Raw genomic sequence first — 72089 nt, 5'->3', positions numbered from 1 at the left:
GGAAATGGTGGCCATCTTGGAAAATGGCAACCATTTTGAAAATTCACCAAGTGGCTAACAGAATTTTTCAAGTGACCCAAGAGGGATAAATGTACCAATTTATGTGCTTGCATCCACATTTTAAAGATTATTATAGTTATCTGCTGCACCAATCTGCCTGGTATTTTTTCACTCAATTTACAAACAATTATATGGTTCTATGTATCCTGCCTTCCACCCGATGACCGCTGGGATAGGCTCCAGCAGCCCCCCACCGCGATCCTGACCCCTGACCTGATCCTGAGAAGTGGCTTGGAAAATGGATGGATGGATATATGGTTCTACAGCACATGGTAATAATCGCGATGAGCAATAGAATAACTGTGAGGTTGCATTTGATTTTGGCACATGGATCAACAAGCATAAGCTGTCTGGTTTAATTCCAATGGGTAATCATAAAGAAGCAGAAATCAAGTTAGGTTTATTATAACTTTGGCTATGATATACATAGACTTCAAGCATTTGTCTTTTGTGTTTCAGTAACATGTTTGTGCCATTCTACTTGCCAAAAGTGTATGTTCATTGTGTTGGGAATCAAAATGTTAAAGCAAGTTACATTTATTTTAAACAGATCATTCCAACACTGTAATTTTCGTTTTGGCAAAGTATTCCTTCAAAAGGTAAATGTCATGTTTCAGATTGTTATCGTTGAGCAGTTTCTCAGCAGATTTCTGTCGGTTTGCAGTCAAAAATGCCTTTGCACAATACTGAGTTTCCTGTAAGAAAAACAGATCCAGACTTTTATGTTTCCACCTCTGTGCTTTACAGAATCGTTAGTGCAGTCTACCCTTAGTTTGATGTTGTGCTAAGTGTGTTTTCATTAAAACAAATGCCATTCTGTTAAACATTTCTTGAAAGAACCTAGAGCTCACAAATACCCTTTTGACTGAATGGGCACAAATTCACAGACAAAAAAAGTTCCCAGAATAGTGGAGGCTGGTATTGTGGGGGTGGGGGTCAACTCCATATTAATGCCTGTAGTTTTAGAAAGGGTTTCAATTTTAAATGCACAGTGTGTTACATCTCAGATCTTTTGCAAGATTCACACATTGTACTTCTGTTCACAGTTCAATGTGGATGAAGTAACAGAGTGGAACTAACCCTTCATTGAGTGATCTAGAGCAGATTGATAATTTAGTCTTACTGGACTTGCATTAGCGCTGCTTCTTCTGAGAACAGATTGACATCTCCCCTGCAACTCAAAGACAAGAGAGATGTGACTGATGCTGAAGTGATTAACCACTCCTACTTCCATTCTCTCTCTCTCTCTCTCTCTCTCTCTCTCTCTCTCTCTCTCTCAGAGCCTCTCACTCCTTCTCCTCTCCTCTACTGAGCCTCTATTTCTCTCTCTCCTCTCCTCCATCCCCCTCCCCTTCTTTCTCCATCAACCTTTTCCTGTCCCCACTCTTCATTCTCTTTCTCTTGCCCTCCCCCTCTTCTTATTCTTGGCCATATTTTCACTCATCTCTCTGACCGGGTGTATTGAAGTAATGGATTTTTTATGGGGCAGGGTCGCATATCCTCTGAACCACAATACGTTTGGCTAAGTGCTAAGCAAGTCAACCCCTTTATCTTTCTATTGTTTCTATCTTCCTTTCTATTGTTCTCTTGTACAGAGAGATACAAAATTAAAAAAGGAACTGCTTACTAATTAAAACAGATGTTTTCATACACACAAATACATCCCTACACACAAAAAAAAAACATTTGTTGTTTTCAGTTATGTCTGTATGACTGTAGCTAAATGCTGCTGTGTTTGTATGTCCACTGCATTCTACATTATTGTAGCTAGGTGCTGCCGTCTCTAAACAAAACCTTTAAAGGGAAATTGCACAGATTTTTCAGGATTTCTGCATTAATCAATAATTGAGATGTAAACAAAGTCATTTAGAATAGGTTGATGGGAACTGATTAACTGTAGAGAAACATACAGACTCAGAATTTCTTTACTGTACAGTCGGTTGCACCACCTCACAGCTCACAGCAAGAAAGGCCTGGGTTTGGTTCCCCAGCCAGACCAAGGCTCTTTCTGTATGGAATTTGCATGGTGTCTGTGTGGCTTTTCTCCCACAGTGTAAACACATGCGGTCAGGCTAAATGTACGTGCTGAATTGCCCCTAGGTCTGAATGTATATGTCTGTGTGTCTGCCCTGCGACCCATCCAGGGTGTTTCCTGCCTTCCACCCTATGACCACTGAGATATGCTCCAGCATGACGCCCTCCCCCACCCGGGACCCAGAAGGATAAGCGGTTTAGAAAACGTGTGTGCGTGTGGTGACAGGAACCAAGGCTTATAATGCCTACAACAGGAATACAGCCATTTAATTTTCCAAAACACCAGTGAACCTACTTGTGTTTTCCTGAGTGGGATATGTAATATTGATAATGGTAAATAATAAAGAAAAGAATATTTGACAAAAACCTTATCAATGACTGTAATAGCTTTCAGTTTGGTATCTTAAAGATGCATTAAATGCGTCAGAATTTTGGGTTCTCTCAACTGCTGCGCACCATTGCGACTAAGTTTCTCTATAACGGAGTACTGCTTATCAAACCACTCTAAAACACATTCTATCAACTTATTTATGCACATTTTGAAAAATGCAATGAAATAGCTTCTTTTAAACTCAGTAACCAAATGGAAATATATAAGCTGCTTAGCTTGTTTTACAGTAAAAGCTGCAAATTACTTCATAGTGATCAATCAGGTGTCCTTTCATCTCGTCCCCACAAACATCTACACACAAGGCCACGCACAAACACATGGCCGCATCGCACAGCCCTTCTGTATCACATGTACACAAACAGTGGGCTCTTGCTAATAAGAGAAAAAAGTACAGTACGGTACGGTGCGTTGCAGTAAGGTACATTCTAGTTATGTAGGTACGCGCACACTCACTCCCGCGTGTACACGCATACACTCAAATGATCATCTAATTGCTGTGAAGCAATTAAGCGCGAGCACTGCTGTCAGCATTGATTAGATTCTGTTGCAGCCCGCGCGTCCCGTACCCAATATGTGAGGCGTTAGCGTGTTAGCCCATTAGCAGGGCGTCAAAAACGAGGGGCCCATCAGCTTGTTAATGAGCGGGAACACTAATCATGTTTCACACCGAGACAAACACAATTAAAACATCTGCATCGCCGCGACCCGCTCTCCTGCGTCTTTTACTCCACCGTCTAGTCACTAATGTTTTCGTTTTTCCAACACACTTGTCCCGGCTTACTGACCCCCTCCTCCAACCGAACCTGATTCCTTTCCTCATTCGCACGAAGCTGTGAAGAGGTCTCGCCACACGTTACCGTAGACAAGACTGACACAAATTACACACGACGCTGAGATTTCGTTAGCTGTATTTACATTTAAGAAGTCTAATTGTGTTGCGGCGAATACCCTTCGGCCCGCAGAAAACACAGATTCAGTGGGTTCCGCCTGGGAGGAGACGGTTCTAATTGAAAGTCGCAAATTAAAATCCACATTAATATTGGAATATTGTACTAGCTTAGTGGCCTGGTACTCCCAGCTGGCAAGAAATCCCACCCACATGTGCAGTCTCTCTCTCTCTCTCTCTCTCTCTCTCTCTCTCTCTCTCTCAATGTACTGAGATGATGCATAGCAGCTGGGACTCTCTGCTGTCCCCGTGATGGATTGGAGCACTTTGGGGAAAATTGCAGTTCACGGCCACTCTCAAGCCCACGCTTAAATAAAACTCACTTCAGTATTGAAATGGAAAGAGGGTGAGAGAGAGAGAGAGAGAGAGAGAGAGAGAGAGAGAGAGAGAGAGAGAGAGAGAGAGAGAGAGAGAGAGAGAGAGAGAGAGAGAGAGAGAGAGAGAGAGAGAGAGAGAGGTGGAATAGCTGCAGCCTGCTACTGATATCCTCTTTTAAAGGCTTCTTAAAGGGGTTTGAGAATCAGGCTGGATCCATTTGAACAGGGAGAAATCTTCTTGCCAACATAAAAGTGATACACAATAATATTTAAAGACTTGTAGAATAGTAAGAGCTGTAGCAACAGTGAGGTGAAGTACCCCGAGCCTATAACCAGCTCACACCCTTCCATTCCTTCATGGCCTCTGCTCTGTGTTCAATTCACTTTTATTGTTTATTTACTTTTAAATACAAGACATTGTCTCAAAGCCACTTTACAGAGATCTATGTTCAGATCCCAAAAGAGCAGTGACAGGAAAACTACTGTAAAAGGAAGAAACATTGAGAGAAAACAGCACTCTAAGGGGGATCCCGTCCTCCTTTGGGCTGCACCCTCCTGTGTGGTATTGTACTGAATAAGGCTTATTTTTCAAAATCTTCTAAAAATTCAACATAATTAAACGGCAAAGATTCATTCTGAGTGGTTTGATGTAAAATGCTACAAACTGGAGAAACATACAAAAGTCAGAAGTTTTCACAGTTGTATTGTTAGGAGCCAGATGTCCAAAGGGCTTAATGCCTCTGAAAGCTACCTCACACAAATCGATTACATGACTTAATTTAAAAAAATGCTTCCAAGTGATTGAAACACTGTTTTACAATAGGTTTGTGTGTTTTTGGTGTGAAACATGTTTTTTTTTTTTTTTCAAATCCATTGTAAGACTTTTTTCAGATTTACCGCTTTTAACATTACATGAAGGTTTACTGATAATTGTATAATGAATAAACTGGTTATGTTTGCACTGTGACTTCTGGCTCCTGTAAAGAAATCTGAGTTGGAAGTTTGGAAATGTGAGTGTTTATATCTCAACGATTTAGTTATGCAGAATAGTTTATTTGACATTAGGATATTCACCTGAGTCTGCATGTCTCTATATACTGGAAATTGACAGTAAATTTAACGACGATAACGATCATGATCGTGCTGAATTGTGCAGACCCTGTGCAATTCATTAATTATATTTAGAAACATGCATACACAACGATTTGATGACCTGCATAAACAAGAGGGAGTGGGAGAAAAAAAAGAAGAATTAAAGCAAGACTTCATTCGATACTGAATCAATAGGTATCATCACCATCCACGATATGCTAATGAGATGGTAATGATACGGTAATCACATGGAAATCTGAGCGAGTTATTCGAGACCACAGAGCAATGGGGGGCGGGGTGAAGGTGCGGGTGGGGGTTAGGTATCCGGCAGAGGAACTGTCAAAGTGGCACACGCTCTAAACTAAAAGGCGCACACGTAAACAAGCAAACAGATAAAAAGAAAACACAATAACGCAAGCGTATGTAAAATAAAACAGGACAGTCTCATCCTATCACTGCTGATGTTGAGGATCTGTTCCTTGCCAATAAAATTCCACAGAGATTAATTGGTTGAAGGGTGATATTTTGACATTCAGAAGCTGATCTGTTAGCTTTCATTCATAACAGACACGGTATATGGAACATATTATATAAATATTCATGGTATTTCTGCTTTTTTTCTGCCTTTCTTCTACTCTTAAAGAATTGAACTGTGAAGGAGGGCAGCTAGTGTCCGAGAGCTGTTCAGACGAATGTCCGTCATATTTTCCAAGCAAAATAAAGGGCCAGCGCACAAATAAAATGGCCAGTTTAATAGAACACTTCGAAGGCAGTGATGACAAACAACCCTCTCACAGCTGCACATCCCTCTACAGGAGCTGTTGTTGTCATCGCCCAGTATAATACTGCCCTCTACTGTTAACTGTGCCTAATAGCGTCCACAAACATCAACAAGAAAATCATAGCACGGATTAAGATTAAAGAGGAATTCCAGTGATTTTTCATCATTTCTGCATTATGCACTTGTTGAAATGTAAACAAAGTCATTAAAACTGCTTTGTTTCAATGAGGAGGAACTTACCAACTTGAGTTTACAACGCAAATATAGCCATTTTATTTATTATTCAAAGCAATCGATGAACCTACATATATATGTCTGCTGGAGTTATATAAGTAGAGTTAATGGTTAAATAGTGATAAATCAGAATGGTCTGTCTTACAGTGCCAATCATTTGTATTACCCCAGAGCCATCACACAACATAATCTCAGGCGCCAGGTAATGTATCAGGTAATATATAATACTATCATTTAGTATAATAGCTTTTTGTAGTGTAGCTTTTAGAGATGTTTAACTTAACTATCAACAACACTGTGAACAATGCCAACTTGGTATGTTTATCTAGCATGGCACATTTCACATAAAGCCACTTTGAATAAATTTATTTATTCTGTCTTACTGGTTTAAAACTACATATTTAATTACTGTACTAACACATACATATTTTATTTTAATTTTATTATTTTATAATTCTTAAAAAAATCTTTAGCATCAGGTAAAATTATTATAATTTGACATTTTAAAGTTCTTGGCTAGATTCATTGTTGTGTGTTTGACAATGCTTTTTGACTGTTGTCATAGAAGTTTGTTAAGTTTTGTCTCCAAAGTTTAGCCTTTATTTCATTTTACAGGGGAATTAATTTTTTTTTTCAATTTTAATTAAATTTAATTCAGTGCCTATGATGTAAACAAAGTCAATAAGAGTGATTTGATGTGTAATGGTTCATTGTAGAACTGTTTTTTAAATTTTTTATTACAGCAGTGGTGATAGGAAAAAGTGGGCATGATGTCAGCTGCAGAAATATAGCTGTTTTTATACTATTCACAACAATCAGAGAAAGTACACATGTCTTTATATTTTTTATATGTAATGTTAATAATGGTAAAACGATGTTTAATCTAAAGAAAAAAAGTTTTCTTTGGGGACTATTTCGTCTTACAACACCATGCATGTACCTCTCTACATTGAATGGATTATAAAATATACATTTTAGGCCAAAACCTTCGTAAAGCTTTTCTCAAAACCATTTTGTGAAATAACTTTCTGTGAAGGAGATTTTAAATGCATTACAGGCTTCAGACATCTGGTTCCTATCACTGCCACTGTGAATGATTATGTGTTGGTTTCTCTATAATGGAACATTTCCCACTGCACCACTCTGAATGACTTTGTTAACCATTTAACTATTCCCTTTTTTTTAATTCCTGTAAATGGTCCAGCCACAACAAGTCCTATTTGCAGTAGTAGAGAAGGAGGAAATAATGAATTTAGCAGGTCTCATGCTTCTTCTTCCTGAAATTATTGACCATGGTAATTGATCTTATGCTGCAAATGCGGCAGATGGAGTTTAGGCTGAAAAAAGGTGTGAGTATTCTTTTACTCAATGTCTTTAATTTAGAATAATATTCACAGCAGTTAAACCTTTCGTGTTCTTACTATTGCTTGGATCCCATGATATACCCTCCTATCTGAGTCTAAGTGCTGAGTTTGAGTTGAAAAGGAGTGATTCGGCACAGTCATGGTCAGCTGATTTGATTTTAAACGCTCACGGCCTGGTGTAGAATCCTGAACAAGTTTTCTATAGGTGCCCTGCGAAAAGGTCAGCAAGCTCCTCTTCTGTGTCATCTCACTGTGCGTGTGTGTTAGTGTGTGTGTGTTTGGTGTGTGGATGTTGAGGTGGAACTAATGTAATTATCTCACCAAATGTAATGCTGAATCAAGGACAGCTTCAGGTATGCGAGGGACTGTGAAGGAACCCCTACAATGGGACTATCTTTCTCACGAGATGTTCAGGATAGCATCAAAATTCTCAACAAAACACCTTACTGCAATGCTAAAACCATCCACATCTCACAATTCTATATTGCTGGCTTAAAGTGGAATTGTGCCTTTTTTTCTTTAAATTTTGCATAATTAAAATGTCAAGATATAAACAGTCATTTAGAACTGTTCACAGTGGTGGTGATAGGAACCAGATATCCAAACTCTTTAAGGTTTCTGAAAAATTCATACTTACATAAATTGACTGGCATTGTGTTAAAATTTGATAGGTTTTCAGCCTAAAACATATTTTTTCAAATCCATTTATGACAGAGAGAAATAACCAGGGCATTCTGAGGCAAAATAGTCCCCAGAGCAGATTTATCTGTTTCACCATCATCTTTACATATAATAAAGATAAGTCTAGATTCACTAGTCATTTTGGATAGCAAATAAAATGGCTATATTTGTGTTGTAGACATTTCAGAGAAATCAATGGAGTCCCTTTTATCAGAGCATCTGAAGGTCAACAGAATCATCTCCAGTATAAACCCACACATTATTTGACAAGTTCAAGTTCAATCTATGCTATAGCTCTGGATTGTCGCCCAAACATTTTTGACTGATTCTTTGGCTCAGCATATGCAGTATAGCCTAGGCCTAAACAAATCAAGACCATAGTTTTTCATTTAACTCGCTGGTTTACATGGCACTTACATGACCATTGTAGTCCATATTTCTCAGAAACGCATCCGTTTCAAGGCTTCCTAACCCCAGTGTACTTTTACTCTTACCACAGAGGAACTGCAATTAAACTTCGCCTCCTTGGTGTTAATTGTATGCCACTTCTCACTTAACAGTAGCGGATTAAAAAGCCCGTCCAGTTTAATTGGAATTGAAATGTAATCACAGGCAGCTAAACCTTCCAGTAGATGCCTTTGGAATCTAAAGGGTCCCAGCACGACATGCCCATAATCGGGTATTGCAAGGCCCTTTCCACTTCAGAATCGAGCTGGCTATGGACTCCACGCATTAGATGCATGTATACACAGCCACACTAAGGGAGCCTATCCTAACAGTCATCAGGCAGAAGGTAGGATACACCCTAGACAGGTCGCCAGTCCATTGCAGGGCAGGGATGGGACACACTCACACCTAGAGGCAATGTAGCATATCCAATTGGCCTAACTGCATGTCTTTGGACTGTGGGAGGAAACCGGAGAACCCGGAGGAAACCCACGCAGACAGAACATGCAAACTCCACACAGAGAGGACCCCGGTCACCCGGCCAGGGAATCGAACCCTGGCCCTCCTCCCTGGGCCTACACCTTTACATTTCAGAAGATTCCTATGAACATGCAGAAATAAATGCAGGAATTATTCAGTAACTTACATTTTCTGTTTGTGGCTTTGAGAAAGTGAAATATAATCAGAGGAAATTAAGGATGAGCAAAACGATGAGCAGTTGAAAAGATTTTTTACAGTTTATTTTGCTCATCTTTACCATGTTTGCCAATATTTGTGGAGCGCACTGTATATCACAAATTTAAGCAGTGGTCAGTTGGTTTAGATAATTATACACGCAACATTTTTTAACCAAAATTGTTATGTTTTTTGGAAATAGCTTTCAGATTAAAGGAGAACATGGTTTTGGCCTTTTGCATGTTGAGATTATCTATGAATTTTGACAGGAAATAAGTAGTTTTTTTGAAGAATGTTTTTTCATATCATGAAAGAAGCTTTTTTTTCCATCATTCTGAGTTCTATATAACCTACAGTGAAGTGAAACAAGTTTACAAACACATTTGTTTTAGTCTTCCATACGCACTTCCAGTGCGTATATCCACTTCTGTTACATGCATAATGTCTTGACTTTGTATTTTTTTACTTTGTACTAATAATGTTGTCTCTAAGAATTTTCGGAAGCCTTTTCACCTTCACCAGGATTGCTACTTGTTGTATCAAATTTTCCCAACCAATGGCAACACATTAAATGTACCCTTTATTAAATTTAACCTTTACATTTTTAATATAGTATTTGAATACTCTCTTGATTTCTGTAAATATATCTTTTTTAATTGAATATAGTTTTTTTGTTCATATTTATAGGGGCTAAGTCAAATGATGATTTGAAGTGGATATGCACTGGAAGTATATCAAACAAAAGTGTCAAAATACTTCACTCACTACTACCTCTCACTGTTCCATAGCCCCTGATGGAAGCATACGGTCCCAGCCAATGTACAGTTCACAACTTTATCCCATAGATGTTAATACAGCATGACCTTTTTGAGTTGTTTTGGATTATCTAGATGGTGAAATCAGTTATAACAGGGTAAATGAATTTTTCTTGCTCTTCATGCCACTTATTCATTGCTTGGTGGGACAGTAGGTCCTGTGAAGAATAATGAAATGTAATCTGAATGGGCTTGTTCACAGAAACTGTGCTGCAAGCATTTGTAATGAAGAGCCACCATTTGCACAAATGAGTATAGGCTTCAAAAGGTACTGTATTGAAAAGAATGAAAATAAATACTGCCAAAGCCATGTCTTTGTGGAGGCCCATAAGTATCTGGATTCAGAGTATGTGTGTGTGTGTATGTTTGTGTTCTTGTGCATATTGAGACTGTTCATTTGCCACTCATGGCGGCTTCATGACTGTGTTGATTAGAAGTGCACTATGCTAGTATTCCTTGGCTGTCACTTGAGCCATCGCGTGATTGGAGGGGGAAAAAAAGGAAAAGAAAAGAAAAAAAAAACAATGCAGAGCTGTGAAAGCTCAATCACCAGCAGCACCCTGTGCCTGAGCATCTCCCAGAGCGTCGCCGCGGTAATGAGGTGCTGATTAGCCAACTCGGGGCCTTTCTCCAGCCTGCTGCCGGGGTTAATTTGTTCCTCAGACAGTGTCGCACAAGGCTACCCAAAGACGAATGAGAACGTGCGTAGGATGATATTGCACAGATAAAGCCAACCTGCCAATCAGTCAAGATTCATTGTAGAGAGGCATAGGTCTCTCTCTCTCGCTCTCTCTCTCACCAGCTCTCTCTTCTCTCTTCTGTAGCAACTGGTTTTCAGAAAAAGACACCATATCACATTCAAACAAACTTAACCCCTCATGTCTGCACGTGCAAATGGCACAATAAGAACTTTTGTTTAAATGTTAAAAGCACCTCACCAATTGCGTTTCAGGTCTGAATTCAGAACTTTTATCTATGGCAAGGCAACTACCCTTTCACATTTACTTTCTATATAAAAAGAAATAGTAAAGGGCTCACATATTGAACAAAATTTTATTAGAATAATTCAAGGAAAAAATCTAGCTCAGTCAATTAGGTTGTTTTTGAAGTCCAGCCACCAAAGTATGTGAGTATTTAAATGTTCTATGCAAAACAGTATGTGCAAATGACAATGTTCCATTATATAGTGTATTCATATGCACTATATAACCAAAAGTATGTGGACACCTGACCATGTGAGCTTGTTGAACATCCCATTCCAAAATCACGGGTATTAATCCGGAGTTACCCCTCCTTTGCATCTATAACAGCCTCCAGTCTTCTGGGAAGACTTTTCACACAATTTTGGAGTGTGTCTGTGGGTAGTCGTACCCATTCAGTCAAAGAAGCTTTTGTGAGGTGAGGCACTGATGTTGGACAAAAGGTCAAAATTGTTGTTCCAGTGCATCCCAAAGGTGTTTAATGGGGTTGGGGTCAGGGCTTTGTGCAGCCCACTGGAGTTGCTCCACACCAAACTCATCTTTACATATCTTTAAGGACCTCACTTTGTGCACAGGGGTGGGTACAGTCATAGTGGAACAGGAAAGGGCCTTACTGTTGCCAAAAAGTTGGAAGCATAAAATGATCTAAGATGCCTTTGTAAGCAGTAGCATTAACATTACTCTTCACTGGAATTATAAGGCTGAGCCCAAACTCTGAAAAACAGCTAGAGACTATGATCACTCCTCCACCAAACTTTACTGTTGGCACTATGCACTGCGGGAGGTAGCGTTCTCCTGGCTTCCACCAAACCCATGTTTATCCATTAGACTGCCAGATAGTGAATCTTCATACTGAACACTGGTCCACTCCTCCAAAGTCCAGTGCTGTGCTCTATACAACTCAAGCTGATGCTCAGCATAGTAATCTTGGACTTGCATGCTGCTATTCAGGCATCCCAATGCAAAGTTCTTGTGCTGACATTTCAGAGGCAGTTTGGAACTCTGTAGTGAGTGATGCAACAGAAGATATATGATTTTGCTTGTGCTACATGCTTAATATTCCTTTCATGAGCTTTGTGCTGCTGTATGTTCCCTCTTGTTGCATTATGTGCAGGTCCATGATTGGCCACATGGGGGCACTTTCCCATATAAAAGAGAACACCAAGCCACCACCTGGAAGACGTTCAGGACTCTCTCCCCTCTGACGTGACCTGAGAGAACACATGCCCAGACTAGCCTTTTCATTCTACTCTTTGCTTTTTTTGTATATTTCATGAAAACGTTTTAGGATTCTATGAAACTGTGTGCACTTGAGCTTTTCTACTGTTTTAATTCAGTGAGTTAGGGTAGCTTTTTGTATTTTTGTTTCCATTACTTGGCGAATGCTCATCCTTGAAGCGACCATCCCTTGCTAACTGACCATTTGAAGACAATAAGCCTGAGCAGTTTCATGTTTAAATGGTGTCTGGTCTGGCAAGTCTAGGAAGAGAGCCCATTCTCATTTTTTGTTATGGCTTGACCCAAGATCGGGTCATAATCTGAACTAGGAGGATACTTTTGGTCATGTCCATTTATTACAATTCAGTATCTCAAACCTTACAGCTTATGGATAGATGACTTGCTCTTTTTGCTATTGTCTAATAAAATTAAACTATGTACAATTTGGAGACCTCTCTGGTGCAAATGTGTAATTGCACACATGTGGAAAAACCTTGGTACATCAGTTGTGCTTGGGAACCTCTTGCCTGAGTGGATAAATATGTTTACAAACATGTTGAAAGTGTATTCAAAGAGCACTCCGTCAAAACTTGGTGAACAATGTATCTACCGAGCATAAATTAATGATATGACAGCAGTAGATATTTTCATCAGTAATGTTGAGCTTGCATTTGAGACCTAAAGTCAAGCTGGACCTTCTGTTTGACTCTTACAAAAGGGTGACTCACAGCAGTGCTTGCACACCATATTTTAGCATGTTTTTTTCTAACTCAGTAACACTGCTTCTTTCAAATTCAGCTTTAAGACAGCTAACATGTGGAAATTATATACACTGCTCAAAAAATAAAGGGAACACTCGAATAACATCCTAGATCTGAATGAAATATTCTCATTGATTGATATTCTCAAGTTGAATGTGCTCACAACAAAATCACAAAAATCAATGGAAATCAAATTTATTAACCAATGGAGGCCTGGATTTGGAGTCACACACAAAATTAAAGTGCAAAAACACACTACAGGCTGATCCAACGTTGATGTAATAAAACAAGTCCAAATGAGGCTCAGTGTTGTGACCTCCACGTGCCTTTATGACCTCCCTACAATGCCTGGGCATGCCCCTGATGAGGTGGCGGATGGTCTCCTCAGGGATCTCCTCCCAGACCTGGACTAAAGAATCCACCACCTCCTGGACAGTCTGTGGTGCAACATGGTGTTGGTGGATGGAGCGAGACATGATGTCCCAGATGTGCTCAATAGGATTCAGGTCTGGGGAACGGGCACGCCAGTCCATAGAGCTTCAATGCCTTCATCTTGCAAGAACAGCTGACACACTCCAGCCACATGAGGTCTAGCATTGTCCTGCATTATGAGGAACCCAGGGCCAACTGCACCAGCATATGGTCTCACAAGGGGTCTGAGGATCTCATCTCAGTACCTAATGGCAGTCAGGCTATCTCTGGCGAGCACATGGAGGGCTGTGCAGCCCTCCAAAGAAATGCCACCCCACACCATTACTGACCCACTGCCAAACCGGTCATGCTGAAGGATGTTGCAGGCAGCAGATCACTCTCCGTGGCGTCTCCAGACTCTGTCATGTCTGTCACACGTGCTCAGTGTGAACCTGCTTTCATCTGTGAAGAGCACAGGGCGCCAGTGGCAAATTTGCCAATCCTGGTGTTCTCTGGCAAATGCCAAGCGTCCTGCATGGTGTTGGGCTGTGAGAACAACCCCCATCTGTGGACGTCGGGCCCTCATACCATCCTCATGGAGTCGGTTTCTAACCGTTTGTGCAGACACATGCACATTTGTAGCCTGCTGGAGGTGATTTTGCAAGAGTCTGGCAGAGCTCCTCCTGTTCCTCCTTGCACAAAGGTGGAGGTATCAGTCCTGCTGCTGGGTTGTTGCCCTCCTACGGCCTCCTCCAAGTCTCCTGATGTACTAACTTGTCTCCTGGTAGCGCCTCCAGCCTCTGGACACTACGCTGACAGACACAGCAAACCTTCTTGCCACAACTCACATTGATCTGCCATCCTGGATGAGCTGCACTACCTGAGCCACTTGTGTGGGTTGTAGAGTCCGTCTCATGCTACCACGAGTGTGAAAGCACCACCACCATTCAAAAGTGACCAAAACATCAGCCAGAAAGCAGAAAGGTACTGAGAAGTAGTCTGTGGTCCCACCTGCAGAACCACTCCTTTATTGAGTGTGTCTTGCTAATTGCCAATAATTTCCACCTGTTGTCTGTTCCATTTGCACAACAGCTGTGAAATTGATTGTCAATCAGTGTTGCTTCCTAAGTGGACAGTTTGATTTCACAGAAGTTTGATTTACTTGGAGTTATATTGTGTTGTTTAAGTGTTCCCTTTATTTTTTTGAGCAGTGTATATAAGATCTTGATTTATAGTGGTTTGAGTATCAAAGCAACATCTAACAATGAGAATTCAGGATTCTGAAAATAGGAATGCAGAAATACAGAAAAAAATTATTGGAGCATTGTGTTTTTCTTCACTCTGTATTCAGCAAAATTGAATTCTCAGAATTGGGATTAGAAACCTCTGGCCTACAGTATCACTTTAGAAGCAAGAGAACCACGAAAATGCCTTTCAAATTCTATGTCAAAGTGAAAAGTCAAAAGTTTATTTATGTAGTGCTTTTTACAACAGGCGTTACACTGTGAAGTCAATGAAAACGTATTTGTTTACATGTTGTTCACAGAAAATGAGCCTAGGCCACGACGTGTGAGGTTGAAATGATAATGAATCGCATTATTTTTCTCTTGGTGAACATTGAAAACGGGTCCCACAGACCCGAACTCCACACAAGGATGAACGCATTTGAAACATTTTAAACTAGCTCGTGTGCTGCGCCCACAGGTTCATCTGTAAAACAGTCAGTAACTGAACTTTGGTGGTCGTTAGGAAAACTGTGAAACAGCGGCTCCGTGTGGAACAGCGCTGGTGACGTCAGCACGAAGCACGTTTCAGCACGTGAGCGGAGATTAGCGTCTCTCCGCACGGACGCGGATGTGCGGCTTTACTGTCAGGTTGAAGTCACAGCAAAGAAAACGGCTCTTTGCGTCTCAGGAGCGACTTCAGGAGTTCAGACTCGCAGCGAGCTGAGGTAGCTAATGTTTTCGTTTTGTGACTACGTTTCCAGGCTGGGCGCAACACGTCAGGACGTTTACATTCATGTTTACTTGTTTCTTTCACACCGTAGCTGCTAAAATCAGCTCGTCAGCTGGAGACTTTTAAGGTTTTACAGCTCGACACACGGCACTGACCGTTGGTCGGTTTTGTGGTTCGCTGATTTCAGGGCTTGTTTTAAGTGTTGAGCGCTCTTTGTGCACCAACGGTTATCTTCTTTTTCCGCTTCTAGCTGCACCAGCTGTTAGTCAAGTTTCCCCGCAGCTCGTAGTTGCATTTTGTGCTATGAAGGGCTGATTGCTTAAACAGTGTGTAGCAACACCGCGTTACAGCAGTATCAGTACTTCATTCCTCTGATGTTGAGAGTGAGCGGTTGTGAAGTGGACATGAAGAAAGGGGGGAAGCATTTTGTTTATGTGGTGATTTGTTGGTGTGTCATATGGAAAAATGCTGGTTTTATGTTGAACTGTGCAGGTTAAACTGAAGATGAGGCTCAGAGCTTACTAAATTGTGATGAGGCACGCTCAGAATCATGTTTGATTCGGGAAACAGCTTCGCTGAAGAAAGAAGAACCGCAGAGCTGTTTCTGTTTCTGCTTCAGGCTAGTTAGGATATGAGCTGTTACACTGTCTAGCCATTTTTTTTTTTATCAAGATAGAAATGTAAATTCACTTCTGTGTGGTTATGGATTTGCGCTAGACACGCCCTGGAGGTTTGTTTTTACGACAAAAGTTTAGGTCCGTCTCACTACTGCAGTTCTTTTGTCTGCAATAATATGACAGGAAAAAGCTACATAAACAACGGTAGGTGTTGACCGTGCGTAGTCATTTTTGTTATTACTGCATTTGGTCCCAGTGTCTGATCAGACATCGGTCTGTAGGACTATAAGTTTCAGTTAAAAGAAAATAAAACCCTTCCTCTGCCATCCCTTTGCCTCCCAAGTTCGTATACTGGCATGCTTGAGCAGCATAAACCAACCTCAAGTAAAAGTGTGGTCTTTTCAATGAAACCGTGACCCCAGTAGATAAGAAGCCTATCGAAAGAAGTCTAGTAAAAGAAAGTAAAACAAACAGACATAAAAAAAACTTAAGGAGGAGTATCAAAACCAAAAGTCCTCAAATATCTTCTAGAACTGAGGAGAACATCTTAGTCTGTAGTGTAATAACTTTAGTTTGCTAACCTCTGTTCTTCTCTGTAATGATATTTTGTTCTAAATTGAAACTCTAAAGCTTCAAAGTGAGATGTGTGAGCAACATTAAAGCTGTCCAGAATGGAACGGAATGGAAAAAAGAGGCTATAAATATGTGCTGCGGCCTTTGCAAGTGAAACCGCACCAATCACACTTTTGGCACCATGTTTGAATTTCACTAAATCCTTTTTGGCTCTACAAGAAATATGAATTCCACTTTCTAAAATGGTGTTCTTGCAGTTCCAGACTTTGAAATGAACAAAATGTCATTGTGAGTACTGCTCAAAAGTCTGTGTGTATATATGATTCTCAGCCCTTGTCCTGGGGGAGCAATTTTGTGCTTTTGTTGTTCAAGTACAGTTGCTTAGACTTATGAAGGGTGGTGGGGTGAGTTTGTGGATTTAGCTTTGCTTATGAGCACATTGTTCAAAGGGAAAAGGATTTAACATGTATTAGAATCTAGGTTGTATTGTCAGAAACTATGGTGAGTTAAGGCAAATTTGTCATTTAGAGCCTTTGTTTATGATATTCGGAAAACTGTAATTTATTTTTTAATCACATTGTTATTGGTGCCAAGATTGAATTCTTTTACATAAGAAGTATTGTTTAAAGGTCTTCTCTTGTACCACAAGATTCTAACATACTCTGAATAATGCAGTATAATGCAGATCATTAACAGCATCAGTACCAAGACATTAAAACATATCCTGTATAATTAATTGTATTAAAAAAACCTTTCTATATGCTTTCTATATTTTCACTTTTAAACAAATATGTATTTACTTTTGGTGTATTGTTCATTATTTTATTACTTCTAATTTTTAGTACCCAGTAATACCTTGATACTTGACAAGAGTTTTGGAGCAGGTTTTTTGTAGAAAGTTCTTTTGTGGGATTATTAAAATGGTTTTAGAACATAGCCTGGTGTGTTCTCTTACCTGTGTCCCATGACCGATAACTTATCATAAGAATGTTCACGGACTACGGACCAAGAACAGAGAGTTTCATGTGGTGTTTTTGAGTTACCCCTGTAGTTTAAATGAATCCCTCCTTTAATGATGAGATTAAGTGATGTACCTTTAGTGTGTTGCCTAAGATCCACTGTTGTCTCATTAAATACAATTCATTTTGACCCTTTTTTTCTCTTTTCAGAAGTACAGATGGCCTCAGATTTGTGGGGACGCTTCCCTCTGCTGGGGGATAACAATACTGTGCAAGCAGGCAACAGCTGCTTCAGTGCCACCCAGAGCACTGTGCTGAAGGGAGTAAGATTTGGAGGAGTGCCTATAGTTCTGTTGCTCAACTTTGTTGTCTTCCTAGTGAGTGTTGTGTCTGTTTTAAAGAGAGAAAAAGCCAAAAAAAAAATAGTAGGCCTTTGCTAGAAGATTTAACCAGTTTTCCTGTTTTTACATTCCTGAGTTTTCTGACTGACTGCACTCAGCCAGTGCACCACAGCACAGTAGATACATTATCTTTCGGACTACTAAAAAGGATCAATACATTTAATATAAATGATTTGTTTACAAAAATGCTATGGGACAATACAAAATTCGCTTAAACTGTGACTTAAAACTTAAATATAACATAGTCCATCCTCATAGAGAATCAAAAACTATTATATTAGTTAAAGATTTACAAGTTGTACAGTTTATATTTTAGGTTTTATTTTTCCCCTCAAAATGTTAAATTCAACAAATGAATAGATGTTGAGCCATGCATTTAAGTTTGTTCTCTGTAGAAGGTGTGTTTACTCATTTCGCTTAGAAAATCAGCAAAACATCTAATTTGACAAGTGGTGTTCAGGCTTTTGCATAGTTTAAAGTGCATTTTCTTTTCGAACAACTGTACCTGCATAATAGGAAATAGCCAACCCACACTAAAAGCAAACATAGTATGTGTGCTGGTAGTGGAAAACAAACAAACAAAAACCCTAAATCACCCAGAAGTTGTATTTAGCCATTTTGCTGTGTCAGCAGATTGTGTGGAAGATTGTGCAGCAGCCCTATTACTTTTTACAGCGCTGAGAAAGGTTGTGGTTAGAATTTACTTTATATTTACATTGATAACTTATATAATGACACAAATTTGTCTTTCACTTTACTGCCAATTGGCAGTAATTGTGTTTATAACATTTAATTAATGTGGAAATTTTTTACACATTTGAATAAGTAAACTTGATGCATTTCTTTTTCAGAAAGGTTAAAAGGCCTGTTAGCTAAAACAGTTGACAGCTAGATATGTTTTATTTTATATTCATCAGAACTAACAAGGTTTAACAAGCATTTTGGGTGAAGTCTTGTCTGCCAGGCAGTTGGCTAACGACTCACTCTGGACCACATTTACAGCATCCACTGAAGGAGTGAGTCATCTTGAGGCCAGATTTGAATAGTTAATGGAACATTTACAGTAAATATACATTTCCATTTGGCAAAATATTGTATGTCACGTACTGTGTGTTATATATAGTGTGGACACATTTTTCATTTCCATTTCCCTTTGTGTAGGTTTTTAGGACCGTCAGTCTAGGCTGGGCTTCCCAAACGTATCTTAGTACAAAATTGGTTCTGAAATGGTGGCGCGTCATCACACTTAACACCCTCTTTACCTTGTTCAGTGAAATTTACTAACACAGTATAATCAGTCTCTGTGCAGCTCAGGGGCATTCCACTCAGGGTTTGGTCAGGATCTCAGTTTAGAAACTATTGGAACACTGTCAGTTTTAAACCAGGAGTTTGGTAGGTGGAGACAAGTTTGTCTCTTTAAAGGTCATTTTCCCAGACCCACATTAATCCTAAGCGTGAACTAAAAAGAGTTTGTGGTAGTGATTCATTATTGGCATTTCCATTTAGTTTAAGACATTATCCATGAAAAGGGCCTTAAGAGTCATTTTGGAAGTATTACAACTTTCTCAGTGAGTATTTGCAGAGCACATTTGATATAATTACTGTCTTTACCCATTCACAGGTGTTGCTGCTAGTCTTCACTTGCATCAGAAAGAAGTTATGGGATTACGGAAGACTGGCATTAGTCGCAGAGACTGAAGGGTGTGTAAGAACATTTCAATAAGCCTATAATTATCATGGATTTATGGAGTGTAACACAATCAGTATGTTGTTTCTTTTAGAAAAGATAGCTACTCATAAATGCAATATGTCCTAGGAGATTAAATTTAATAAAGTTAACTAAGGGTCTTGGGGATCGCTGAAGGCTTAAAAATGTAACTGTAAATGTAAATGTAACTAATATATATATATATATATATATATATATATATATATATATAGACAGTACAATGAAAACAAAAAGGTTTATATCTAAAAAATTTACTGTATAGTTCAGAAACAAAATGTGCTGCTGCAATTGTAGCCTAAGGATCAGGGTTTTAATGCAGTATTGAAAAATCAGAGAAAAAAAATTTAATTTAAATGAAAAATGAAATTTAAATTTAACTCAGTGTTGGGTGGAGGGGTTATGCTACATGCTCACCTGTCCTACAATTGTTGGGCTTTTTCTCTGAACCCACTTATATGTTTATGATTTTTGTGGTTGTTAGAAGGCTGATGTGGGGAGTCTATATAAACAGTAGAGATGTATTAAGAATACTAAAATGACAATAGTAATCATAGGTCTGAAGAATCAATACATTATTAACACATAAAAGTTTAGAAATCTAATCTAAAATTATATTAAACCTGAAATTACAGTTGTATGCCATGTGTTTGAATTATGTTGATTTATTAAGTGAAAATAAGTGCACATTTTATACAGAGAAAATACTTTTTGATTATTATTACTTAGAAAATCAACAAAGCATGTCGTTTGACCAATGTTCAAACTTATTCATACAAATGTACATAGACATTCTTCCTTGACCTTATAGACTTATATCTCCTTGTATCTACACTCATTGTCCATTTTATCAGCTCCATTTAACATACAGGTACATGTAGTAGTTCTCCAATTACAGGCTGTAGTCCATCTGTTTCCCTGCATAGGTTTTTAGCCCCCTTTCTCCCTGTTCTTCAATGATCAGGACCCCCATAGGACCACCACAAGAGCAGGTATTATTTGTGTTGAACCAGCAACCTTCTGATCACAGGGCCCTAACCTCCAGCCCACGACTGCCCTCGGTTTTGTGTTGTTTTTTGTTTTTTTTTCTTGTAAGACAAATTAGTTTGTATACTGTCAAGCAGCAGTGCTGATATTTGTAAACCAAAATCAGATAAACCTAAAATTAGGAAGTTTATAAGGTATCAATTTAAAAGTTGAATAAAAAAGAAAATAAGAATAAACAAATAAAGATGTAAATCTATTGTAAAAACTGTGACTATGCCAGTTTTTGGAAGAATGTTGGAGTAGTTTTGATTGTGTGTATAATAAGGTTTAAATATTAAAATAATTATGTTTTGGTAACTGCAGGTTTAATGAAATTTCTAGACGTCGCTATGGTAGAATGACATCCTTTATGTCAATTGAAGAGCCTGAATATGAAAGGGTGAGTTTGAGGGTCTTCATATTTATCATCATCATCTTCATCGTCATCACTGTCATCAGATTGTGAGTGATGTCCTATTTCTTTTGCTTAGGGATTCTGTTCTTGGCTCACCTTTATCATCAGAATGGAGTGAGTTTTTTCACATAGTACTTTTTGTTGGTGTCATCAACAAAACATGTTTGCATCATTAGTGAGTTCATGCTGATCATTTTCATTTGCCATAATTATTACCAGGTCAGGGACACAAATTCATCTTTGTGTGTGTGTGTGTGTGTGTGTGTGTGTGTGTGTGTGTGTGTGTGTGTATTTTCAGTGAGACAATAGTGAGAGAGAGGTGTGGAATGGATGCTGTGTACTATCTGTCCTTTCAGCGTCACCTTATCATTTTGCTGCTCATCGTCTGTGTACTGTCTGTCTCTGTCATCCTTCCGGTCAATCTCTCTGGAGACCTGCTAGGTGTGTAACACTCTCCTTTTTCACACACACATTTGTTTTGAAATAATGTTATAATGTTTAAGCCATATATGGTGTTTATGCAAAAGTTTTGGCACCCTGGTCAGATGACAGTTTGTTTATGATTTTGTTTTGTTTTTTTAATAGAGTTTCAATTGATTCATTAACAGGCTATTAGCGGTGCTCTGTAGACAAACCTAACAGTAAAACTGCTGCACTAAAAGATTAAATAGATAATAGATAAAATAGTAATGGATTAAAAAGTACATTAAGATAACACAATTGTTATTATAGTTCTTTTTTTTTACCAGAGAAAATACTTACATTTGTGGATTTCTTTGGTCACTTGTGCGGACATCTTGCTGTTTTTTCTCTTTTTTTTTCTGTGCCCCTGAAAAACCTCCATTTGGAGGGCCATGTAGCCCTAACACATCACCCTACCAGCCTATCTCAACAAAAATCTGGACACCCTACCCTAGTTGGTAGGGGCAAGGGGTGAAATGTGATTGGGCCCAAGTGCTGATGGCATTTTACCACTAAGCTTTGGTTTGGATAGATTTGGCTACTAAGTGAGGAGAGAAAGGGTGAATTGTCTTACAGCATGGAGTCTGTCTATTTAATGGAGAGGCATTTCTATATTAGTATTATCAAATAAATGTCCAGGAGCTGCAAGGTGAATATAAAATGCTTGGTAGATCTCTCTCTGATCTGTATTCTGTTTATCATTCATTTCTGTATGGGTTGGAATAGGAATTTGTTTTGTTTTTGAGCAACTTGACCGTCTTTCAGAATTTGAAGGAGCTTGAAGCTGAATTTGTAAATATCTAAAGGTTAAATTCTTCTTTAGCTTTTCTGATGTTGGATGTACATTTATTCCTTAGCTGCCCAAAGGTAAACCATTGATTTCCTTTACCATTTCTGCTTGCGAGGGCCCATGCTTTATTACTTTATTTAGCAAGGATGATATTTCAGACTTGAACCAGGGATTTGATCTATCTTGGATTCTAATGTTTTTATGCTTGTTTGCCACCAACAGGGAAGTTTTGCTTAAATTGTCTAACGCTAAATCAATATCTGAGATTTCAGAAGTGTAATGGATGTCACGGAGTGCCAGGTCATTTAAGAAGTCTTGGTCACTAAAATTTCTTTCTGCGATCCAAGAACCTGACTTTATTGTGCTTTACGTTCTAAAAGATTTGATATGGCAGTGGTCACTAAAACTAGGGTCAAATACAGCTGTAGAGGTAATTTTGTCAGATCTGTTGGATAAAATTAAATCTATGTTGACTTGGTGGGGTCATGCAAGTTTGGTCTTGTTGGTTCTGTAATTAGTTGTGTTAGAGAGAGATTTCCACACTTTTCCTTCAAGTGCTTTAGTTAATCAGATGCATTAGTTAATTCATATTAAACCACCTAGGATCAGCATTTCTGAGTTGAGAAAAGAGAAATTTTCTCTGAATAATAAATTAAGAGTTTTTACTTGAATAATATATTTAATATACATAACCTTTCCACCATCCCTTGCTATCCTTGTGTACAGAGTGGGCCATTTATATGGATACACCCAAATAAAATGGGAATGGTTGGTGATATTAACTTCCTGTTTGTGGCACATTAGTATATGGGATGGGGAAAACTTTTCAAGATGGGTGGTGACCATGGTGGCCATTTTGAAGTCAGCCATTTTGGATCCAACTGGGAAGAGGGTCATGTGACACATCAAACTTATTGAGAATGTCACAAGAAAAACAATGGTGTGCTTGTTTTTAATGTAACTTTATTCTTTCATGAGTTATTTACAAGTTTCTGACAACTTATAAAATGTGTTCAAAGAGCTGCCCATTGTGTTGCATTGTCAATGCAACCCTCCAAGCACACCATTGTTTTTCTTGTGAAATTTAGATGTAGAAATGTAGATTAAAACCAGGTAGGGTTAGACACAGATTTTTTAACTAGATTTCAGGCAGAACTATAATCTGGATTGGCTTGTGATATCAACATGTTCAAATTGTCATGCTGAAGAAGGTTGCTGCTGAAGAATTGTCAATATGAAGAAGCTAGTGGCTACAGGGATAGATAAGTACTCATTTGTTGTTTCAGGTAGTCATTTCAGGTTAAGAACAGAGCATATATGGATTTAAGAAGTGAAATTACGTTCCTCCAGGAACATCATGGTGCAACAAGGAACAAAAAGTACAAAGTGCGAATGTGCAGACATTGTGTGCAAACAAAAAATTAAACTAGAAACAATAAATACGATAAACAGACATTAGAACAGTGCAGCACTGACACAGCACTCAATCTGGACATGAGCTCGTGGAATAAGGTGCAGAGATATTTAACATGCTGTGATCTGTGAGTCACGCAGTCAGATGACATACATAAACATAGCAGTTACAAGTAGAAAAAAACCTGAGTAAAACAGTGAAAACACGGTGTAGTTGCAATCTTCAAGATGGTGCAAGTAGAGCATCAAAAGAGTTGTGTGTGTGGAGTATATGTGTGAGAGGGGGGGTGGGGTTTAGCTCAGTCCTTGTTGGTTTAAGAACCTGATTGCTTGAGGAATAAAGCTGTTGCAGAGTCTGGCAGTGGTGGCACGGATGCTCCGGTACTTTCTGCCAGACGGCAGCAGTGAAAAAAGTCTGTGTGAGGGATGAATGGGGTCGTCCACAATGCTAGTGGCTATCCAGATACATCGTGTGGTGTAGATGTCTATGATGGAGGGGAGAGAGATCCCGATGATCTTCTCAGTTGTCCTCACTATACGCTGTAGGGTCTTGCGGTCTGAGGCAGTCCAATTCCCAAGGCGATGATGCAGCTGCTCAGGATGCTCTCCACAGTCTGCCTGTAGAACATGGTGAGGATGGGAGGGGGGAGATGAGCCTTCTTCAGTCTCTCCAGGCAGTAGAGGTGCTGCTGGGCTCTCTTGGCTATGGAGTTGGTGTTGAGGGACCAGGTGAGGTTATCTGTGATGTGGACACTGAGGAACTTGGTGCTCCTGATGATTTCCACAGCAGAGCCAGTGGGGGGTGGTCACCTTGCACTCTTCGGAAGACAACAACCATCTCCTTAATTTTGTCTACATTCAGAGACAACCCAGTCCGTTAGCTGCTGCACCTCCTCTCTGTATGCTGACTCGTCGTTCTTGCTGATCAGACCCACCACAGTCATGTCATCAGCAAACTTGATGTGATTTGAGCTGTACTTTGCTGTACAGTCGTGAGTCAGTAGAGTGAACAGCACTGGACTGAGCGCACAGCCCTGAGGGGCACTGGTGCTCAGTGTGGTGGCGCTGGAGATGTTATTTCCTGTTGATCCAGTTACAGAGGTGTTCAGGCCCAGCAGGCTCAGTTTTCCAATCAACTGCTGAGGGATGATGGTGTTGAACGCTGAACTGAAGTCTATGAACAGCATTTTGACGTAGGTGTCCTTATTGTCCTGGTAGGTGAGAGCCAGGTGGAGTGTGGTGGAGATGGCGTCGTCGGTTGAGCGGTTGGGGCGATATGCAAATTGCAGTGGGTCCAGTGAAGGAGGAAGCTGGTCTTTTAATGTGCCTCATGACAAGCCTCTCGAAGCACTTCATGATGATGTGAGTGAGTACAATGGGATGGTAGTCATTGAGGCAGGATGACTGGAGACTTCTTTGGCACAGGGATGATGATGGTGGACTTGAAGCACGTTGGAACAACTGGAGTGCTCAGAGAAATGTTGAATATGTCCGTGAGAACATCAGCCAGCTGTTCAGTGCATTCTCTGAGCACTCTGCCCAGTATGCTGTCGGATTCTGGTGCTTTTTGTGGGTTGACTCTGTGTAGATTCTCCGCACATTAGCAGTGGACAGACACAGTACCTGTTCACTTGGAGGAGGTGTGGTTTTCCTCACCGTTGTGCCGTTCTGTGCCTCAAACCGAGCATAGAAGTTGTTAAGCATGTTTGGAAGGGAGGCATCACTGTCACAAGCAGGTGGAGGTGACTTGTAGTTGATGGTGGCCTGGATGCCCTGCCATATGTGCCGTGTGTCAGCGGTGTTTTGAAAATGATCATGGATTTTCTTTGAGTAGGCACGATTAGCCTCTTTGATGGCCCGGGAGAGCTTGGCTCTTGCCATCCTGAGGCTTGCTTTGTCCCTTGACTTGAAAGCCTTGTTGCGGGTTCTCAGCAGCACGCACACCTCTGCAGTCATCCATGGTTTCTGGTTGGGTGAGTTGTGATGGGTTTGGAGACAGTAACATCATCAATGCACTTGCTGATGTAGCCAGTCACTGATTCTGTGTGCTCCTCCAGGTTGATGGAGTCACCAGTAGTTGCAGCTGCTCTGAACATCTCCCAGTCAGTGTGCTCAAGACCGTCCTGAAGAGCAGAGATAGCTCCTGGCAGCCAGGTTCTCACTTGCTTCTGGTCTGGTTTGGCACATCTGATGAGCGGTCTGTATGCTGGAATGAGCATCACAGAGATGTGGTCGGAGTAGCCATAGTGGGGGCGGGGCTCGGCCCTGTACGCTCCAGGGATGTTTGTGTAAACAAGATCCAGCACATTATCCCCCCGGTTTGCAAAGTCCACATACTGATGATATTTGGGAAGTACTGACTTCAGATTGGCATGGTTGAAATCACCGGCAACAATAAACAGTCCGTCTGGGTTTGTGTTCTGGAGGTCGCTGATGGCGATGTACCGCTCGTTCAGTGCGGTGTTGGCATTAACACTGGGAGCTATATACACCGCTTTTATTTAAAGCGAATTTGGCTCTCTAGGCAAATAAAATGGCCTGGCTCTGACAATCGCAAACTCCACCAGCAGTGAGCAGTGACTGGAGACTAGCGCCATGTTTTTACACACAGTCCCCCCACCTCGAGTCTTACCACACAGCTCAGCGTCTCTGTCCGCACAGAAGCACAACAGGCCGTCGAGCTGAACTGCTGAGTCTGGAGTGGAGCTCGTCCTCCACATCTCCATAAAACCAAAAACACAGCAGTCTCTGAACTCACGCTGGGTAGCCCGCTGAATCCGGAGGTAGTCCAGTTTATTCTCTGAGGAACAAACGTTAGAGAGAAGGAGCAATGGAACGGCTGGTCGTGTGGGGTTAGCCATTAGCCTAGCGCACACGGCAGCTCGCTTGCTTTGCTTTTGCCTCCTCGTGCATCGCTTCCGGTCAGCAGGCTCATGCAGCGCCAGGGACCATAGCAGGCCTAGTTAGCGCAGCTCTTCCTGCAGTTCGCTTGGAAGCAGAAATTGTGGCTGATTTCTCAGCTGTAGCAGGCTCTGGCAATGGTAGATGCTGGTGCTGGTTGAAACAGTCATGATATCTAGTTTTGGTTGGGTTACACGACAGACAGTAAACAAAATTAGCAAAAAAGCACCATTTTGCTATTCCCGAAGTGGCCGCTGCAGCTACTCGCCACGCCGCCGGAAGTAGTCCTGCAGTAGTCCTGCATACTGTAAGTAGTTCTGCATTCAGGGGAAAAACATTTCAGGATAAATGACCTTTTGACATTTATTTCTTCTTTTTCTCCTTTTTAATTTTGATATTTAAAATGGAAATAGACACATTTTGGTGATGTAAAGCTAAGTATACTTTCCATCATTCTTATCAGCCCAAATGTTCAGTAAGGAAGCTAAACAAATCATGTTATTTGAGGGGATGTTCAAACTTTTGCACATGACTGTATATGCTCCATATACTGTGTATATATTGTATACAGAACCGTGCATAAATCTGATATGTAAAAATGTATGTAAAGCTACTTATGGGACGGTATGTTATTATAGTTTGAATAACACTAACAAATGCAAATGAATAAATAAACCAAGTCAGGGAACATAATTATGCCATAATCCTTTATATAAGTTGTACTGACTCCACACACCTAGTCACGTCTCCAGGCTTTTTAATTTATAGTTTTAAATCAAAAGTACAAATATGTACTTTTTACCTGGGACTAACTTATTTAAGGTACACAGTTGGACCTTCAAACCATCGCTGTACCTTTTGTACATTTACACTGTTTATACCTTGATAGTGAAAAATTTACCTGCATGGAACCTTCATTTCTAACAGTGTAGGACGGGACAGATTATCTTTTTCATGTACTACTGTCGGGACATAGTGACAGTTTTTTCTATATAGTTTTCTATACAGTTATTTCTATATAGGTTAAATACTGCAATTTTAACTACTTACAACCCTCTCCTTCCATTCAGCTTCAGCTAATCAATGCTGTATTAAATTAAATTAGTGGTGGATCTCATATTTTTTAATATCTACTTTTTTATTGCAACACCAAGAAATTACTTTCAAAGTAACAGGTTACTGATTACATTTTACGTTTTACATTTAACTGATTACCCCTCTTCCACCCCTCTCCGCACCCACCGGTTTCCCCTCCTCCACCCAACAGAATTGTAATAGCTATGCAGATAGAGCATTGCTATTTTGATAAATTCCATCGCTTTTGTTTTCTAATGTGATAAAAACTGTGTAATCTTTTTAGAATAGTGGAGCTAAAACTCCATCTAGTTACCATATTTTTGATGTAAATGATACAATATCTGTTGTAATGTCAAAAACCAAACACTAGCTGCCCCCCTCTAACACCAAAAAATTAGAAAGGCAAAGCTGAACTCAGATGATCATATCAAAGAGCCAAAAAACCCTTGCCCTTATCCATTTCATAAAAAATAATATTCCCATCTCAGTATAGTGTAACACAGTCAGTGTGAGGAATTCCTTAGAGGAATATTTTTTGAGTAAAGCCAGAGTTCAACAGCACTGCTTTGTGGATAAAATATTTAGGATACACAGCACTTCTTAGTCACTGGACCTGTTAGCTAACCACTAGGCAAAGAAATGGAAAGAACAAAAATTCTTGCTAAAATTACAAATGGGGTCCGAAATAAACACATCAAAGTGGTTTACACAATTTTGGAATTAAGAATCAATTACAAGTAATTATTTGCAGTTACAGATATAACAAATACAATTTACAGTGACTGAATGATGAATATGTTCATGAAATCATTCTAAGACTAATCATAACCTATTTAAAGGATAAAATTTGATTGGGTTCAACACATGTAAATGTGTGAGTGATGTAGTGCAATTATTAAGACAGGTCAGTATGTGTGCCTGTTCTTTAGGTGTTTGCATTAAACAATGACAGTAATGGATGTCCTATGATTATGCGATGTTACAGAGAATGATCCTTATAGCTTTGGCAGAACGACCATTGTAAATCTTCAACAGAGGTAAGTACACTGCAAATGCACGTGTGTGGGGTATGCACACATGTTTAACAGTATTTAATATTTTCTAATATGAAACTGCATACTACTGAGAAGCAGTAATGTTGAAATGTTAAAGAGCTTCCTGTGGTTGACTGATCAGCAGCAGGAAATGTATATAAAACATTTGCAGAACCGTGTTGTCATTAGAGCATCATTGCTTTTCCGTTGTTTGAATAGAGAAAGATGCGTTTTTTTTTCCTGTGAAGCTATTGAGCCAGTTAGCAAGCCCCAGTTTCTCAATATGAACCACTTCCTTGGTTAAACCTTCCAATACATTAAATAATGCAATTCTAAACAATAGAAGAGGTACTACATTAACAACGGTTAGCTAATATTAAGTAAACAAACTACATGAGTTCATGTTTTTTTATTAAGTGTTGGCATTTAACTAACATATTTGTTAATATTAAAAACACATGAGCTGCTATGTTATTGATGGTTAGCTAATATTAGATAAACAAATAAGATGCATTCATTTTTTTTTCCTTTTAATTATATTACTTTTCACTGTACAACAGATATGTCAAATGGATTTAACAAATACTTATTGATCTTTAGTAAAGTTTAATAGGTAGTACTGATGTATTACTGAGATAATTTGATTTCACATAAAATGCATGATGTCTTGTTAATCATTCCTGCCTATATAATAATTATTTAGTATAAATTGTTTGAATTAAGTAGTAGAACTAAATATCTCTCTATAAGGCCAAGTGGTACCATGTGTAATTACAAATAAATGGTAGTTCCTACAGTTCTGTTCTGTTCCAGTTCTGAATGAAGCAATATCTCTATAAAGATATTGCTTTAAAAGGAATAAAAGCCAGGCTCTGGCTGGGCCATTCCAAAACTTGATCTTCTTCTGGCAAAGCCATTCTTTTGTTGATTTGGGAATATGCTTTGGGTAGTTGCCGTGCTTAAACGTGAAAGTCCTCTTCCATCTTCAGCTTCTAGGGCAAAGGCCTGAGGGTTTTGTGTCAGAACTGACTCATATTTAAGACTGTTCATAATTCCCTCCACGTTGACTAAAGCCCCAGTTCCAGCGGCAGAAAAACAGCCCTAAAGCATGATGCAGGATCCACCATACTTCACTGTGGGTATGGTGTTCTGTTGGTGATGCGTAGTGTTGGCTTTGCGCCAAACATTTTGGAATTATGGCCGAAATTTCAACCTTTGTCTCATCAGACCATAACACGTTTTCCCCACATACTTTGGGCAGACTTAGTGTAGGTTTTGGCAAAACATAGCTGGGCTTGGATGGGTTTCTTTCTTAGAAAAGGCTTCCATCTTGCCACCCTACCCCACAGCCCAGACATATGCAGAGTACAGGAGATTGTTGTCTCATGCACTACACAACCAGTGCTTGCCAGAATTTCCTGCAGCTCCTTTAATGCTCCTGTAGGCTTATTGGCAGCCTCCCAGACCAATTATCTTCTTGTCTTTTCATCAGTGTTTGAGGGACGTCCAGTTCTTGGTAATATCAGTGTTGTGCCAAATTTAATCCCCTTCTTGATGACGTCTTAACAGTGTTCCATGGTATGTCTTATGCCTTGGAATTTTTTTGTATCTATCTCCTGACTGATACCTTTAAACAATCAGACCCCTGTGTTGTAAGCCCTTTACAGACCATGGCTTTTGCTGTGAAAGGCAACTAAGAAAATGTCAAGAAAATCCTACTAGAACAGCTGAATAGCAGCTGAACAGCTGTGTGTAGACTTTTTATATCCACTGTATGATTGAAACTGAAATTACGGAGCATTATCCAGAATGTCCCGCTTCATTTATGAAACAAGTGGTTTGGCTGCAACTCATACTGCCAATGAAAATAGCAGCTTGGATTCCAGAGAAAACCATTGTCTGCTTAAATACAATTGGATTAAATAAAATCAGATCGGAGTAGACCGGTTTTATGAGGCAGAGCACTCTTCTATTTACCATAATGATTTCAGTGAAACAGAGTCTGCAGTGCATGTGCTCAAACAGAGACTGAACGCCAAAACAACCTCAAAGAAGAAATGAAAATAGTTTCAGAAGACTTCAGGTTGTCATTACATGTGAAAGATGAATGATCACCTTTTTCGCTATAGGCTAGTCTTTGTCTATACACTACAAAAGTGCCAATGGTTGGAATGTTTAGGCCCATAACTACTGTATTATTTCAAAGTACTGTGTAATTGGAAAATGCTATTAGTTTTCAAATTCCAAAAAGCATTTGGACAGTAATACTTTGGCGCTCACACTGTCATAGAGACAGTGACAGCAGTGAGGCATTTGAGTGTTATATCGAAGCAATGCTCACCTTGGAATCTAAATATTGAGGATCATATGTTAAATTAGGGTTGTATGGATAAGATCGTTGACCTATATGTTATGACTAGCATGCTAGAATTTGAAAAGTGGTTGTAAAGAAGCCATAATACAAAGAAAGCATAATGTATTGAATTGTATTTAAAGTGACAGAGCACATAGGTACATCATACAGGGCACTTTAATAGCTAAATTGAAAAAGGATAACTGCGATTCAAAAGTGTGGAATTACTGTTATGTAAAAATGCAAGCAATGTTTCTGCAGATACATGAACCATGATGATTAATATGATGCTAGTACTAAAAACTTCATAGGTTTTAAATGATTAGTAATAAACTTTAAATAAGTAATTTAAGAAAAAAAAAAAAATTTAAGATGTATACAGAATAATGAACTTCTGAAGTAATAATGAAGTCTTTAATAACTGAAAAAGTAATATAAATAATGTAAATAGTTAATTATAGTTAACTATATATATATATAGCTATAGCTATATATATAGCTCCCAAACATTAAAATATGAAATATACCTTCTGGTATCTAGTATTCTATATCAGTATACACGGTCAGTGTAACAATTATTAAAATAACAGATGATTTTAAACTTTGTAATGGTCATTTATATACATGTGTATTTTTTTAAAAAACGTGTTTCTGGTTTTTCTGTTTCTATTATTGGTTTTTAGGGATAAATTGCTTTGGCTGCACACAGTTTTTGCAGTTCTGTACCTCATCCTCACAGTGGTGCTGCTGAGGCGTCACACCTCCCTGATGAAGGGCACAAAGAGAGAGACTGTGAGTCCACATAGCTTCTAAGAATACACCCTTCTCGCTCTCTGTCTCTCTCTCTGTCTCCCCCTCTCCTGCCCATTGTTTTTGGTTAGTGATGCAATTTCTGTTTTCTTTTTCCCCCAGACCCAAAAAACCCTGTTTGTATGCTCTATGCCCCTGACAACCACAGAAGACAGATTAAGGACACATTTTACGTAAGCTAAGAGACTTTTTAGTCTTTTTAGTTTTAGTCTTTCTAACTTTTTAGTCAGTGAATAGTTTTACAACACAGGCAACTTCCCATTATTTTCCAATTGCTTTAAATACCATACCTCTTTATTATATTATATTATATTATATTATATATTTTTTTTTTTGGCATATCTGCATGTTTTTGAGATTCTAAATGCATAAGAGCAGAGCTGCATTGGGGAATATTGCAAGGGTATCTCATGTACCCTCAGTGATGTCACATGTAAAAGTTTTCACTCGCCCATAATAAGTTTGATTAATGTTTTGGCTTTTATTGATGAAAGTGTTTTTGAATATTTCCTAGTTTTATTGTAAATGCACTGTGATTTAATTGCCTTGTAATCTGTTGTATGCACAGAGAGGCCTACCCCACCTGTCAATTGGTGGATGTTCGCCTGTGCTATGATGTGACCAAGTTGATGTACTTAATAACAGAAAGGTAAAAGTAACTCTGTTTTTTCATGGCATCATCTCTTTCAGATATAAATGGGCCTTATTCGCTAAAAAATTTCCCGTGTTTTTGAGAAAAATCCTATGAAAAGAGTAGGTCAAATTCATAACATGCTCTTAAATCGTAAATTGTTTGCACCTTTGTGCCTTTGAATGTGCATTAAACAAATCTTAAAAACAAATCTCAAATAAGAAACTGAGTGAATGTCTGAGTTTTTGTAAAAACTGCATAAGTGGGTTTTAAGAAGTAATTTCCAACATTTTTACTTCAGAATCATGTTATTGCTTTGACAAAAAAAAAAAAAAAAACGCTATGAGAAAATTAGCTATGTAGGACTGTTAACTTATATACTGGAGTATCAGTGCTGAAGATTATATAGTCTTTTGCAATTATCTCAGTTTGTTCCTCTTTTCAAGCACAGAGGAATTATTTCTGTCATCAGATCCTTAGACCAGTGACTTTTTTGTAACTGTCACAATTTTATAAGGCATCTCAAAATATTAGCTGGATAAAACTTAGAGCAATCTTTCTCAGCCCTTGCATCTCAACAGAGCAGATCAATGACAGTGATTGAGAGATGATTGAGTGATTGAGTTTTTACTGTTGTTGATGGTGTTAAACAGTAAGCGAGCGGAAAAGAACCTGGAGTATTACCGCAAAGGTCTAGAACGCCAGGGGCACAGAGAAGTCATCAATCCACGATCATGTGGACACATCTGCGGCTGCTGCACCTGCCGAGGATGTGAAGGGGTAATGTGGAATAAACCATTAGCCGTATTATTATGATGTTTTAAAATTATAGTAGATGGTTAATAGTTACGAGAACTATTTGTCATAATTAGCTATTTTTAAGAGATGACTAAAGGCTCAAACTGGCATGGACACGTTTGTTTGTTTGCTTGTTTGTTTGTTTGCGTGTGTGTGTGTGTACAGGTTGATGCTGTAGAATACTATAGTTCTCAGGTTACTAAACTTGATGAAGCCCTGAAAAAGCATAAAGAGACAGAGCCACGTGCACTGGGAATGGCTTTTGTGACATTCCAGACTGCATCCATGGCAGCGCTGTGAGTATTCACTGCATTCTCTGCCACGCTAGGCATATTCAGGCTATATTTGTAAAGCATCACACATGTAAATATAAAGCTGTCCTCATAGTGTAGTAGAGTATCTGAATTACTCAACGTTTACAGACAATGGCCTTTATTCATTAAAGTTACACAGAAACGAATAGAGACAAACTACTCTGATTTATGAAACTGCTGTACAACATTGAAATGAGCAGCTATGGAAACTCATTTGATAAATTAGCTTCAGGTTCTTGGAAACAAGTACCCACACACTAGTATCTTATTTACATATCCTTTACAAATTATGTGACCAGGTTTTCCATCAGATGCATATAATTTATTTAAAACATGCCAACAGTCATCTCTTCTAATTAGTGAATTCAGCTGCTTTAACATGCATCCATTGCTGGTGCAGGTGTTCAATTGTGGACACACAGTTTGTGTGATAGAACAGCATTGCTAATAAGAATTGACAGTCAGGAGCAGCCGCACATCGGCCTAAAGTTACCATGCTCTGTTCAGTCATCTACTAGAGTGGTATAAGCTCCTCCCGATTGGCCTGTGGAGCAGTGGAACTGTGCTATCTGGGACTGTGTTCATTGGGATGAGTTAGAATGATGTTTGTGATCCACACTTAATCATCCAACATCAATACCTAACCTCACTTATACATGGCTGAATGCAGTCAAATCCTCACAGCATTGTTTCACTGTTTTTTATGTGAAGCCTTTTCAGATGAGCAGAATCTGTTACTGCAGCAAAAATGAACACACTCTCTATTAATATCCTTGATTTGAGAAGAGTCACAAGATGATCAGATGTCTTAAACCATTGGTTCTTGGCCCTTATAGGCCATGATTACCTTTCACTCAACTCACCCTACTTGTTAAAATTAGCTGAATTTATAGCACTGAGAGATTGGCTCTGAAGCCTGCATTTAATGTAAACATTGTTACTTTGCTACTTCTGCTGCTATTATAACATGGCACTGCTGACTATAAATGAACCAAGGAACAACTTTGCAAACAAGTCTTTCCCTAGACACTAATCACACAATGTTTATACATACATTTACCAAAGTTTGTTGTTTTTCTGACCCCTCTGAGAGCACAAAGCTTTTATTTTTTTTAACAAATACCAAAACGGCACTAAATTTTTAAGTGTGTTAAAATATGTATTTACACTATGGTCTTTTGGAGAGTGGATGTGTGAATACACCATCTTTAAAACTGGAGTGGAAATCTGTTTGACCCACTGTCCTCCTATCTCAGCATCCTGAAGGACTTCAATGCTCTTGAATGTGGAACTGTGTCTGGGCAAATGGGTGGACAACATGAAATCAGACGAATAACATGTGGCTGTGGTAAAGAGCCTCAGCCTTCATCGATTAGTGAACAGCTGAAGCTGAAAAAGTGGAGGGTGAGCTATGCCACTCATCCAAATAACATTGTATGGTAGGTCATGCACTGATTTTTTTTATAATAATATTTTAAAGCTGTACTGTAAGATTTGGGGATCTCTGGTGCCAATGTAAAATTGCCTGAAACACGCGGAAGGACATGTTGTAACATATTCCCGTGACGTTTATGCATCGAGCAGATGTGGAAAAAGTGGAATTGTGAGAATGTTGAAAGAGAAGTCTGTCAAATCATGGTGAAGGATGTGTCTTCTCGGGGTATAAGTGAATTATCTACTGTTGCCATCATATCTTCATCAGTATAATGTTGATTATGCATTGGAGACCTAAATATTAAGCCAGACTTTCTTTTTGAGTCTGTATGTATGACGTTAATACATAAAAACATATGATTTTAAAAACCTTCCATGAAATCCACTGCTTTTGTCCTGACTCTTTAATATACTTCTTGCAATCTTAACATAAAATCTTACATAGTGCAGCTTTAATTAATCATTTTGAAATCACTCATTTTCTTGTTTTGTTTGGCTTTTCAGTAACACTACACTGTTGTTGTCTGTCTCAGGGAGAATCTGTCAGTCCAGGGCTTGTGTTGGTGGTCTCGGTGTCTTCTGCTCAACATATTACTGTTCATCCTGCTCTTCTTCCTCACTACTCCCTCAATAATAATCTCCACCATGGACAAGTTTAATGTCACAAAACCCATCTACTATCTAAATGTATGTGTACTGCAGCTCAAATTTCTTTTTGTACCTCTGTTTTAAATTTTGCTTTATATGCACTTTAGGAGCTTCAAAATGAGCCATTTTTAGTTAAAGCACTTTGCCTAAGATGAGCATCTGAAAGTGGGTGATCAGACAGTGCTATATTATGATTTATATGATTTTAGCCAGGATTGAATCTGACTCATTCTTTCCTTCCCTCCTATGTGCGATTTGACATTCTTTGCTGCACTCATGCATACCAACATGCAATCTCTAGTTTTGTTTGTATTGTGTTGTGCTTTCTGAACATATGTGTTGTGTTTTGTCTAATACAGAGTGCTATTATCAGTCAGTTCTTTCCAACTCTGCTACTGTGGTCATTCAGTGCACTGTTACCTACTGTAGTCTACTATTCTACACTGCTGGAGGCCCATTGGACCAGGTACACATGCATATCAATACGCATAGACACATGCACACATACAAATACAGACACACACAGAAATTCACTTGAATACTTTGTCCTCAGGTCAAGTGAGAATATGAGTATGATGTATAAGCTCTACATCTTCCTCATTTTCATGGTGCTTATCCTACCATCACTGGGCCTCACTAGGTTAGTTTTCATCTTCCTTCTTTTTCCTTTTATCAAACCTTTGTTAATTCATAGCTCTGGTCATGGTAAGCAGTTTAATCAAGTTCTTGTTTACCCATAATTATTCAACAAAATAAAATGACTTTTTTCTGCCCTCAAAATCATCTTCAGAGTTTTAATTATGTCACCTTCGACTCCCCAGGCCCAAACCTGTTATTTAGTGAAAACACTCAGCTAACTCTGAGACCCTCTCTACTGCTCTAGTTACAGTCACAGTAGAGAAGGAAAAATGCATTATGATTTCTGATTCATGTTGACTTTGATATGTAATGCCTTATATTTGGCACTCCTCGTTATTTGTGGCCTGATGTTCTCTGAGAGCTTAACCCATAATAGGTTCAGCTATCATTGGTTACCAGAAGTTACCAAAGCTGGATGTCCCAACATTGCAAGTATAAATTATGAAATAGTTCTTTAAATTCAAATGTAGGCTAAAGTAATAACAGTTCATAAACTGACAATTTTTATTTCACTCAAAATTTATTCAGTTTTCACATCATTCCAAATTTGATCAGCCAAGATGTTTGAGGTCCTAGGTATATTTCTTTAGTTTTATACAAGACTAGAGTTTGATCTACTGTTACACCATTACTATAAATACAGACAAAAGTACAGACAAGGGCTTTAAGGTGGCTGCTACTTCTGTTTTTAGCTATGCAGTATTCTTTGGTGTAGTTTTATAGATAACAATGTCATACAATGTCAATCATTTTAAGGTATGTGATCATTTATGCATGCAGTTTGCACAGTGCTAACCTGGTAACTATAAGCTTTGGTTACTTAATAGCTACATTAACCTGGTACTTGATGTGCAAAACTGAAGAAGCAGACATCAGATACCAAACATGTCTGGGCTGATTGACGTTTTACCTCTCCCTCCACAGTCTGGATGTGTTTTTTCGCTGGGTCTTTGACACTCATTCAGAGCGGAAGCTGAGGTTTGAGTAAGTGAAAGTTAGTTTAGTCTGGTATTTGTTAACAGCACCACCCCTATATCCCTTTATTGCTTGGTTCTCTCTCTATTTCACACTATTTAATTTGGTTTATTTGAATAACCATTAAATTACTAAATTATACAAAGTTACACAGTTCTGACAGTGGAATCATAAGAATGATTGATGGTGCGTGTCCTCTCCCTCAGGTGTGTGTTTTTGCCGGATCAAGGGGCTTTCTTTGTGAATTACGTGATTGCGGCTGCATTGGTGGGTTCTGGGATGGAGTTGTTGCGGTTACCAGGGTTACTGCTCTACGCTGTGCGCATGGCACTTGCACGCTCAGCTGCAGAGAGGAGATATGTCAAACAGGTAAGTCTGTGACTCTTGACCTCTGACTCCAGCTGCGCACAAAGTCTGTTTGATTTGGTGAAATCAGCTGAATAAAATTCAAATATTGCTTAAATTAAACAAAATGACCCGTTATTCTATACCAAGTAATATGTTCATTGGACTTGATGGCCTGTCAGGGGTGTACCTATGTAGGGGTTGTGGTGGGGCCTAGGCCCTTCCTGTTGAAAGTCAAGCCACCATAGATTCAGAACTTGTTGAACTGTGCTAGTTCCTAGCATAGCCTACTACTTATCTAGCTAATGACCCAAGTAAAGTTGAGCATGGTAAAGAAAATATCTATTCCTTCTGCTGTAAAATGTGCTGTAAAAGCCAATACCTGCATGGTACACTGCTCAAAAAAATAAAGGGAACACTTAAACAACACAATGTAACTCCAAGTAAATCAAACTTCTGTGAAATCAACTGTCCACTTAGGAAGCAACACTGATTGACAATCAATTTCACATGCTGTTGTGCAAATGGAACAGACAACAGGTGGAAATTATTGGCAATTAGCAAGACACACTCAATAAAGTAGTGGTTCTGCAGGTGGGGACCACAGACCACTTCTCAGTACCGATGCTTTCTGGCTGATGTTTTGGTCACTTTTGAATGTTGGTGGTGCTTTCACACTCGTGGTAGCACGAGACGGACTCTACAACCCACACAAGTGGCTCAAGAAGTACAGCTCATCCAGGATGGCACATCAATGCGAGCTGTGGCAAGAAGGTTTGCTGTGTCTGTCAGCGTAGTGTCCAGAGGCTGGAGGTGCTACCAGGAGACAGACCAGTACACCAGGAGACGTGGAGGAGGCCGTAGGAGGGCAACAACCCAGCAGCAGGACCGCTACCTATGCCTTTGTGCAAGGAGGAACAGGAGGAGCACTGCCAGAGCCCTGCAAAATGACCTCCAGCAGGCCACAAATGTGCATGTGTCTGCACAAACGGTTAAAAACCGACTCCATGAGGATGGTATGAGGGCCCGACGTCCACAGATGGGGGTTGTGCTCACAGCCCAACACCATGCAGGACGCTTGCCATTTGCCAGAGAACACCAGGATTGGCAAATTCGCCACTGGCGCCCTGTGCTCTTCACAGATGAAAGCAGGTTCACACTGAGCACATGTGACAGACGTGACTACCATTAGGTACCGAGATGAGGTCCTCAGACCCCTTGCGAGACCATATGCTGGTGCGGTTGGCCCTGGGTTCCTCCTAATGCAGGACAATGCTAGACCTCATGTGACTGGAGTGTGTCAGCAGTTCCTGCAAGATGAAGGCATTGAAGCTATGGACTGACCCGCCCGTTCCCCAGACCTGAATCCGATTGAGCACATCTGGGACATCATGTCTCGCTCCATCCACCGTCACGTTGCACCACAGACTCTCCAGGAGTTGGCGGATGCTTTAGTCCAGGTCTGGGAGGAGATCCCTCAGGAGACCATCCGCCACCTCATCAGGAGCATGCCCAGGCGTTGTAGGGAGGTCAGACAGGCACGTGGAGGCCACACACAACACTGAGCCTCATTTTGACTTGTTTTAAGGACATCACTTCAATGTTGGATCAGTCTGTAGTGTGTTTTTGCACTTTAATTTTGTGTGACTCCAAATCCAGGCCTCCATTGGTTAATAAATTTGATTTCCATTGATGATTTTTGTGTGATTTTGTTGTCAGCACATTCAACTTTCTACAGAACAAAGTATTCAAAGAGAATATTTCATTCATTCAGATCTAGGATGTGTTATTTGAGTGTTCCCTTTATTTTTTTGAGCAGTGTATAATGTCAGCAAGGCAATAAATGTGGGGTCAGCAATCCTGTGTAGAAATGATTTCTTAATCTTTCTAGTTATGGTTATAATAATAAATAGCTACAATAAAGTAAGTTAGTTGAGAGTTTACTGGTTATCGTCTTTCCTATCATTCTCACTATAGTGATTTTTCTAGGCAATAATGCTTTATATTTTTTGAAAGTTAAACATTTCTGTTTGTCTGTTTTGTGAAGAATCAGGCATATGAGTTTGAATATGGAGCAATGTATGGATGGACTCTGTGTGTCTTCACTGTCATTATGGCCTACAGCATCGCCTGTCCTGTTATAGTACCATTTGGTAAGAAAACTGCATAAACTTCTTACATCCTAATATGCACTTAAACATAAAATAAGGTGGTAAGAAGATTAATGCTAATGAGGAAGGACTTTTTAACATTTTAGTATCAGATCCCTAATTAGACCAATTCCTTAACCAAGAACAATTAATGCATAGGATTTGTGGGTAGTTATGCAGACAATAATTAGTATTATTCCAGCATTTAAAGCCTACATAAGGATTTAGATGCAACAGGGACTATGAACAAGAAATGTTCTGAGCAATATTACAAGCCTGTCCTTATTGTTGTTTTATTTACAAATACCTGATTATCGACAAAACTGTCTTGAAACAACTTGCAGAGATCTAAAGCCCTGTCCATGCTAAGGACAAAGTTCATCAGAAAATATCCTGTAACAAATGGAATGCATGGCTAAAAAAGACACAAACCAGAGTTCAGCCATCAGAAGAAGTTTGACAAATTATCTATGGTCAGATGAATAATTTGTGAAACCTTTGGGCCAAAATCCAAATACTGCATTTAACATCAAGAAAGTAGTAGTCATGCCAGTATTTAGGCATGGTTAAAAAAACGTAGTTGATATTGGCTGCTTTGCTGCATCTGATTTGTCAGAAATTTTTTGCTGAAATAAAGAACTTTACTCTGTAGGGAAGAACTTCAGAGAAGAACAATAAAGAAGAATAATACTGTTCTTGAGTCATGAAACTAGTTGATGAAACCGATCAAGCCAAATAGACCATAAAAATCTGAAAATCAGAGTAGTCACTGCTGCTGAAGTTTTTCAGATAATGACATTTTTTACTAAGTTTCTGTAATAAATGTCTTACTGTAATACTTTAATGAATAAAATTCCATTTTATGTTTTTAAGGTGGATTATTTAGCAGTATTGAATAGATTTTGTATTGTTTAATGGTATGCACTTGTATGCTTCTGTCTGTTTGTGCAGGTTTTCTGTATATGATCTTAAAACACCTGGTGGACAAGCATAATCTGTATTTTGCTTATTTGCCTGCGTGCCTTGACCGTCAGGTGCACCTGGGAGCTGTGAATCAAGCACTTGCTGCACCAATCATCTGCCTTTTCTGGCTCTACTTCTTCTCTATCCTGAGGACAGGTAAATTACACTCAAATGATTGGCTAATGCTAAGGTAATTGACTTATTAATTGCTTTAATTGTAATGTTGCGTGTGTGTGTGTGTGTGTGTGTGTGTGTGTGTGTGTGTGTGTGTGTGTGTGTGGGTATGCGTGTGCGTGTTGTTTTTCAGGATTTATGGCTGATACCTCACTCTTTACGTTGGTTGTTCTGTGTGTGACCATTTTCATTTGCATTGGTTACACCTGCTTTGGCCACTTCAAGTACCTCAGTCCCCACAGTTACATTGTAAGCTAATGATTGTCATGCAGTTCTGCATGTGTTGTTTGCAGTGGTGCACAATAGAATGATTGCTATCGTCGTACATTTTATTATCATTATAAATAATATAAATTTCTGTTCATATGTAGATATCATTTGTACTTAAATAGAACACTGAACAACTTCATGTTTCATTACAAAAAGAATGTAATTAGGTTGTTAACATGGATTTAGTGCAGCACACTGTGTAACACTAAATAGATTGTATTTTGTATTTTTTGATGGCAATTTTTGATGACAATTTGATGGCAAGTGCACTGTGTTGCCCACCCTTGTTGTTTGGATGGTTTTGTCCCATGTGAAAATATATGAAAAAATAAGAGGGACATTGATTTACAGTTGGGGACAGTTACAGAGTATTACTGAGTTAAGCTGTAATTCATATAGCTGGAAATCGTGTGTTGAAGTTTCATATATATATACAATGTTCGCTGTTATTTTTATTATTATTATTATTATTATTATTAGTAGTAGTAGTAGTAGTAGTAGTAGTAGTAGTAGTAGTAGTAGTAGTAGTAGTAGTAGTAGTAGTCGTCGTCGTCGTCGTCGTCGTCGTCGTCGTCGTCGTCAAGATTTTAATAAACTTCAAGTTCTATGTACAACCCCAATTTCAATGAAGTTGGGACGTTGTGTAAAACATAAATAAAAACAGAATACGATGATTAGCAAATCCTTTTCAAGCTATATGCAATTGAATACACTGCAGAGACAAGATATTTAATGTTCAAACGGATAAACTTTATTGTTTTGCAAATATTCACTCATTTTGAATTTGATGCCTGCAACACGTTCCAAAGAAGTTGGGACAGGGGCAACAGAAGACTGGGAAAGTTGAGGAATGTTCAAAAAACACCTGTTTGGAACATTCCACAGGTGAACAGGTTAATTGGAAACAGGTTAGTGTCATGATTGCGTATAAAGGGAGCATCCCTGAAAGGCTCAGTCGTTCACAAGCAGGATAGAGCGAGGATCACCACTTTGTGAACAACTGTGTGAGCAAATAGTCCAACAGTTTAAGAACAACGTTTCTCAATGTGCAATTGCAAGGAATTTAGGGATTTAATCATCTACAGTCCATAATAGCATCAAAAGATTCAGAGAATCTGGAGAAATCTCTGCTAGTAAGCGGCAAGGCAGAAAACCAACATTGGGATGCCCGTGACCTTCGATCCCTCAGGCAGCACTGCATTAAAAACCCACATCATTCTGTAACAGATATTACCACATGGGCTCAGGAACACTTCAGAAAACCATTGTCAGTGAACACAGTTCGTTGCTCCATCTACAAGTGCAGGTTAAAACTCTGCCATGCAAAGCGAAAGTCATATATCAACAACACCCAGAAACGGCTTCTCTGGGCCCGAGCTCATCTGAGATGGACTGACGCAAAGTGGAAAAGTGTCCTGTGGTCTGACGAGTCCACATTTCAAGTAGTTTTTGGAAATCATGGACGTTGTGTCCTCCGGGCCAAAGAGGAAAAAGGACTGTCCGGATTGTTATCAGCACAAAGTTCAAAAGCCAGCATCTCTGATGGTGGGGGGGGGTGTTAGTGCCCATGGGTAACTTGCACATCTGTGAATGTTAAATTTAATATTAAATATCTTGTCTTTGTAGTGTATTCGATTGAATATAGGTTGAAAAGGATTTGCAAATCATCTTATTCTGTTTTTATTTATGTTTTACACAATGTCCCAACTTCATTGGAATTGGGGTTCTACACATAATTACTGTTGGATGTTCAGTGAGCACTTTTTTATTCTAAGACAGTTTACTTTGTGTTATCATGTGTGTTAACATTTGTTGTCGTGTGTGTGTGTGTGTGTAGGTTAAGGAAGAAGATCAAAACTCTGATGGAGCTTCAGAAAATTCCACCAGTTCTGTAAGTTCGCTTATATTTTTTTATGTAACAAGCCAAATTACATATTATTGGGAGCCAAAATGCTGTAATAATGTTTAGTACCCTTAGAGTGATAATGTTTTTGGAGCTCATAATTCTTTGTCCCCCTACTCAAACATGATACACACTGGGCTGTATTTGAGGTGGGTTTCAAGGGGATGCCCCACTCCCAAACTTTATACTTTAAATATACTATATAGACAAAAAGATTGGGACAGACCAGCTAATCATTAAATTCAAGTGTTTCATGCAGTCATATTGCCATAGGCATATACAATCAAGCACCTAGCCATGCAGTCCGTCTTTACAAATGAAAGAATGGGTCGTTCTAAAAAGCCACTGAATTCTAGCATGGTACTGTGATAGGATGCCACTGTTGCAACAAGTCAGTTTGCAAAATTTCTTACCTCCTAGGTATTCCATGATCAACTGTGAGTGGTATTACTGAAAAGTGGAAGTGTTTAAGAACTACAGTAAAAACCGCTCTACTGATTCTGTAACTGCAGAGTTCCAATGAAGTAGAATCTTAATTCTTCAGCATAGCAAGACCTTTTGGACAATTATATGCTTTAAACTTTGTGGGAACACTTTGGTGAAGGCCTGTTTCTGTTGCAGTTTAGTGTGGAAGAACTTGACCGTCCACACAGAGCCCTGACCTTAACCCCATCAGACACCTTTGGGCTGAACTAAAACAGATATTGCGAGGCAGGCCCTCTTGTCCATCCTCAGTGTCTAACCTCACAAATGCTCTTCTGGATGAATGGGCTACCCAGAAGAGTGGAAGCTGTTAACTCCATATTAATGTCTATGGTTTACACATCAAATTGTACAAAGTGCACAAAATGTACCAAAGTTCACAAAAAACAAAAGTCCTTTCGATATTGTCACAGACTGTTTGTTTATGCTCACAGTTGGCTGTAGTTAAAAATCTTGGATGTGCTCCCCTTGAGCTTTGTGGTCCATCAATGTTCATTTTACCACTTCAGTGAATATACCAAGTAGACCTATGTGTCTTATTGAGTTGATCAAATTATTCTGATATACCTAAGTAGACAAACTTGACAAACAAGTGAGAGCTGGAACAAAACAAACCAGGTTCCAATATTTACTTTCAGAGAAAGTTAATAGTTAACTCAAAGACTAACTTTTAATTAAATTTTTTTTCCAAATGAATAAACACCTGTGGAATAAATTGTCTTTCACAGGTGTACCTTCCCAAAGTTTTGAACCATGACCCTGCCTCCAAGTCCCCCAGCAGGTTCAGTCCTCACTTGTCATACGGCACCACGGACACAAGCCCGGCCTTTCTCAGCACTGAGGAGGAGCAACGGGACTCGGACATCTAACAGCATTATCAGTCAACAGATTCCAGTAAAACCTGTCCTTGATGTGAGGGCACTGCTGTTCTCCTAGTGAGAATCTGAGAGACCTGTATGAAATAATGACTGTAAAATGACCTAACCCTATCCTTAACCCTAGATCAAAATATAGATGAAATAAAGGGCTTGTATGAACACTAAGTGTAAGTCCCTTACAAACTTATAAAAACTGAAAAATGAGCTTTCCACTGCAGGGACCATGTGATTTTAAAGTATATCTTTCCTTTTTGACCATTAGGCTGACACTTCTGGGACTGCTCAGGAACATAGCCATCTTACCAAAGACCTAAAACTGTTGAACCTGCCTACTTAGTTCAGTGATGAGTATATTTTACAAAGGTAGCTTCCCAAATTCCTTTTAAGGACCTTTTGCCAAGGAAGAGAAGCCAAATGTATCGCTATTGTATATCATGGACTCAGATAGTGCTGTAATCAGATGCCAGACTGGTTGAAGCACTGTGAGCTCAGTCTATATGGCAGACAGCTTTCAGGATGAATGGGTACATTAGGTGCAACTTATTTGTCAATGCTATTAATGATCATAGGAATTTTGTAATGTCATTTTTATAAACATGATCACACTAAGAGATCAAAAATAATTTGTAAACTGGCAGATTGTTGTCGTAACTACTCAAATGTACACATTTAATTATTTGACATTCTGCTTTTGATAGGATTTCGTATTTCACCTTTGCACTTCTATTATTTTTATACAAATACATTGTATGAACTTTACATGAGAGTTTCCTTTGTGCTGTGAGCTGAGAGTGCGCACGTGCTCATGGACACGTTTATCTGTCTGTCTGGATGGTATGTGGCACTGTAAAATCCTCACCACTGGATGGCACTGTTGTTTTAGGATGCCTTTTTTGGACGGGATTCTATGTAAGTGCACGTGTGTCTTTGTATATGCATGTTGCTATTTGTGTTCTTTGTTCTAAAGACTGGGATTTAGAATAAGTGGCTGAAGGGAGAGGAGATGTTTAAGTGGCTGACCTTTTTTACTAGGAAGGAGACTGTGTATATTTGTTCTCGATTTTATGAATTATGTGATTAGAATAGAAACAGCTTTGGAATTACTAGGTTTAATGAATGTGCAATGAGTTTCATGAACCATGATTTTCTCAGTATTGTGTGAATGAACAAGGGCTGGGCCCACTTAATACCATGCATGTACTGACACACTCGCGCTCGCTCAATACCCTGCTAATTAGTGGTGTTAGTGCAAAAGCCTCTTAAATGAACACAAAATCCCAACTGTTATGCTAGCAGGCTGATTTGTAAATGTTGTACCTTTTCTCTGAGAACAGAAGGACTCTTCGTGTGTGTGTGTGTGTGTGTGTGTGTGTTGCGGGAGGAGGGGGGGTTTGCTGTATGGCTGCTGTGTGCAATCTTGCCATCTAAAGTATGTCTTTATGAACTGCATTGCTGACTGGGAAATCATGAATTTCACTAGCTTATAACACCACTTGCAGCCACTTTACCTTTGTTCAGTGTTTGTCAGTAAAATTGCTTTGACTAGGTTTAAGAGGGGGCATAGCTTATGGGGCCAGCATCCTACAATTATTTATTTATTTATTTTTATCTTTATTTTCCTTGAAATACACTTAGTGTTTGTGTGGGTTTATGTGCCAAAAACAGTCATAATTTATTATTACATGACCATTTTCTAACCTTTTTTATCCTTTAGAATTAAACTGGACCCAAAAAGCACTTTTAAAGCATCTTAGTTTCAAGATGATCTTAACTGGTACAGAGACTGTTCAATGTGATGCTCATTCTACCATTTAAGAATCATCTTTTTGTTAAGATACTATCAGGAAATAAGCCTTAGCAGTTTGTTTCACTCTGCTTTAGTACTGAAATATGTAAGTGATCTCTCCTCTGCTTGGCTGCCCTGTATTGTCCCTGTATTTCATCTCCAAGAATAATAATCATGTTAAAACAGTGCAACAGACTTTTAGGAGTTGCCAGATTTTGTGTGTCATTCCCCGGAATAATTATTTCTCTGCTTTTTTTATGACAATGATTGTCCAGCAGTTATAATTATTTGTTTTTTGTAGTACACTGTGCTAGTTCATTTAACTTTCATTAAAAAAAAGAATGTAACAGAAAAATAGAAAGAAAATGAGTAAATATAATCTATGCAGTAGCACAAAATATCTTCAGTCATTAACGTAAAGTGTTTTACCTTTTTATATTTTTATAGAATATTTGAGTATTCCAGAGCCCTGGAACGGAAGGCGTGAAGTGCTATAGGCTGTAAATGCTTTGATTTTATGGATTTAAAATGGGCTGTTTTTACAGTGTAGTTTCCATTTGTAAACTGGGGTAAATAGTATGTTTTAATACTCATGGTTTACATATTACAGTAAACTATTTCAAAAAAATGAAGAAAATTTGGTTTTCCATGACATAGTGCCTTGGAGATTTGATACTTCCCAAATTAGTGTTTTGTTGAGGGTGTACTGCAGTATGCCTCGTAAATCTCCTACAGCATGCGTTTTTCTTTCTCAGATGCTTTAGAAGGTCATCAGGTCTACTTGGCTTTGCTAAGAGAATGTAGACTTGTTTATATATTTATATTGTGCAAGAAATTAAAAATAGTATGTAAAGACAATCTCCCTGTCTGTTTCAGGTGTGCTTGTGTGTTTGTGTGTGGGGTTGAATCTCAACTGTTAGTGAAAATGTGCAGTTGTGCTGTGCTGCAAAGATATTAAATCAAAGAAATGCAAAATGCATGTAAATATTGAATTCTTGTCTAAACCATATGTGAGGAACCATATAAAACCCCTGTGCAATTGTTAGATATTTTATTATATAGTTTTATTTGATATTAGATGTGATGGCATAGCATAAGGGCTTATATAGCCAGTGACTGTGTTTTAAAAGCTTCAGAACATTTTATAGCCTCGGTGAAGCAATAACCAGAAGATGAATGTAAGAAAAATTCATAATGTAAGTACCATGTAAAAAGCCAGTGACCTCTAATGTAGATGAGTGAGTGTGTTTGACCCAGGGGTGACTAGGGTGCCTCATGTGGCAGCTGGCACAGTCTACAAAGTGAGGCATTATGGGATTTGTAATGTGGTCAGGGTGTAAAGGCCACTGGCAGTCGTAGTAGTGCTAGAGCTATTTAGTGGCTATTTGATTACTTGGCTGTTTAGTGTGCTCAGAAGTGCAATGAAATACTTTGTCTACTTTTGCACAACTGTCACACTAAAGTTTCAGATCCTCACACAAAATATAATTATAGACAAGGAGAGTACGAGGAAACGCAAAACAGTTTTTAAATGATCACTTTATGGAAGGAAAAATAAGGACTTTTCCCACCTGTGTGAAATAGAAATTGCCTCCTAAACTTAATACTTGGTTGCGCCACCTTTAGCAGCGGCAACTGCAAACAGACTCATTTTATAACTGAAGATCAGTTTTTCACATTGCTGTGGAAAAAGTTTGGCCCTAGTCTAGCCACTAGTCTCTGCAGAATTGCTTTAATTCAGCCACATTGGGGGGCTTTTGAGTCTGAGGTCCTGCCACAGCATCTCAATATGGTGCAAGTCAGGACTTTGACTAGGCTACTTCAAACTTTCATTTTGTTTCTTCTTAGTCTTGTCACCTAACCCAGTTGCACCTGAGCTTCAGATCATGGGTTGATGACTGGAAATTATCCAAAAGGATTTTCTGTTAGAGAGCAGAATTTTTGGTTCTGTCAATAATATATAACATAACAGATATAAATAATATATAATATAACAGACCCTGAGATAAATAGAACAGCCCCTGAAACAGCAAAACTCTTTAATGTTCCTCTTGGCTAGCAGCTGTTTTGGAATTTTGTCTCAGTTGTTTTGGACTCTTCTATTGATTCCATTTTTGCCCTGTGTCTTTCCAATGGTGGAATCACAAAAGTTGACCTTATCTGACACAAGCGAGGTCTATAGTTCCATAGATGCTCTGGGTTCTTTTGTCACTTCATAGATGAGCTGTTGCTGTGTTCTTGAACGAATTTTGGTAGGCTGCTTACCTGGGTGTAGTTTAACTGATCCCAGGTATCAGCTAAATTTGGTTAATTGGTTGACTGACAGAGTAATTAAAGGGGCAGTTACTTTTTCACACAAGGCCAGTTGGTGTTGGAGAACATTTTTCTTTTAGTAAATGAAATGATCATTTAAAACTGTATTTTGTGTTTACTGAGGTTGTCTTTGTCTTACCTGAAACTTTATGTGAAGATCTGAAACTATTAAGTTTGACAATTAAGAAAAAACAGAAGAGGTCAGGAGGGGCCACTTTCACAGTACTGAATGGTAAACTGCACACACAATGTAAGACAACACTGCAGTTTTCCAGTGTGCTGTCTGTGTGAAGATTTGAGGGGTTTTCCAGGAAAGAAATACACTCAGGAGACTGTGAATGTAGGACGGAGGGGTGTGTCTATGTTTATAGACTAGTCTGGCTGTATGAGGGGGAAAAAAAGGAGCGCAGGAACAAAAACTGCTGCTGTTCAATCTCAGCTTTGTGGAGCTACATTATCAAAATGAGGGGAACTGACTGAGATATCAAGATGATTAAAACCTTCCACTCCCACAAAGACACAAGGAGGAGTTAAGGAAGTCAGTGAGAAGTGGAGAGGTCCCACAGGGCTGAAAGTTCAGGGCAGCGACATACAGAGAGGGCTTGTCCTAAATGGTGCCCTATGCCTTGAAGTCTTCCTTCAAGTCAGCACTTTGGTGAGATTGTGCGGTCCTATGGGCCAACAATCCTCAAGGGTTTTAAGTTAAAAACCAGACACTCAGACATATGGGCTATATGTACTGTATCCTGCAACATATCAATCAATAATCAATAATTTATCAGTCGTACATTCATATATCACATGAATCTCAATGACATGGTAAGTTAATGCAAGATCTCCTCCTTGTGTTAAATCAATAAAGAAATGCTCACAGGTGTCACATGTCTTCTTCTCCATCATGCTGGTCAGGGAGCTGGAAACCGATCCTAGCTTGTCTTGCAAAGGAATTTTGGATAAAAGACCATATTTGATTTAAGCTGCACATAAACAAAATACTATTGCAATTTACATATAAACCTGCAAGGCCTATTGTAAACAATGAAACAGTAATGTGTTATTCACTGGTTTGCAGTATTTTCACAAAACTAATTAACTTGTAGTGCTAACAAGTGAAATGGAAGATCCAACTATGTTTACAACTCAAATTCAAAATTACAGTGCTTCACCCAGCTTTGTTGAGGTGCATGCACAGTTCTCTGGGTGTTACTGGCCTTGCACTGTCTTGGTTTCAATCCTCAGTAAATGAATGCAGTTTGTGAAAGAAAAAGGGATAAGTCAGCCCCCCATAACTGCCATCTGCGGTGTCCCACAGGGGTCAGTACTTGGGCTATTTTTTATTTAGCATTTATATTCTTCCACTCGGTTGCGTTATTCATCAGCATGGCTTGAGCTATTATTTAAATGCCAATGTCACATAAATTCACATTTGTACAAAACCTCACTTATCATTTGTTTGCAAGACATCCAATCCTAGCCTCATAGTTGTTTACTTAAGCCCAACGCAGATAAAACTGAAGTGATTCTGATTAGCCCCATTGTTGGGTCTGGTTACCATATTAATTGGTTTATCATTAATGCTTTTGTTACTCTTTCTGTACATGTTACAGCTTGGTGTTATTTCAGATGCAATACTGTAGTTTAACTTGCATGTTATCAATGTTAGGCGGTCTGCATTCTTTCATTTAAGGAACATGGACTGTAATTTAGTCGTATCTAACATTTTTAGATGCCATGAACCTTGAACATGCATTTATCTCTTAATGTCTTGATTACTGCAATTATCTCCTAACTGGACTTTCTCTTCACACTCTTCACACATGGCTGCTGCTTACATCTACCTCTGTGCAGCACCATTTTACACCCATACAAAGATTTGCACTGGTTAACCATGTCTTGCTGGATTATTTATAATGTACTTCTTTTCACATATGAGGCCCTACATTACACTGTTCTTTATTATATGTCAGAACTGTACTGTCCATACTGTATACTCTCGATGATCATCTAGCTGTGGATGTCTTGTGAAACCTAAGACCAGGCTTCATTCCATGTGTGATAGTTTTCTCTTCACACCTGTGAAATCAGCACCCTGATAATGTAGGAGCTGCATACAAATTGAAATTTTTTAAGTCTTCTTGAAACACACCTTTTAAAGATGCAGATTGTTACTGATCTATCTGTGTCTGGAATTGAATGTAATTAACTAATTAATCTTTTGTCAGTGATGTCCAATTTTAACATGTTATTTTTACATATTTAATTCATGTATGTCTGTAAAGCTCTTTAAGCTTCTGGAGAAAGGGCTATATATAAAGAAACAAATATATTTTACATGCTCTTCTGTATGGTGAAATTACCAACCCCTGGACTGCAAGGCTAGGCTAGTGAAAATCATGGCAAGTCAGCTCACATTTGCTATATTAAACATTTGTCTAGCAAACAATCATTTCAAGAGACTGTGCCTGGCAACAAAATACTTGGTAGAAATGTGGGTGGCTAATTAAAACATGAATTGTAACAGCATAAGATGCTAACAGTTAAAACCAAAGTTAAAAAACATGGTTAAGCGGCTCATTTGAATATTATAAAGGCCAATTTTGTGAGAACAATATTGTACAACCCTTATGGCGAAAGACTGTACCAAGCACACGCTAATGGCACATGCAGGACACGTGAGCATCAGGTACGGTGTGGACCTTGCAGGGGCGTGCAAGTGAGGAACACAAGACCACAAATGCCCCATTTTGGACAGGGCCTCAGAGCTGAAGGGGGATTGATCTGGTCTCTGTTTTTTTCTGGCTCATGCTGACATTCTTGGTTTCCACAGCATAAAACCTGATCCTGAAATGGCAGCAAATATGTGCTGTGAATATGGTCCCTTTAAAACCTAGATTCTGTTGTAGACTTGAGTTTGCCTCATGGTTCAACAAACAATCCTTAGATAGCCTTGATCCAGCTGGCCTAAATCAGTGTGCTGTTAAAATTCTGCAGCTTGCTAATTGTTGTTACGGTTGGATAGGGTACTGCTCTGACCGTGGGATATTTCATAATGGTCCAACACATTTTAAACATATGTTCATTTTCCTCTCACATTCCCTTCTCTATATAATACATACAGTAAAGTCGCATTCATTGCTGGAAAACTGTAGTTGTAGTGTCTAGTGAATAGTACTGAAAGGGAATACCATCTTGGCATTTTAGTGGGGTGCTAGTTTCATTCTTTATTCCAGTTGTGATTGATGAATGTGACCTTAGAACCCTGCATGTCTGACTGATCTCTTTGCTAGCTGAACCCAAAGCACAATTTCCCCCTTGATCTCTCCCTTCGGTTCAGGGGATTATTTCCATAGAAACACTGGTGGTCTATAGGATTCTTTATAGTAGGAGCATGTTGTGAACCTCAGACCCATACAGTGGGACTAAGCACATTCAGCTTCTGTGTGACAGGACTTCGACAAGAAAGCTCCTTGGCAGAGGTTTGCAAAACTACCAGCTTTTCATTAAGCATTACAAGGTTTATGTAGATGAATGGCTGACAGTCAGCACTCCTAGGACTCATGAATTCATGATCAGAAAACATTAATAGTCTATGAAGATGTCACCTCTGATGTTTCATGGATTTTAAAGACAAATTCCAGCTACAAAATGTACAAAATGTTTTTTTAGTCTCTCTGCCTCAGTATCCTCAGTATCTTTCTGCTCAAAATCGTTCTTGCACAGAGACATATGTGTAGAATGTGTGTGGTAATATAAAAAGAAGGCTGTTGCCTACTTGACATTCGTAATACGCAAGTCTGATCTCAGAAAGTTTACCCTCATTCTCAACAGTCAAATTGAATAAAAGTCTTTTCTTTACATGTTTAAAATGCAATCTGCACTCAGTGAGGAAAAAAGATCACTGTTCTCCTCATTCACTACACAATAAACAAGTATTTTTTAACTGCATAATGTTACATGAAAATGTTAATTCTATTTATTGCTATCTATTGTGTAACATAAATAGGATGAACTGATTTTGTTTTGCAATGGTTGGCTCACCCCTGGTCAAATCAGGTCACCCCTGGTCAAATCTGTAGAGAGCACACTTTAATGCACAACTACTGTTTATTTTTCTATTTAACATATTGGAATTAAATAAAACAAAGTCTGTGTAAAAGTTTTACCATATATATATATATATATATATATATATATATATGGTAAAATCTGCAAATAAAAACTAATTGTGTACTAAGATGTGTAGAAAAATACCATATTGAAGTTGGTTGCCTAAATCTTAATATAATCTAGACTATAATACTAGTAGACATACTTCTAGAATATAATACTATTAGACATACTTCTAGAATATAATACTATTAGACATACTTCAGCACATGGTATCCTTTCTTTCTCTGTCTCTTTTTCAGAGAAGACCCACCAACTGTTTATTTTAGCTCATGATCAGATTATAGGGCCAAATTTATAATGTACCTACACATTTACTGGATGGATGGTGTTTGATTAATTCTGAATCGTCATCTGGATCACTACATTCCTGAGAAAAATTCCACTGGAATGTTTTTGGGGTGAGCTAATTTAGTTCTCTGACATTGGATTATAAGAATTAGAGACATAAATTGTACAAGAGAAATTATTTAAAATATATGACTTTGAGGATGTTGTGGAGAGGGTAAAAGGTTAGACCTTTAGGATAAGAAATTCACCCTAACACAAAGCAAAAGGCCCCTTTAGGCTGTTGGCCCTAAATATTGATATTAGATTTTAATCATAAAGGCTCCACATTCTTCGCTGTGCTTTCACTGGCTAACTACCATTGGCATTATTGTGCTAGCTATATTGGTAAAACTGGCTAGCGTTAGTAAAGATTTTTAGAGCTGTCTTGCTGGAGGTGAGTTTGTCTGCAGGTTTTGCAGCTAGACATGATTACATCCACCCCAAATGTATTGCATCATGGCACTAATAATGTGCTCTTTTCAGTTGCGCTTATCAATTAAATACTAAAAATGCATTATTCTTACTGCTCTAAAAATAAGCCTGAACATGCTTTGCATGTCTACAAATATGTTTTTTGGGGGCATCGTTCTTGAGGGGGGCTCCTTCCCCATTTCCGCTTTACAGTGCAGGTTTGTCTGATGGACAGTTCTGTTCAGTCTGCTCAGAGCACGTGTGCGCGCCATTCTCGCTAAATTCACACATAAGTGAATAATCTGACCAAAGCCAGCATACACACATTTACTTGAGCTCACACAGACGTTTAAACCTTGGTGGACTGGTGATAATCCAGTACTTCCTCTCTCCTGCGCACACACACAGTTGGAAGATGAGCTCTCTCATCGCCTGTGAATGTGTTTAAAGCAGAAGTAAAACTCCTGGTACCTTGCAGGGCAGCCGGGCAAAAAGTATAACGTCTTTTTAGCCTGCTGACAGCTTCACACATGTGGATTTATCCATCAGTGTCTAGCTATACATTTTTCCTTTGTCCTAAAGAGAAGGACTGTCCGCTTTTCCTCCCGCACTGTTTGAGAGGGAAACTGAAAACTGAACAGTACAATGCACTGTGTGCAATACTGATGTGGATATCCATGCATTACTATTTCACCCAACACAACAGTTATGCTTAAAGACAGACTTTTATTGTGTATGAATTTTTCTATTTAGTTTCCACAATCTGTAGGTTTTCACTACTGAGTCTGCTCAAGCACTTCCGTACACTGTTGCTACGGCAACAAGTAACCAAGAGATTTGTTTACCTTGGCAACGGCGAGCAAACACGGGATTACAGGTGGCGAGCGAAGCAACCATTTCCTAGCCAGCCACTCGCGTATATCGCGTTTTTATAATTTTATAATTTGAGATGGATTCAGATACTTTACACTATTCGCTGGATTTAGTGTCTGGGAACGGCTTGACATTGACAACTGAGCAGAGAGCAGCACTGCAAACCTCTTTGGTTATTCTGAAGAGAAACTACAAATTCAACCGCGTCTTATTTTGGGGGAGGATTTTAGGAATGAAAAGTGATTATTATATAGCTCAGGGGATTGGAGAAGATGAAATGAGCGACAGAAAGTGTTTATACAGGTAAGAAATATCTTAGTTTTGTCGCCATGGTGTACTGTATACAAAGACTGTGAGAGTGTCATTAAATGCGGTTTGCTGTAGTTTCACTAAAACACTGTAATAATACAAGAACTGTAATAGAAAATCTTTTAAGTTAGCTAAGCAGCATTCTGCTAGAACGATGCTTGCTTTACTTGACAATGGTTATAGAGAAATTTAGAATTGACTGACCAGAGAAAAATAAATGCAATGGGAAGTGCACAGTTTAAGCTTTAGTGCATAATATAAAATGAAATAAAACATGAAATACAAAATGTGCTACAAGTTTATGCAGGCCACATTTTATGTTAAATTTATTAGTTCTGCAGCAACTGCGCATTAAAATGTGTAGAAATGTATTCTGTGTCGCAGAGGTGTATAGTGTGAACAAGGGAACCCAAACTGTTATATATAACTGTCCATATAAATACAAATATCTGAATTGTAATGTGTCATATTTCTTCTCATTTAGTTTTAACTGCATTGATTGGCACTTGCTCCCTCCTGCCACGGATGCCCTGATAGAAGAGGTGGCAGTGGCAACCAAGGGGTGTTTCACAGGTGACCCATCACACGAATATGAGCAGACAGAGACTCGGCGGCTGGGAGAAGGAGATGAGCCTGTGGAGGAGGAGGTCATGGTGAGGCTAAGGAATACTTGGGAAAGATCCAGAACAACACATGGACAAGAATGCAGGGGTGATCAGTTCTGGTCCAGGTTGATCTTAGTGCAGCACAGTTCAATGATGTCTCTGCGTAAATGTGCCTACTTATCCTGGTAAATTTTGAGTTTAGGAGTGTTTGAGCTGGGAAATCACAGATTGTGCTGGACCTCAGAAACAGAATCTGGACTCCCCTGCAGTACTCCTAAATAGATATAAATGGACAGCTATATTGGCATTGTCCTGCACAGAATTTCAAATTTAGTTTATTAGTAGTGTGAAGTACATAAAACATGGATATTTTAATTAAACAAGTTCATGTAGAATTTTGGTCATTTTCTCTCATTTCCATAGCTGCTCTCATCTGTAAAATGGAAATGTTTAGGTTGCTTGTATAAAAATATAATCTTGCGTTAGCACACTTTACCTTGTGCCCCACTCACCCCTACTAACCTGCAATTTTCAGAAGGCTTGGAATACTGTAAGGCAGACACTGTTCAAAGTGAAAAATAAGAAACATAAAAACATAATCTTTGGTAAGAAATAAATTCACATCAACACAAACAGCTCATTGAAGGTTAGGAACACTTTCCTTGGAAAATGGAATAGGGTGTTTTTGTAGGATTCCTTTGAATGATTGGAGTATGAGCTACTTGGAATAAGTTGGGCTGTAGACCGACCATAAACATGAAGAAGTGGTGATGGTGTTTTTCCTCTGGCTGTAGGTGAAAGTGAATGAAGAGAAAAGATTGGCTGTGACTGTGTTTATCATTGATAAAGAGGTGGCTGTTGTACCACGTGGTGCATACATGAAGAACCCTAATGGCACTGTACAGACAAACCGCAGTTTTGAAGGTATGGTTACAACACTACTTTCCACTGTGTATGTGTGTGAGTCTATGTGTGTGCCTGTGTTTACTTTTAGAGATGAGATGCAGCTGTCTATGTGTATTAGGCCAGACTGTAAGCCTTAAAATATTTCTTGAAGGAATTCCAGAATGGTTCTCATGCACAGGGTGCCTGTTACCACTAGAGCTGTCATGTTTAGTCAATTGAAAAAATGGAAAACGGAACTTCTTAATAAACCTGATAATTTGGCAGTTTACATTATGAAAATGCATTGTCTCAATTTCCCCACCAGTTTGTCTTAGAACATAAAACAGATCCTGATGGCATTTATGTGTACTTTTGTTCATGCAGATGGTCAGTGTTCTTCAAGTACTGATGATAGCCATCAGATACTCAGAAAAACATATTATGGCATACTTTATCCTGATAACAATGCCATATTTTCACCACTTTTCCATTAATCATCAAAATTACTCAGTTACTACTATAATTGATGGTGACAGTGATTGTTATCACCAATAATCATGTAGTGGTCAGTTAACTTACAGACCTCCCCTTATTTCCTGTGTTCTATCCTCAGGCCTAAACCCCTATGAGGCAGGAAAGCTGAGGAACTATCTACATTTTTCTGAGCCCAAAAACCTGAAGAAGAAAAGCATTTTAGAAATGGCTGATCTTAACCCCTCCATTGACTTTCTGGATCCACTGAGTGAAGACATTCCCAAAGGTGAAGCTTTAACATTACTAGTACTGGATCCTTCACTGAGAGCTATGAACTACTAGATAGACTCTCTATGCTGTTGTTCCTCGAGGTAGTCTGAACTCTCCATTTTAATACTCCCAGTGTGAACGTATAAACACTAGTTCAAAGGCTCCATCACATGTGAACATTGTTTATGCGTAGCTTCATATAAACAGCTTATCTAAAGGCAAATACTCATCCATAAGAACATGCTTCTCCTTCAGACCCTGACTGTGTAATTCAAAGTCATTCCGAGAAATGCTGACAGTCAAATAGTTTTTAAATAACCCTAATAGGGAAGAGCAAAGTGATGATGGTGTAAGTATGTCTTCAATTAGTGAGACTGGGCTCTTCCTCTCTGAAGCTGGACCTCTCCCATGTACTGACTGATGTGAACTGGCAAGTTCCTAAACTAGAAGCCGAAGCCCAGGAGACTTCCAAGGCGTAGTTTTGTGTGATTCCATTGTTCTCTCTCCATATGTTCATGCTTTTGCTTCCTCAAGAGGCATGTTCAAGAGATTGCTATCTTCTACACAAGCAATAATTCAGTTTTTCTTTCCCACATATTTCCATGCTTCTCACAACTTTATTTGTCATGTGGGAGACAACCAAGAAAAACATTATTCTGTAAACTATCACTCTATTCAGCTTTTAGTCTGTCTGGCTAGCAAAACTGCTGAAACTCATCATCAGTTGCACCTGTTAAATTTTTGTTAACAGCTGCTCAGAGTATGGGCTAGTACTGGGAGCAAGATCCATGCTAGAAGGCTTTAAGTTAGTTAGATTTGCAGTTGCAGAACACTTCATTCGTGAAAACACTGCTCAACTAAGCTTGAGCCTTAATCAGATGAAATCTTACACACAGAAAATGTGTGTGACAGTAGACAGAAGCTTGGCTTCCATTCTTGGTCTTAAGTAATAGAAATGGTGCTTATACACAGTAGTCATCAATATCATATTGGATAGTCTTGATTCCAGCTGTCATGAGTTCCACATTGACATCTAGATTCAGAATGAACTGATTTGTTACAGGCACCACATAAAAAATTCTGAATTCTGACAGGTCTCCATTCCGGTGTGTCATATTTTGAGTTATTCCTGATGGAATAACTTGTGACTATTACAGTACCATGCAAGACTGCCCTTCATTTATTTAATTTCCAGTCAAACTGTTATTACACTGTTAATTTCTCAAGAAATATTGAATACTGAGTAGATTATAAATATGAGATAGTCCACTTACATAGAAGGGAAACAAGGCAAAAAAAGTTAAAAAACAGTAAAAAAAAAACTAAAGAGATGAGAGAACATCTGACTTCTAACAACCATGCAAGACCTGATGGTCCACCAAAACAGTCACTGTCAGATAAACAGTATATAAAGCTTCTATTTTTGAGAGACAGGAAAAAAAAATCAAGCTTCAGATCTGTCCATACTATCACTGTGAGAAAACAAACTCAATGCTTTGGATTTGAAAGGATGTGCAGATGCCAAGATGCCATCACTGAGAAAAGGAAATGGCCAAAAAAAGAGAAAATTTGCAAATCAATCAAAGAAGCTGCAGTTTTTCACAAAACAAAACACTGTCCCCCACAGAGTCCAAACCTCAGCATCAGTGAATGTGTTTGGGATTACTTGGATCAAGACAAGCAGAAAATGCAATAAATGTCCAGGACTGATCTTTGAAAGTATGGTAAAATATCACTGCAGATTGAAGGCAAAAACTGTGAAGCTATGCAAATGCAGCTGTAAGAAATGGGATTATATTTAGTGATTATGACTTATATCTTAGATTGTTAAATATGTTTTCTGCTTTTTTCTGGATGAAAAATTAATTACTGTTTCAACTGAAAATAAAATAAGTGAAGGGTGGCTCCTGACTTTTGCACAGTACAGTATGTAAATAATAAGCTTCACTGGGTAATTAGTGAAGAATGATTTTATTGCAACAGTACACAATTTGTAATTACTCATAAATCAAATCTATACATAATATAACAGAATACTTATAAGTGTATATTATAACACTATAGGAGAATGCCAGAGATACTTATCCACATGTGCTTATGCTTAGGTCACAAGAAAAGATCACATAACTGAATAAATATTCCAAACTTCATAGCTGTAAAGCAGCTAGACAGAACAAAGCCTGTGTCATGACCTTGGTTGGTCTTCTATAAAAGGAGGGCTCTTGGTTACTGGGCTGTAACTTCTTTGCAATGCGTGGTCAACATTGCTAGAAAATTAAAACATTTCCACTTGGTCATGTTCTGGAGTTTTTATGTTAGAATATTCTGACTTAACCCAAACATTTCTCTTTACTTCCCTCATACAGAGAAAAACATTGTTACTGAGGTGAGCGGGTTCATCTGAGTGCATGGTTTTCCAGCAAAATCTGAGTCATAACTCTCTCTGAGAAAGATGTGTTTATGTTGATGTTAAACTGACGTTCAATTTACTTAAAACCAATTGAGATACAATGAATCATGCTCAGTATATGGTAAATTTGTTTAATAATGCAATGAATTTTAAGCTAATTTGAAACTAATTTCAAGATGAACAAATCTAGTTAGCTATTACAACCTAACTATGTTTTAGCTATTGAAGCTCACAGTGTTTGGGTTGTTTCATTAGAGGAAAATTAACCTGTGTTTGAAACTCTTCTGATTCCATGGAAGGGCTGAGGTGAGTGTGGACCTAGTATTGGCATTCTTAGCCTGTACTGAAAGCAGAAGCCATGGTCTCTTGCTAAGAATATAGCGCAGCAAAGCTTTTAGCTCTATTTATGTGATGATAATCCATCCCGTTGTTTTAACCATGCAGAGAACAGATAAAACAAATGAAACAACACTTTTAGATGGGTTTAGTAAAACAATGTTGTAGTGGTTTTGCATAAATGAGTTTGATATCACAAAAAAAAAACAATCCAAAAAACACTTTTTTTCTAGGTCTGTTTTCATGTATAAACTGTATGGACTGAGATGTGAGCTGTATATTTTGAAACGTTTACTTATGACCTCAAAATTCGGAAAATTCAGTTTTCCAAGGTACAGGCCCTTTAGATTCAATTTGCTAACATCTGTAGGTACACAACAAGAGAGGAGTATCAGCAGCTGATCTTCAGCACAAATTAGCTGGACAAAAAGGCCACCCAGTCAGCTACAAGTTTTTACAGTCCATCGGCAAGGAGGCAAAGGTATACTGGAACAGACCCATTTTTGAAGTATTTTCTGTTCCCTTGAGGAAAGTGTGTCAGACATTCACAAAATTTGTCATAGCAAAGTGTCTCCAGCAACATTTGAACATCTTCCCAGGGATGCATGATCATTCTTTTTTTTTATGAATTGTGATTTATTTTTAATGTGACCGCATGATTTTGTTGGCAGCTGGGAGACATCCTTTACCCCATCCAGCTGTACTCATTCACACACTTGCAACACTAAGTCTGTCTCTCTCTCTCTCTAGGATCATGGAGTCTACAATTTGAGCAAGGCAGCAGAGTGTGCATGATCAGAAGTCTACTGTGGCAAGGTCTTACATTCTTCCACATGCCCATGACCCCGCAGCATGGTTACATCTACACAGGACAAGGACTCAAGAGCCTGGACCTGCCTTTCATGCTGTAGGATGAGAAATGATCCTACAGACACAACCTAATAAGACTAAATGTCCCTGTAAATGTAGAGAACAGTCCATGACCTTGATTTTAATCTGCCTTGTAAATGCACTAAAACCGATAAACATTTTTTAATGTTGATGGAGTTAATGTTGTACCATAGAGTTTCTTTTTAAGCAGGGTGTGATGATATATTGGCCATGCAGGCACTCATATACACACAGGCACACACAAAGCAGCTGCTGCACTGGGGTACATGGAGACAGTTTATTATCAGGAACATCTGCTTTTTGTTCTGGGAACACAAGACTAACAACCCACACCAACACTGAAATGTGTAACAGTAACCCAGGTGATTGTGAAGGCGGATGGTGGGGGGAGGGGAGTAGAGTTCATATCCAGAACACTGAGACTGTCTTATTTCAAACTCAGGGTTTCAACAAGTTTCATTTTATCCTGTTACTGAGAAATTATAACCTCTATATCTGATCACCAGTCAGTTCGCCTAAAGAAGAAGCCATAAAGTTCAAATGTGAATATTCCTGTAGGTCCCAACTGTCCCATCTATATTGTGGCCTTCACTGCTGTTCGAGCACACGTCAGTGCTTTGTGTAGATTGGCTTGGGGCCGTATCTGACATTGTTCTTCAGGGCAGGGTGTCCTACAGGCATGCGAGTCTTGCACCATTTCAGTCCTGTCCTGTAGATGGGCTTCACTGATTTCACAGAGTAGCGTGTAAGGTACCTGTACAGAACAATACAAGTTACAGCACTCCCTCAACAAACCAGGACAGAGTATTTTTTTTCCTTTTCAATCTATTATTGCCTACACTCACAACAACAATGTCCAAGATCATGGTAGTGACTGGTTTTGAGAGCAAAGAAATAACATAATTTGACTATTAACTTAGCGTCCTAGGTATCAATACTTCATATTATTCTCCAAACTGGTGATAGACACAGCTCAAGCTCAAAAATTACTCACCTCTGCCCCCAGAAGGTGTCACAGAATGGAGTCAGAAGTTAGGACTATTGCTGTGTTTGCTGTCAAATGCATAAAACCATTTTCTTTTTTTCTTTTATTTATACATATTTTGTCTCAAACCAAGTGATAGTGTTCAATAGTTACATGTGTTTGATAAATTCAATAAATGTATTCTTTACTAATTATTATCAGAGAATGGGCCAGATTCATAAAAGTTGGTGGTAACAGCACACCATCACACGTGTTATTCATAAACTCTCCACGTTCAGATTCCATATAAATTTAACCAGGAAAAAGAGGCTGTTTTAAATATTATGCCAGTTAAATCTGCAAATCTGAAATCCTGCTTTAGCGTTTTAGTTCTGTTTTCCCCTTCCACAGCAGTTAGAAGAGTTGTTGTGTTGCTCCATCCAAACAGATAAAAAAAAAAAAAGTCTTTTTAAAATGCCTTTTAAATTGGTGTTTGTGCAATTTGTTGTACCTGTGAACAAGCAAGTTTGGAAACACTGTAGAAAATATTTAATCTACATTCTTACCAGGAAATTTACCGTCAGAGTGTTTTAAGTATTATTTCATGGAGGATTGTGTTTGCCAATTTATTATTATTATTTTTTTAGACATAAGGATTTCAAAGCTGCAGGCCATTATGAACAATGGCTCCCACCCACTCTACGACATGGTGATGAGACACAAGAGCTCATTCAGCTCAAGACTCATCGTACCAAAATGCACCACAGAGCGCCACAGGAAGTCATTCTTACCTGTGGCCATCAAACTCTATAACTCCTCCCTCAGTGTGTGATTCACAAAACTCAATACGAAACTGTTCATATGTGCACTGTAACAACTGCAATTTCCCCCTGGGATCAATAAAGGAATCTGAATCTGAAAATGAGAGCCTAACGAACTCCTTCTTCTGTGCTGTTTTTTAACTCGAGTCACTGAAAAAAGACTTTACTCAAGCAAAACTTATTTAGGCTACTCTACCCCCAAGAATGACAAAACAACTCCATCACAGCCTCATTTTGTGTGCTGCAGGCATGCAGAGAGGAACCCAAAAATGTACTTTTTTGCTTTTCACTTCACATTTTTGTTTTGCACCCCCCCCCCCAAAATGTTTTAAAATGCTTCCCATAATTCATATGGAGTATCATACCTGTTGAGTGGGGGGTTGGGTCTGGGTTTTGGAATGTGACCCTCAGGGAGGCGTGGTCTGTGGTCGGGAAGGAGACCTGGAGAAATTGAGAGGAAAATTTGAGCAAAGTAACTGCACTTTCATACATTCACTTCATGCAGTTTACTCATGTGAGTAAAGGAAGGAGAGAATTTCCAGTGCAGTGTGTCAGATAAGCCATATATGGATTTAACTCTGACACTGTACAACAACCCAAAAAAGAACCTGAATGGCTTATGATTTGCAAAGTGGTATAAATTTCTAATCATAATGCAATTATCCTTCTTTAGGAAATAGATCAATGCATTACATTTCATCCTGCATCAAGATTTTATGTTCGATTATTTTTGTAAAATGCAGAATTAAAAAAAAAGAAAACACAAATGTGAATGAAGGAATTATTTGCATTCTATTGAAACAATAAAAACAAAATCAACCTGTTTTGGATGTATGCATGGGTGTAGTCAGAGAATAAAAGTTTATTTATTTCATAATCCATAATCCAACAGAACTGCCATTTTTTTGTGATTCAAATATTTCATGCTTTTCAAGCTTGCAACAAAGGAGAAAAAAAGGCACCGCTCTTCAGTTCACATACACAACAAATTGCATATAATAGTAATTGTGTGGGACAAATTAAAGCTAGAAATGTTAAATGTTTGGGCATAAAAGGAACATCCAGGAAAGGCCCTGAGTAATGATGAAAAAAAAAAATGAAAAAAAAAAAACAAACAAACAAAAAAAAAAAACACAATGAGCCGTATTCACCAATTGTTCAAGAAGAATTTTCTTCTTAAACCCACTCATGCAGTTTTTATGAAGATTCTGACAATTACCAAGGTTTTCTAATTTGGGATTTGTACTTAGATAAGAACAGAATCTACACACACTCAAGAGCACAAAAGTGTGAACGATTCTGTGATTTAAGAACGTCATTAATCAGACAGACTTTTTCTGAGAACATTTCTCAAGAACATATTTAAGAAAAAAATAGAAAATGTTAGCGAATGAGGCATAATCTTCCAGAGCAATCAGTGAGCATCTGCAAAAACTGCAGCTATTTCACCCATATTGCATAATATATAATATCAAAAATTTCAGAGAATATAGAAAAACCCAGGTTTGAAAGGCAAAAAACGCAACTGCCTACATACCCAGCTGTCACTGTGTCTTAAGATGTCTTGACAGTGTTTATAAGATGTCTTGAGACATTTTCTTATGTCAAGACATCTCAAGAACGTCTTAAGACGTGCGAGTGAAGACACGGTCTTTGTCTTGAGACATGAAAGTTAATATCTTAAGACACAGAAGTAATCATTTTGTGTGTCTTGAAGAAGAGGCATGACTTAAGACATCACTTTGTCTTGAGACATAGAGATGTTGTGTCTTAAGACAGTTCAGCTGAGACCAAAAAGAGATCCACTACAAAAAGTCCTGTGGTATGAGAGCAGTATTCCTGTGGTACTACCAAACTGAAAATGAGGATTAGCAGGATTACCACAGCACTCCCTAATGTAGATTATAGCAAGAATAGTATGTCCTCAAGAAGCAGCCAAACAATAATAAACAAATGTATTTGAGTAGCAGTAATGGCATATTTCACTCAGTTACTACAGATTTACCTCAGTTTATGCCATATTTAATTCAGCTACTTCTGATTTACCTCAGTTAATGCCATATTTCACTCAGCTATGGCAAATTTACCTCAGTTAATGCCATATTTCATTCAGCTTCTGCAGATTTACCTTAGTTAATGCCATATTTCACTCAGCTCCTGCAAAACCTCATCAGGTGAGGTTCTCTGTGATGTGGAGCACCAAGTTCCTCTGTCTCCACATCACAGAGAACCTCACCTGGTCCCTCAACATCAACTCCATAGCCAAGAGAGCCCAGCAGTGCCTCAACTTCCTGCGAAGACTGAAGAAGGCTCATCTCCCCCCTCCCATCCTCACCATGTTCTACAGGCAGACTGCAGAGAGCATCCTGAGAAGCTGCATCATCGCCTGGTTTGGGAATTGCACCGCCTCAGACCGCAAGACCCTACAGTGTATGGTGAGGACAGCTGAGAAGAACATCGGGGTTTCTCTTCCCTCCATCATGGACATCTACACCACACGTTGTATCCGGAAAGCCACTAGCATTGTGGACGACCCCATCCATCCCTCACACTGACTTTTTTCACTGCTGCCGTTTGGCAGAAGGTACCGTAGCATCCATGCCACCACTGCCAGACTCTGCAACAGCTTTATTCCTCAAGCAATCAGGTTCTTAAACTCACAAGGACTGAGCTAACCCCCACCCCCTTCACACACACACTCCACACACACAACTCTTTTGATGCTCTACTTGTTCTATCTGGAACATTACACTGTGTTTTCACTGTTTTACTCTGTTTTTTTCTACCTCAGTAACTGCTGTGTTTATGTATGTCATCTGACTGCGAGACTCACAGGTCACAACATGTTAAATATCTCTGCACCTTATTCCATGAACTCATGTCCAGAATGAGCGTTGTGTCGGTGCTGCACTGTCCTGTCTCCTGTGTGTTTACTGTGTCTAATGTCTGTATAATTTATCGTACTTATTGTTTCTGAGCTTAATTTTTTGTTTGCACACAATGTCTGCACGTTCACACTTTGTACTTTTTGTTCCTTGTTGCACCGTGATGTTCCTGGAGGAATGTAATTTCACCCCACTGTGTACTTGTACATAGATGTAATGACAATATAAGCCTCTTGACTTGATTTACCTCAGTTAATGCCATATTTCACTCAGCTTCTGCAGATTTACCTCAGTTAATGGCATATTTCACTCAACTCCTGCAGATTTACCTCAGATAATGGCATATTTCACTCAACTCCTGCAGATTTACCTCAGTTAATGACAGGTCTACAGGAGGACAAATGACTGGCGGGAGTTTAGACCAATCAGAGCGCAGGACTCCACTTCTTGGACATTCGGTTTGGAAGCGAGAGCGCTCTCCGCTGTTCTTCCATTTAAAGCCAAACGCGACCGTTGCAAGTGGTTTACAGTGAGTGACCCAGTCACGTCGCTAACTCGGGCAGTTTTATCATGTTTGTTTAGCGAGTGTTGAACCTTGTCCAAACAGTCTCTTACATTCCTTACTAAGAGAGCGCCGCCTGCCTGGGGACGTTTTCAGCTCCCAAAAACGAGGCAACTTGAGTTAATATTCAATTTATTAATGTGTTATTTGCCATTACAGCTGTGTTCAAAATATCAATATGGCAATATCACCAACACTGTATCAATATTTACGAATTTACTTCTACATGGTGTAATACTGCAAGTCTCTGAGCACTACAGTTTATAGCGTACAGTATGTGGTAAACATGCTGTAATAGAGTTTAGCTCTTATTAATAATCATTTAATGTAATAATTCTCTGTGAGAGATTAGAGGCATTGAACTCTTCAAACGTCTGGTTCTTGTCACTGCCACTGTGAACAACTCTGACTGTAAGTTTTTCCAAAATGGAACATTTTGTATGTAGTATGAGGGAAAAAATGTGTTTCTGAAACACCGAGGCATGTAAATATTTTATAGTAGACCCCAAAAATAAAATTACAAACACTGGAAATTAGCATAATAGGTCCCCTTTAAATTCTGCCTGCTTCTGTATGCAGATCCAAAAGAAATTTAAAATGTGTTGTCTTAAAATTTATTTTTCAACAGCCTCGTAACTCTGTTGAACTCTGTTTTCCTCATAACTCTGACAAAGAAGACTAACACTGAGAATAACAGCAGACCTTAATCAGATTTATTGGTTTGTGGAACTGTGTAGTTATAGCAGTATATTTCAAATTTCTACACAAAGTCAGTTAACATGTTTTTCCTATGTCTGTAGAACATGTGTGATGATGCTATTGTACTATGCACATACACAGTTGTATAAACAATAACTGTAATCTATATTTTTGAAAGCTATGTGGTGTTTTTCATGGGCTATGCTTTGGACTGCAGAGTAAATTATTTGAAAGTAGAAGTATTCTGAATTTTTAACAGGCTAACAAGGAAATACAAACTGTAAAATTGTGATTTTCCATACCCCCTTTAAATTACATTACTGTAATTTGTGTACTTATTATAATTCTTGTTCACCTTCTTATTATTTTAAAAGTTGATAAAAATTATACCTTCATTTAAAAACACAAAGCCCCTGTAAAATAACATTTTTTAAAACATGGGTTAATTACTATAAAAAGGTATTTAAAAGCACTGAATTAGATTTTTAAATTTTGCAGCAACACTGTATTATAAAATAGTTGCACAAGTGTCTTCGTTCATACTATCACCATGTCTAAGGCATGGTCGGAACTCACAAATACATTTTCACTGATTCCAAAAGCTTTTCTAATGCAACAGAAACAAGAGGAATTCTACATTTTTCTAAACTTGGCAAAATTCTGTCATTGCGATGTAAACAAAGTCATTTAGTGGTTTCATATAAAATGGCTCATTGTAGAGAAAGTTGCAGTCTTGGAATCATGTGCCTATTATTATTATTACTTTTGTTAAACTTGTTCTGAAATTTATGACTGTAGTATGAACTAATGTATGTAATGTTTGTATGTTTATAAAATAATATACAACTATATTAAAATAAATAATACCATGATGCATCCTACATCTAGATATCTTGGCATGTTATTATAGCCAAGACATCTTAAGATCCGCATCTATAGACAAGTCTTAAAGATGTCTTCGTTTGTTAAGACATGCCTCAAGATGTCCTAAGACGTCTTCATAATGTGTCTTAAGACATCCCAAGACATGGTGACGGATGGGTATGTATGACATTAAATCCCACATACAACACTGCCTTAAAACCAGTGGTTGACAGTAACTAAGTAAATTTAATTCATTACTGTATTTAAGTTTTCTTCTTTTTTTTTTTTCTCCATGTATCTGTACTTTACTGAAGTATTTCCATTTTGGGCAACTTTTGACTTTCACTCCACTACATTTCAAAGTCCAATATCTTGTGAAATCTGTCATTCCTTTTGGCTTGTGTGTATAAAAACGTAACATGTCAGAAACGAAAGAAGCATGAAGCAAGAACAACAATCAGGGCACAGCGCACAGCAGCGTAAAATTTTGGGAGAGTATTCCAACATAAATGATGGAACTAAGCTAACTTTGTGTAAATAAACCACAATAAAGAAATATGTGCACATAATGTATATGTGACTGTGTCTTTTTTCTGAATTTATACAAACATTTTCAGTTTATAGTAAATTTGTTTTTGCTAGCTTGTTTATGAACAGAGACCTACAGATGCAATATAGTAAAGGAAAACCCATTTGTGATCCTGAGTTCATAGTAAGTTTTTCTTAAATTTAAACTTGTAAGTAAGTTGCAAATAAATCTTAAACTGAAACTTTGCTTGTTTGCAAAAAGTGATTTCAGAGCCACTCGGTTCTACCTAATGGAAACTGTTTGCCTTCAGTATTTTGTGCTTATGGTAATTTTAATAGACATCAGCCTCACTAACTAATGACATTCTATTAAAAGATTGGTTTACCAAAAGTGACACTGGAGTATTTTCACCTAAAATGAGTTCATGAAGCAAACGTCTTGTTACAAAAATGATAATAGAACATTAGAGTAATATTTAATCTTTTAGTACTTTTACTTTTGATACTTAAGTACATTTGAAGGCAAATACTTTTGTACTTTTACTCAATTGGGGGTCTAAATGGAGGACTATACCTGGTGTAATATTTTACCTTGAGTATCTCTACTTTAACTCAAGTACATGACTTGTGTACTTCGTCCACCACTGATTAAAACTGACATGCTACGTCACAGGCTCTGGAATACTTTGACCAACTGAATAAACACTTAGCATCTACAAATACAAACTAACATTATATTATGCACAACAGAAGTCATATGTCAACATTCAAAAATGTTGCTGATTTCCCTGGGCTTGAGTTCACTGAAGCAGAGTGATGCACAATGAAAATGTGTAAAGGAGTCTGACAAGTCAACCTTCTCTGGACCAGAGACATATAGGCATATACAAAAGTGGCCCAGTACGGTTGCACAGGTGAAGAATGGCATAAACCTGTTTGTAAAACTGGATTCTATTGGTGACTTCAATCCCCAAATGTTTATTAAGTGCTGTTAGAAGGAAAAGTGATGTAACAGCTTATGTCCCAAATTTTGAACGGTGTTGCAGGCATCATATTTGGAATGTGCATACATTTTAAAAAGAAAAAAAAATCCACAAATTTCATGAGATAAAATTTCAAATAATGTGTTCTGTACTGTAAGGTAAAACAATTTACTAATCACTGCTTTCTGCTTTTACTGGTATTTCACATAATATCCTAACTTTGGAACTGGATTTGTTCCACAAAGTACATGCTTTTAAATATACTTACATTTAAAAATATATTTTGAGGTATTACAAGTGTATTACATTATAATGAAGAACAATCTGTTAAGGAGTCCTGGATGGTTGCACACATTAAAAACTAGCTATTCATTGTTCATCAAAGTTATATAACATAACTGTAATAACTTTTTAACAGACTACCCAACAAACCAGCCCATGAGATTCTCTGTCTCTCAGGCTGAGTCACTGTTGAAACAGTAGGTGTCTCTACAAACCTAATTAAGTGGTTGCATTGTTGTGTTTATTACTGGGGGGGGGGGGGGGTATTTACTACAAAGTCTACAACCAAAAGTCAATTATGATTTACAGACCTGCTCGATGGGCCATCTGCACACAAACAGCAATCTTGCGGTGTTCTTCAGCACATAGGCCCGTGATACGCCTTGGCAGCATCCCTCCATCTGAGCGGATGAACTGACTGAGAAGCAACACGTCCTGGGAGGGTTTAGAAATGGGAGGTGGATAACATCTCAATCACCAAAGCATGTACATCATAAACAATGCTGCAAGATTTATAATCTCAAATGTGGGTACGGTCCAACATTTTGCAATTTTGACTTATATTTGTCTACTTTCTAGCAAAAGACTTTCAAGTGGGAGGGGGCTTGGAAGTTACTGAATAGCAAGCCAAATATATTTCAAGATACAGAGCAAACAATTACATTCCTTAAGTTCAGAACAGGGTAACAAGTTCAGAATTGGTTGTCTAAAGGTGCTTTTAAACATATACTGTGGTACGGCATGTTGTGGTTACGAATCCGAATCCAGAAATACATAGCTGTGCCTGTGTCCATGTCCTATCACACAACAGAACCATGAAAGTGGGGTTTTCTGGAGGTTGTGTGATGATAACGTGGATTGCATGACAATCATGTTGACAGTAAACACAAACAACAGTTTCATGTTCTGATTGATCTTTTACTTGCCATTTGGTTTTATGTCAGGAGTCACAGATGATAATTCTGGTTAGCTAGTTTTTCTTTACAAATATCGATCAGATCTTGTGATGATTGCCTTTGACCAATTATCTGTACTAGTTGTGGCTCCACAAACATAGCCCAGTTCAGTATGCTTTGCAAGAAGGGTAACTATATTCAGCTAAGATACTTCAGTAATGTACAATTCACAGCAGCAGAAATGACAACAAAACGTGTGGTCATGGATTTAAAAACCTGCCGTACTGCACTGCATAGCAAATAGGCACAGAACTCTTAAATTACTAAAAAGTAATGTAAAACAAATAAATTGTTTAATATTAAACGTTATATAAACAATAGGCGACATTAGCTACAGATAACAATTAAGCCTGTTTAAATGTACCGAGGTGGTGGATTTTTTTAACTGCCTATTTGCTTGAACTAGACATTAGGCATCTGTTATTGTTGTGTAACTGCAGACCCATAGATTTTGTTGGGGGAAGAGGGTCGGAGAGCACAATATGTTGCAGTGCATGCTGAGGATTGTAGAGCAGATCATGGAGAAACAGACTGTTGTCAATAGAAAATTTGAAAAACACGCTGTGTGTGTGATTTTTGCTTTTATGTTCCTCCTGAACTGAACTACAGTTTTAAACTTCATTAATCCACAACGTGACAGCACTTACCGTGTATGTGTACTTGTTCTGAAGGTTCCACCGGTAAATAGGGCACTTTGCTGTTGGGTTAGGAGGCTGTGGGCCCACTTGTGTGGCAACTGTCACACCCTCTATCTACATATGACACAAAGCAGCTCATAATACATCTAACAAGTGTTAATAAAGTTGGTGACATACCTGGCAGAGACATGCAGATTTGAATATCTGGAAAGTCTTACCACTGTAGTTTTACCCTCCTTCTTTTCTACCACTGAAAGACAAACAACCAAACAAGTTTAATGTCCAGCTGTGAGCCATTTTGTAAAAACATGCCACACTAAATCTGGTCAAATGCTAGTAAAGCAAATATGGCATTAGCCTAAATTGATATATTTCAGTATATATATATATATATATATATATATATATATATATATATATATATATATATATATATATATATATGTTTAACCATCTCTCTGATGCCAGTCTGATGCAATTACCTTCCGATGCCAACATGATCCCAATATTATTGTGCATCCCTACTGTGGAAGTTATGGGTCTTATGCAGCTGTTATGGAAATGCTCCAATATAAAGTAGTTATTAAATCTCAGATGATGATGTCTTACGATGTTTACGGCCAGCAAGACTTTACTGATATTAGATCAGGACGATTAGTTACACAGTCAAATCACAGACCAACAAATACCTGCTAACCAAAACAATGTTTTCGTGCCGGACGCGGTCTTAACGTTAGCTAGTTGTTAGAGCTCCGCAGGTGAAGCTCCGCGATACACGTGCAGCAGTGGAATGTACAGCTCGTCAATAGACTCACCCTGTCGAATCCCCCGAATTGAAGTGAAACTGAAAAGGGACAAACTGGGTAATCTCAGCGGTAACGCTGAGTTATTGTTAGTAAAGGCGCAGTGAGCCGCACTGAGCGCCGTCCTAACAGACTTCATAACACACAGCGCCGCCATGTTACTCACGACCTTCTTTTCCTAGTTGTTCCGCGGTTCCGCTTCCTTAAAGGGCCAGTTCACCATGGCATTGAATCAGTGGCCCCGAAGGACAACCTGAGAGAATCTGCGGTTCAGCACTTTCACACAGGCGAATTGTCCTACCTGTCGAAAGGACTGTAGTATTGCACATTTATATTTATAGCTCCCTACATAAAAAGGCAGTACATCCTAAATATCTGAAAATGCTACCGGTTTTAAAACTATAGGAAGGAAGTTTGGCCTAAAACAAGCTGAGTCTGTTCAATACATTGTAGAAAGGATAAAGTAACATTAAAGACACAGTAAAACGTTGAAAAAAAAGATGGCTAGATTCGATAATATACTAATGATGTGTGCATGTGCAGTAACACCGCTTGGCAGCACACGCTAGCCACGTTTACGCGCAGCGTGAAAATCCGGAAAATGAAAAATATACTATGACTATTAACATATAATGCATCGATTTATACACGTAAATTAGAATAGACTAAACTACTCGGAATACCACTTCTTGTGAGAACACTAAAGCGTCGACATTTAA

General features: G+C 38.6%; 3 protein-coding genes across 3 annotated transcripts; 2 read left to right on the top strand and 1 right to left on the bottom strand.

Moving 5' to 3' along the window:
• Nucleotides 1-15011: 15011 nt before the first annotated feature.
• On the top strand, nt 15012-46969 carry tmem63a (transmembrane protein 63A). The gene is made up of 23 exons (XM_017724024.2): nt 15012-15158; nt 17523-17689; nt 19335-19414; nt 20790-20865; nt 20957-20994; nt 21179-21321; nt 28509-28560; nt 31594-31702; nt 31823-31893; nt 32289-32369; nt 33005-33131; nt 33315-33445; nt 34720-34902; nt 35431-35584; nt 35905-36011; nt 36099-36185; nt 37109-37168; nt 37366-37528; nt 39552-39657; nt 40606-40773; nt 40925-41040; nt 42899-42952; nt 44176-46969. Exons 2-23 carry the CDS (start codon nt 17531-17533, stop codon nt 44314-44316), a joined length of 2406 nt encoding a protein of 801 aa, XP_017579513.1. The 5' UTR covers nt 15012-15158; nt 17523-17530; the 3' UTR covers nt 44317-46969.
• Nucleotides 46970-54196: 7227 nt separating this feature from the next.
• On the top strand, nt 54197-60488 carry rsph9 (radial spoke head component 9). The gene is made up of 5 exons (XM_017724020.2): nt 54197-54508; nt 54999-55167; nt 55914-56043; nt 56618-56764; nt 60245-60488. Exons 1-5 carry the CDS (start codon nt 54282-54284, stop codon nt 60403-60405), a joined length of 834 nt encoding a protein of 277 aa, XP_017579509.1. The 5' UTR covers nt 54197-54281; the 3' UTR covers nt 60406-60488.
• Nucleotides 60489-60648: 160 nt separating this feature from the next.
• Nucleotides 60649-71559, bottom strand: mrps18a (mitochondrial ribosomal protein S18A). The gene is made up of 6 exons (XM_017724023.2): nt 71383-71559; nt 70786-70817; nt 70577-70681; nt 69285-69408; nt 62536-62611; nt 60649-61139 (listed from the first exon to the last, which is right to left on the bottom strand). Exons 1-6 carry the CDS (start codon nt 71525-71527, stop codon nt 60995-60997), a joined length of 627 nt encoding a protein of 208 aa, XP_017579512.1. The 5' UTR covers nt 71528-71559; the 3' UTR covers nt 60649-60994.
• Between the last annotated feature and the right edge of the window lie 530 nt (nt 71560-72089).

This window comes from Pygocentrus nattereri, chromosome 1, assembly GCF_015220715.1.
Source record: "Pygocentrus nattereri isolate fPygNat1 chromosome 1, fPygNat1.pri, whole genome shotgun sequence".
Lineage (NCBI taxonomy): Eukaryota > Metazoa > Chordata > Actinopteri > Characiformes > Serrasalmidae > Pygocentrus > Pygocentrus nattereri.
The sequence above is the reverse complement of the archived record's forward strand: the minus strand, read 5'-3'. Positions and strand labels throughout refer to the sequence as shown.

Bases quoted from the DNA above. Each gene is read 5' to 3' on its own strand.
- rsph9 (XM_017724020.2), top strand. From the start codon at position 54,282: ATGGATTCAGATACTTTACACTATTCGCTGGATTTAGTGTCTGGGAAC. The intron at 54,509-54,998 runs GTAAGAAATATC...CTTCTCATTTAG, and splicing joins GACAGAAAGTGTTTATACAG to TTTTAACTGCATTGATTGGC. The intron at 56,044-56,617 runs GTATGGTTACAA...TTCTATCCTCAG, and splicing joins GACAAACCGCAGTTTTGAAG to GCCTAAACCCCTATGAGGCA.
- tmem63a (XM_017724024.2), top strand. From the start codon at position 17,531: ATGGCCTCAGATTTGTGGGGACGCTTCCCTCTGCTGGGGGATAACAAT. The intron at 20,995-21,178 runs GTGAGTTTTTTC...GTGTATTTTCAG, and splicing joins ACCTTTATCATCAGAATGGA to TGAGACAATAGTGAGAGAGA. The intron at 37,169-37,365 runs GTAAGTGAAAGT...CCTCTCCCTCAG, and splicing joins GAGCGGAAGCTGAGGTTTGA to GTGTGTGTTTTTGCCGGATC.
- mrps18a (XM_017724023.2), bottom strand. From the start codon at position 71,527: ATGGCGGCGCTGTGTGTTATGAAGTCTGTTAGGACGGCGCTCAGTGCG. The intron at 69,409-70,576 runs GTAAGTGCTGTC...AAACCCTCCCAG, and splicing joins AGAACAAGTACACATACACG to GACGTGTTGCTTCTCAGTCA. The intron at 62,612-69,284 runs GTCTGTAAATCA...CAATTTCTCCAG, and splicing joins GCAGATGGCCCATCGAGCAG to GTCTCCTTCCCGACCACAGA.